Below are 72,089 nucleotides of genomic sequence, written 5' to 3'. Positions count from 1 at the left end.
TGATGATAATGAGTTGATACTAAAACTGTTTATAAAACTAGTTTGGTTGAAAGTACTTTTTATTCTGCTTACAGAGCCAGAACTATTGAACAAATATTCTCTATTTCTAAAGTTCATGAAAAATGCTGCTTGTTTACTAAAAGAAATATTAATGAATTCCTTGCTGCTAAAAAATTCAGTTATTTGCATATTGGTATGGTTCAAGTTGCTATTAAACCACTTACCCAAAAAGGTATTAATGCTTATGTTCTCATGTGTTTAAGAGATGCTAGATTTAAGATCTTTAAAGATAGCATTCTTGGTATGATTATTGCTTCTATGTATGATGGTCCTGTTTATTTTAACTGTTATCCTGATCTTACTCTTGCTTTGGATGATCCTAATATTGTTAAAGCTTTGACATTGAACATTGCTTCATCTGGTTATCATATGGAAGAAGGTAGTAAGCCTTTTGCTTTGATTTATCGCATTTATTATAGAGGCGAAAAGCACATTTTAGTCCCTACATTTTCAGGCGATTCCCATTTTAGTCCCTACATTTTATTTTTACTGCTTTTAGTTCCTATCCTGAAAAACGCTTTTTATTTTGGTCCCTACCATTACATCAGAAACGGAAAAGGCTGATGTGGCAAACGGTATGAATAAATAATATTAAATTAATGTCCACGTGGCCTAAATTAATAATAAAAAATGTTTTTTGGCATTAAAAAATGCCACGTCAGCATTTAAATTAAAAAATTAATTTATTAATTTTAACTAAATAAAAAAAAATTAAAAACAAAAAATCACATTAATTAAGATCTGAGTGGATTTTGAACCTAAAAAATTATCATTTTTTTTTTCTCTTTTTTGGGAAGAATACAAAGAACTCTGAATAGAACATGAATTCATGTTCTTCAAGCTCTGGATAGCCCCAAATGGAAAAAATAAACAAAGCAAATATTATGTTGAAGAGCCCCATACTATCTCACCCGATTCAAACACAAACCAAATTTAAAGCCTCTCTCTCTCAGATCAAGACCCATGGCCTCCTCAAAGCCCCTCTCTCTTCAGATCAAGACCCAATCATCACCTTCATGGCCATGGTTTTCAGATCTCGTCTTTTCTTATCTCAAGCTCTCTTCTCACACAAACCCTCAGCTCTTTCTCTCTCTCTCTCTCTAGATTGATCTAAAACCTCGGCCACTGTTGTATGGTGTTTGGATTTGAAAACCATAAACCAAACCCAAAAAGGATCCACTGTCATTCATGGCTGTGGTGGTCAACGGTGAAGGATTAAAGCTTGAGGAGCTTCGGCCTGGGTTCCTCACGGTGAAACAAAAGTAAAAGATCAGATGGTTGTGATTGGTTTGAAGATCGGTGATGGATTAAAGCTTGTGGATGTGGATGTGGTGGGTTTGAAGATTTTGGATCATTGGTTTGAGTTTAGTTTTGGATCGTTGGGTTTCAAATCACGGATCGTTGTGATTTTGTGTTTGGATTGTTGGGTTGTTGCTGAAGATGGATTGATGGGTTTGTGTTTGTATTTGTGTTTGTTTTCTTGCTAATTTTTGGGTATGTGTTTTCTTTTTGGTGTTTGGTTGACAAGAGAGATCTACTGCTGGGTTTGTGCTTGTGTTCTTGCTTGAGACCGGTTTGTGTTTTGTGTTTGGCTGACAAGAGAGATCTACTGCTGGGTTTGTGTTCTTGCTGGAGATCGGTTTGTGTTTTTGTGTTTGGTTGACAAGAAAGGGTAAGAAAATACTAGAAAATCTGGACATGTGTTCTTATATTTAAAATCTGGGTTTGTGGCCTTTAGTGTTCTTGTTAAAGATGAAAAAAGATCTATGTTAATTTATTTAAATTTCTGGGTTTGTGTTCTTGGATCTGGATATGTGTTCTTGTTGTTCTTGTTCAAGACACACTTAGATTTCAATTCATATGATTTTTAATTTTTAATTTTTTTTATTTAGTTAAAATTAATAAATTAATTTTTTTAATTTAAATGCTGACGTGGCATTTTTTAATGCCAAAAAATATTTTTTATTATTAATTTAAGCCACGTGGACATTAATTTAATATTATTTATTCATGCCGTTTGTCACGTCAGTCTTTTCCGTTTCTGATGTAACGGCAGGGACCAAAATGGGAAGTGCTTTTCAGGATAGGGACTAAAAGCGGTAAAAATAAAATGTAGGGACTAAAATGGGAATCGCCTGAAAATGTAGGGACTAAAATGTGTTTTTCGCCTATTATAGACTGTTGGGTACTCAAATAAACCCATGAGCTAAGATTCCTAGAGAAACTTCTAGTAAAACCATGTTAATTCCATGTTTAACTCCTGATGCTAAAATTCAAGTTCCAAAAATGATTCAATGGCAAGATGTTAAGCTTCCTAATGATTGGTTGTTGGAACAAGAATCCCCTCCTGCCAAACTTGTTTTTGATGAACTTGATCTCACCCATATTCAACAATATCTTGATGGTACTGTTAAAATAAGTTTTTAAAACAATCCACCTTTGAGGATCAACGAAGGAAGACATTCCTTTGCTGGATCTGAAAGTATTTCAAAAAGAGATCAAGAGATCAATGATTTTTTGAAAAAGAATTTGGAAAAACCCTCTGATTTAAAGCTAAAAGGAGTTTCCAGTGGTAATTCACAAGTTAGCACTCCTTTCTATTCTACTAAAGCTGAATCTTCCTCTCCTTATGGCAATGTTGCTGTTAATGATGAAGAAGACTCTGTATCTGTTACTCCATCAGACTTTAATTCTCCTCCTATTGAAAATCCTCCTATTTACCAAAATCAATTAAGAGTTTTGACTATTTTAAATGATGATTTTGAGATTGATTGGGATTCTTTGTACAATGAGTTTATGCTTTCAAAAAACAGACCTAAAAGAAAATATTTCCAAAATAATTTTGCTCAGTCTGAAAAAGACCGTGTTAAGAGAAAATGGTTGGAAAAGATGAATCAATTGAAAAGACATATTTTTTTTTTGATTTTCTTGAAAACCATTATGTCTCAGAAGATGAAGTTTCAAAACAACATTTAAATGTAATAAAAAAATCAAATTTTGTTAAAATAGATAAAACCATTATTAGGTCTATTCATCCTCCTCTTGAACCAATTTTGATAACTACTAAGAAGGATGAAGTGACAAAAGAGGAAGTAAAGGCCTCCCTTTTCAAAATTATTGATGATCAAACTCTCATTGTTAGTCTTATTGAACAAAACAATTTTACTAATCAATCTTTGCATATTATTGGTCAACAGCTTGACCGTATTGAAGAAAAAATTGTTGAAAAACTTATTTCTGAAAAATCTGTTTCTGTTAAAACTGAGAAACCTTTGATTGATTTACCCAGTCAAAGAGAAAAAGTTATGTTTAAAACTTCTCAGTCCAAGACTCTTGAAATTGTTGAAAAAATGCTTTCTAATTTAAAAGTTAAAACTGAGGGTACTTCTACAAGTACTCCAGCTGCTCGAACCACTACGAGTACTCCGGCTGCTCAAACTATTTCTAAAAAAGAAATTGTTTCTGAAGAAAATACAAATTCTGATACTGTTTTTCTATTTCTGCAAAAAGAATCTTTGATGATGATTTACTAGAAATTAAAAAATTTGTTGGAAACTCCAAACCCATGTCTTTCACTAAAAACTGGTATTCAAAACCCACTCCTCCTAATATGCAGTTTGAAGAGAGATCTTTTCAAACACAGTTTTCTGTTTCTGCTGATAAGCTTTATGAATGGAATATTAATGGTTTTTCTGAACAAGAAATCATTAATAAAATGAGTCATATGTCTATGGTTGGTATTGCTTATCAAAATAACCATGATCTTGATCAACTTGAAATTGTTAATTTACTTGTTACTGGTTTTTCTGGTACTCTTCGTGGATGGTGGGATTCATATATCACTGAAGAATCCAGAGAATCTATTAAACATGCTATTAAAAAGAATGATGAAGGTTTGCCTATTTTTGATGAAAGTATTGGTCGTGGTATTCCTGATGGTGTTAATACCTTGATCTATACTATTCTCAAATATTTTGTTGGTACTCCATCCAATATTTCATCCAGTGTTTCTGATTATTTGAATAATTTGGGTTGTCCTACTATGTCTGATTACAGATGGTATCAAGATTTTTTTACTTCTAGAGTGATGCTCTGGAAAGATTGTCATAAGCCTTATTGGAAAGAAAAGTTTATTGACAGTCTGCCCCTTATCTTTGCTCATAAGGTAAAACAAGAATTAATGGGTAAAAATGATTCTATTGATTATGAAAATTTAACCTATGGTGATATTTTCAGTACTATTAAAAAACTTGGTATCAATATGTATAATGATGAAAAATTGTTAAAACACCAATTAAAGAATAAAAAGAAAGCTAAATATGAAATGGGAAATTTCTGTGAACAATATGGTTTGGCTCCTATTGCTCCTTCCAGGCAAAAAAGTAAAAAACATGATAAAAGCCATAAAAAATATAAAAAAAATACAGAAATAACTTTGTTAAACCTAATGAATTCTATGCTAAGAAGGAAAATGTTTCTAAAAAATATGTTAAACAAAGGTCAGGAAAGGGTAAATGCTTTAACTGTGGTAAACCTGGACACTTCAGTAAAGACTGTAAAGAAAAACCTGGTAAGTGAAAAAACAAATTCAACATATTAAATATTGATGATAAAGAGCAAGAAGAATTATTCAGAATCCTTGAATCAAACAACTCGTTTGATTCTTTGGAAGATGATTTTTCTTCTTCATCTGATTCTTGCTATCAATCTGCTGATGATTCTTCTGATTCTCCTAATATTAAAATTGGTTGTAGAGATTCTTGTTGCAATGTTGTTAAAACTATTAATGCTCTCACCAAGAGTGAAGAAGATGAAAAATTAATAATTCAACTGATAAACCAAATTCAAAATCCTGAATTACAAAAAGAATATTTGGATAAGTTTAAGAAAAACTTGATAAAAGATGAAACTGGTAAAAAACTAAAATCAACTATAAGCTTTGAAGAAACATTGGAAAGATTTAATAAAAAGAAATCCAAAGAATTAACTGTTAATGATCTCCAACATGAAATTAATATTGTTAAACAAGAGATAAATGAATTAAAACATGATTTTAAAAGCATAAAAAGTGATAATAATAATCTCAAACAAGAATTGATAATGTTAAAAATTGATAAAAATCTTAATAAACAAGATGAGCACAACGATGGAGCTGAATCCAGTCAACAGGCTCTTCTTTCTGATAAAGGTATTGTTGATGATCCTCAACTTGCTCTTGTTAATAAAATAATTCCTCCAAAATGGTTTACAAAAGTTAAAATTGTTGTTTCTCCTGATTATCATTTTACTGTTGTTGCTATGATTGATTCTGGTGCAGATATGAACTGTATCCAAGAAGGATTGATTCCTTCAAAAAATTTTGAAAAATCCACTGAAAAATTGGTTTCTGCTAATGGTTCCCAAATGAAGATCAAATATGAATTGAAAAATGCTCATGTTTGCCATGATAATGTCTGTTTCAAGATTCCTTCTGTTCTTGTTAAAAATATGACTGATAAAGTGATTCTTGGCTTGCCATTTATTAATGCTTTGTATCCCTTTCTTGTTGAACATGATGGAATTACTACTGATCCATTTGGACAGAAAGTAAAATTCAAATTTGCTTCAAAGTTTGAAATTGATGTTGATACTTTAACTTTGATTCATACTAAAATCAAACATCTCAATTTCCTTCAACAAGAAGTAAAATACAAAAAAATAGCTGAACAAATTTCTGATAAACTATTGCAATCCAAAATTGATAATTTTCAGAAAATGTTGATTGATGATGTTTGCTCTGATGTTCCTAATGCTTTTTGGCATAGGAAGAATCATATTGTTGACTTGCCTTATGTTAAAGATTTTGATGAGAAAAACATCCCCACTAAAGCTTGTCCTATTCAGATGAATGCTGAAACTATTGAATTTTGTAAAAAAGAAATCCATGATTTGTTAGAGAAAAAATTGATTAGGAATAGTAAGTCTCCTTGGTCTTGTTCTGCTTTTTATGTCCAGAAAAATGCTGAGAATGAAAGAGGAACCCCTCGGTTGGTAATTAACTATAAACCCTTAAATAAGGTTTTGGAATGGATTAGGTATCCTATTCCTAATAAAAATGAACTTGTTCATAGGTTGAGTGAAGTTGTAGTGTTTTCCAAGTTTGACATGAAATCTGGATTCTGGCAAATTCAGATTAGTGAGCATGATAGATACAAAACAGCTTTTACCACTCCTTTTGGACATTATGAGTGGAATGTTATGCCATTTGGTCTTAAAAATGCCCCAAGTGAGTTTCAAAACATCATGAATGACATTTTTAACTCCTTCGGTCATTTCACCATTGTTTATATTGATGATGTTCTTGTTTAATCTAGCTCCATTGCTGAACACTGGAAACATTTGCATTCATTTCTAGATACTATAAAAAGAAATGGTCTTGTTGTCTCTGTTAAGAAAATCAAGTTGTTTCAAACAAAAGTTCATTTCCTTGGGTATGACATCTCTGAAGGACAAATTTGTCCTATTGATAGAGCCATTTAATTTGCTGATAAATTTCCTGATGTTATCATTGATAAAACACAACTCTAAAGATTTCTTGGGTCGTTAAATTATGTTGCTGATTTCTACAAGGATATGAGGAAACAATGCAAACCTTTGTTTGACCGGCTAAAAGCTAATCCCCCTCCTTGGATTGTTGTTCATACTTCCCTTGTTAAACAAATCAAATCTCATGTTAAGACATTGCCTTGTCTTGGTATTCCTACTATTGGTGCTTTCAAAATTGTTGAAACCGATGCCTCTGACATTGGTTATGGTGGTATTCTAAAACAAAGAGTTTCTCTTGGGTCACCTGAACAAATTGTTCGTTTCTATTCAGGGATTTGGAATAATGCACAGTTAAATTATAGTACTATTAAAAAAGAAATTTTATCTATAATACTATGTATTTCAAAATTTCAAAGTGATTTGTTAAACCAAAAGTTTTTGTTACGTATTGATTGCAAAAGTGCTAAATATGTTATTGAAAAGGATGTTGAAAATATTGCTTCAAAACATATTTTTACTAGATGGCAAGCTATTTTAAGTGTTTTTGATTTTGATATTGAATATATTAAAGGATCTCAAAATACTATCCCTGATTTCCTTACCCGTGAATTTCTGCAATGTCACAATGGCAAGTAGAAGACCCAAAGATAACCATCCTGCTGAAACCTCCAAAAAAATTGTTAAAAAAGAACCTGCTTCTCCCCTTGAAATTACTAATCATTTCACCACACTAGGAACCATCCCTAGGCCCAATTACTCCACTGTTTTTGCCTCGTCCTATGACCCTTATGCTATAACCCCTGTCAACCAGCCTATTGAAACTGCTTTTCCCAAAAATTCCTATAACCCTCAATACATCAAAAAACAATATTTCCAACACTTGTTCTATATTGAACCCAACAGAGTCTCCATTTCTGATCCTCTTAAACTTGCTAAAAGCTATATCCCTCCAATGTTTCACTGGATTCCTAAGCACGGAAAAAAGAATTTAAATTATTATTCTGATCTTCTGCGTCATGAAAAATCTATTATTATTAACACCATCTCTGACAGAGTTGATACCTCCAAAATTATTTACCACAGTGTTTACTTGGTCAATTTTATTTCTGAAGAAAAATGGGGCTCTTCCCTTACTTCTACCAAAACAATGCCAAGTTCCCCCATTCCCTATTCATATTACGATTATATCACTGCTTGGTCAAGATTCATGCTGCACCAGAATGAAAACATGTCTCATTCCTGGTTTGTTAACTTTGACAAAAGTTTCACTAGTTATTTGCCTCTTTGGTTCAACCATTAGTGGACTCAATTTGGCCCTATTGCTGAAATATTTCTTGAGCCATTGCTTGTTGCTTTCGAATGTTTCAAGAAATGTTATCGGTGTGATGCTTATGGAGCTAAATTCCCTGCTTTGCTTCACTTTATTAAAAAAATATAAAATACCTTGGATATTAAAATGGCAATATGAAAAAGAATGTGATGTTCTCTCAAGACATTGGTATGTAAAATGGTGGGGCAAATTCTCTCACACTCAACGTATTATTGCTACTATTTCCAGAGAATTTTCATCTACTGCTGCTTTATCCATTGCCCAAGATCATTCCCCAGTTCAAACCCTTGCCCCTGTTGATGCTCCCTCTTCTTCTTCCAGCAAGAATGTTAAGCCTCAAGCAAAGAATAAGAGCTCCCCTATTGACAATTTGAGAAAAAATCCTGATGCTCTTCTGGCTTTACTCAAATGGGTAGAAGAAGTTGTTGCCAATCAAGAAGAATCCAAAGCCTCTTCTGAGGAATCTGTTGCCCACAACCCTTATTTCCCATATGACCAGGGACTGTATGGATATGATGAAGATAACACTCCAGATCTTCAAGAAGATTGATCTTATTTGTTTGGCCTGCACAAAGGCCAAAAATGCTACAATGTTTACTTACTGGTGAAATTTCACTGTTGTTTTCCACTACTGGTGATACTGTTTTGAAAAGAAGATTTTCCATGTTTCCCATGACTTTTAGTCACACTGATTACTGCTAACTTTTACTTTTCACTGTTAACTTCTACTGTTCACAAGTACTGTTCACTTAGAATTTTGCCTATTTAAGGGGGATTGTCCCTTAAGTTTTGCTTTAGAATTTCCTTTCCTTAGAACTCCTTCTTTTAGGAAGCCTTCTAAGAAAGAGAATTCTTTGTTTCTACTACTACTACTACCTTGTTCACTACAAACCTTGTAACTAGGACTAGTTCAAGTTTTGTAACTGTCAACCTATTCTGAGATCTTGTATTAACTACTACTACTACTGTAAGTGTTTTGTACTACTTTCAATAACAACTATTTTCAGTTTTTCATTGTTCTACTTGTTGCTACCGCCACCTTGGATGGATTACCGCCATAACGGATGGTTCTAAATTGCTTTCATTTACTTTGAACTATTGCTTTCATTTATTTTGAATTATTTTGATATATACTGCTTGGCTAGTTCTACCGCCTTATTATTGTTCTAACTTATTACTTTATATTACTTTCATTATATTATATTGTGCTTCCACCATTAGTTGTGCGTCCTTTCCCCCTTTATGGGTGAGAAGCACAGTTATTACTTTACATTACTTTCATTATATTATACTGTGCTTCTGCCATCAACTGTGCGTCCTTTCCCCTATATATATATATATATATATATAATGAAAAACAATTACATATTTTAAAAAATGTATGGTTTTAAAAAAGTGTAAACTAATACCGTGTATAATTTGACAACTTCAAAAGAATATGTATAATACATGGTATTAGTTTACACTTTTTTAAAACTATACATTTTTTAAAATATGTAATGGTTTCTCATTTATGTATATATAATTGATTTTAGATTCTTTGGTTTTTGCACCCAATAATTCACTTGCCACAAAATTTAAAAACTTAGATGAACACGTGATGGAAAATTAGACTCCAATTGAAATCCAATTTAGAATCTAATTGAATTTGAACTCTTCAATTTTTACAATCAATAATTTACTTAATATAAATTTAAAAATTAAATAGGACACGTGTCTCAAAATTTAAAATCCAATTAAAATCTAGTTTTGACTATTTAATATATATAGATTCCTTCAAAGGAAACTTAGGAAAGGCATTTGAAAAAATTGTACAGTTCTACATCTTAAAATAAGGGATTTAGCTTACCTTCAGTATTTTTTTAACTAGAGGTGTTCTTTTATTTTAAATACACAATAGCAAGTGATAGTAAGTTTTAATCTTCACTTTTTATTTAGTTAGTAGTTGATGTGGCAGTTTTTCATTAAAATAAAAGGAGATTCCAATTAAAAATGTACTAAAGATAAACCAAACCCTAAAATCAGTGGGGTATGCTGGTTATGTGGTTGATAATGAGACTAGATAATGTGACTGTATCATAAATGTTTTTTTTTTTTTTTGAGATGACTGTATCTTAAATGTTAGTTTGTGAATATTAGCAATTATATTTTGAGATACACTAACAACAGGCAGGGTGTTAGGAAAAATAAAGCGGGGTCCATTTTTTTAAAAATTTTTTTTAGGGTCCGATAATCAGCGTACAGCATTATTGAAGTCATGATGTTGCCAATAAGGAAGGCAAGGTGATATTAAATATAGGATTTCATCAATTCTGATTACAGTTTGTTGAAATTGCTAATGCAATTGACACTGCAAGTGCAAGACATCACAGCAGCAAGGTTGCAATTGACACTGCAAGTACAAGGCATCACAGCAAGCTTGATAGCGCAGGTGCAGGGCATCTTAACAAGCTTGAAGAGCATCATAACAGAATTGGGGAGTTGAGGAGCAATGGTCAAGTGACAGCAGAGCATACTTGGGCTAGCAAGGAGTTATTGGAAGTTATAGAAGCTATGCCATATCATGAGCTGTTCATCCATAGTTTAGAGGAGTTAATGCCACGTGGCTTAGGGAGTTAGTTAGGCAATGTAATTCAATTAGCACGTGTATACTCAGCTGAATCTTGTAACCGCTCTTCCCACCAAAATAGGGGAGTTTGTTATTTTGTTTTGCTTGGTTAGATCGTGTATATATAGAGTAGGTATTATCTATTTGCTCAGTTGCTTGTATTTTCACAATTCATTCAATAAAATCTGAGTTCTATTTAGCAAGAGAGTGTTCTAGAAGTTTTATACTGTTGCTGACAAGGCAAATGATGCGCTTTGTTTTTATGCTTCCGTTGCAAGGAAAATATATCTTAAATGTTGAAAGGTCGCTAAAATATTTGTTGAAAGGTCACTAAAAGAGAGTAAAAGTGGTTGAATTATACTTTAGCTTTTTTATTTATTTTTAAGGGATAGTTTCAACTTATATAACATCTACTTTTAATGATAATTCTTTATTACCAGGTCAAGATACTAATTGATTTTTTTAGTGTAAGCAGAAATCAAACCATAGATCTCTAACTTAATCCGATACCAAAATTCAATACATTTTAATTGCCGTTTTCTCTCTATCTCTCTCTCTCTCTCTCTCTCTCTCTATCAGAGAGATAATTTAACTATTCTACTTAAGTGTTTAGTTTTATTAGATGGTTCGAATTCCTGAACTGCGTGATTTCATTTTCAAGCGTTAGAATCAACATGGTATTCAAAAGTCAGAACAAAATGACCTAGTAGAGAAGAGAGATGCCAAAAGAAAAATTAATGGGCTAATGGGTAAAGGAGAAAACGAAGAAAGACAATACACACTGACATATTGCTGGAATTCTATGTTAATGGATATGGCTTTAGGGTTCGTAATTATTCCAAATGCGATTGTAGAAAGAACCATGGTAGCACCATCCCGTTGCTCAAAGGGAACTGTGCTGCATCATTATCATAATAGAGGCTTTAGTCGTAGAAAAGAAAATGAATAAACAATACAAAATTTTGTAACAGTTATGGAAGGTATTTTTGGAGCCACATTTTTCTAGGGAGCAAATTACATATAATAAAATTCTTAAGTAAAAAAAAAAAAAAAAAACGCTTAAAAGAAAATACTTTATTTCATAAATTAATCTTTAACTCAACAAAATTGTGCTCTATTTTTTTCATGGTACTAATTAAAATCATTTCTAATTGATTATAACCTAATTTTTTTAACAATCTCTCTCTCTCTCTCTCTCTCTCTCTCTCTCTCTCTCTATATATATATATATATATTAAACAATCACTAAAAAGATTATCTTATGATAGTATTTGAACTGCAAACTTCGAGCGGCAAGATTGCTAAATTATCCAAACTTATGTTTCATTGAGGGCAACTGACTAGGTTGTTGGAGAACTTGGAGATGATTGGAAATGGTTCTAAAATTCGAAATCCTATTCATACAGTCCAGTTTCAGCTCAACTGCTCAGTTAAATTTAGGGGGGAAAAACATCTGGACCATGCATCAAACTAAGTAGCCCAAATGCTTAATGCAAGAGTGATTGAAACTCCTACAATATAGATTTTTGAAAGGGAAAAGTAAGTATCAATTTAATGGGAGGGAAAAGAAGCATTATCAAACAGAGAGTGGTAAGCACATAAAACATCATGCATGCAAATCATTCCTTTTCCAATCATATCCATTTGGTACTAAATAGTCGGATTTCAACAATACATGTGGAAAAAGAAAATGACATTTGAAGCCAAAGGTTCAGCTACCAATCACAGGATCTAATGACGAGCAACAACAGTCCTTGTCTACACAGACACACATCCATATCCAAACAGAGAGAGAGAGATGAATTGTAATTGCTGTGAGTAACTAACTTGAATTGAAAGTCGCGTAACTGCAACCACTTTGACAAAAATCATCATTACAAACTCTCAGAGGTTGGCTCTTTAGTTAGTTGGGTTGATGTAACCGCAACCATATGCATATACAATAATACATGCATGCACATTGCACCATCCCAAAATTCAATTGATTTCTACCAGCAGCTATATACACAACCCCTTTTTCTTTTTTCTTCTTCAACAATAAAACCACGCTACCAACATTATTATTATTTTGGCTATAATTTTTTTTTTTTTTTTGGGCTACTTTTTATTGTTGTAATTTAAGCTTTTTTTTGTTTATTTGTTTATGGAGTTAAAGATTATCTTTGGGAAGCCAAAATTATTTTTGTTGAATATGGAAGTCCATTTATAAACCTTGAAGCCTTTTCTTTGAAAAGGCACACTTTCAGATCACTTTGCTTGATTCAAACGCTCGAAAATGTTGCCTTTGTTGTAAGCAGCTGTTAGGGACTAAAAAAAAATCCTCTTTTTCCTCTTTATTCTGCAAAATTTTATAGAAGTTTTACTTTTTGCAATTCTCTCGATCGAGCAAGTATGACCTCGTTTGATTGGACTTACCATCTCTCTCCAACAGCTCTTGGTCAACAACTAAGCAACCTCTTCCAATGCTCAGCCCGAGATTTCACCCATATCTTGCTTGTACCCCGTTCAAGCAAATGCCGATTTAGGAATTCTGTTTCCCGATCGTATTTTTTTGCATACACATCATATTCATTAAAGTGCTGATCACATCTATTACCACCGATACTTTTATATACCTATATATAAAAAAATTCCTAGGTCCACACACATCATAATAATAATCCTTTCGAACATAGAGCTACAATTAATGATGCATATAATTTGTCCTATTAGAGAGGCGCTATTTTCTTCATTTCAAGATTTTACTAGCAAGGGCCAGGTACGTTCAAGGATTGGGATTCAGTTTCTAAGAAGGAGTTTCATAAACACATATACTTAGATTCAGTTAGAGTAGATAGAGAGAAAAATGAATGCAATGAATAACATTATTTAGAGAGAAAAATGCATGGTTCTAAAATTAGACAGCATAAACTTCAACGCTCTAGATGGATAACCATAATCGAGGGCAATTCAATTAAGTTGTGTTTAAGAATATATATATATATATATATATATATATATATAGAGAGAGAGAGAGAGAGAGAGAGAGAGAGAGAGAGAGAGAGAGAGAGAGAGTAAATATTATGTATATTGATATATATATTCTGTGTATGACACCGTACAATAAAAAGTTTTATATAGACATATTATGCGTGAAGTACAAGTAATATAATATGCTACAAATACAGTATATTGGGCCCAAACTCAGTGGGCTAGAATGACATAAATACTAACACTTTATAAATGGATGTATAAAAATAAAATAAAATAAATTAAGGCTGATTAGCCAAACTGATTTTATAAAAAATAAAACCAAACAAGTACATTGACTCTCTTCCCCTCCAACTTCTTTGAAGAACAATGATGGGATCTCAATTGCATCTCCACTTCAAACCCTACACGTTAATTAATAAAATTTTAGGAAAACTCTTAACCAGAAACCAGAAGAAAAATTAAAGGGTTGAGGGGGGGGGGGGGTGGAAAGAGAAAATGAAGAAATGACAATAGAGACTCACTGCTGGAATTCTATGTTGATGTATGAGGTTGAAGGTCTGGCAATCATCCTAAATGCAGTTTTAGAAAGAACAATGGTAGCACCATGCCGGGAAGGCCTAGAAACTGAACTAAGTGCACGATCAACGATCCTTATTTGAATTGTCTGTCCTGGAATGCAAGTTCTAGGGTGAGCCGCGCTTATGCACCGAACCAAATACTGCCTCCCACATGCAGCACCATTGTCCCATATCCCCTCACCGGCTGACGCGAACAGGTTGCTCGAAGGAAACTGTGTTGCATCGTTTCCATAGCAGGCTGTGGCTGTGTAACAGGATAAAAAAAAAAGAGCTCAAAGTTTTGAATAACAGTAATGCAAAGGAGTTACTTTTGTCCAGTGCCACTTACGTAAATATGGGGTTCTGTAGTGTGCAGCTGTGCCAACATCAGCATGAGAGAATTGAGAGAGATAAACAAGCTCAAATGTCAAAACTACAAATAGGCTTTGAATGAAAAGGTGAATCTTGTACATTCCTGCAAAATAAAGAGTGAGAGAATTAAGGAAATTTGAGGAAAATCATATCCTTTACATATAATTTGTTAATGCCAACAAGAATAGTCTCACAATTCGTTCAGAGGATGCAAAGTTAATTACTTGAGTATTACGAAGTACGAACCAATGAGTCTAGAATGAGGTACGAAACTGACCCTGTGAAACCGAGTTTATTTAGAGGATTTTTACTTTTTTTTTTTTTAATTATTGAATTAAATAGAGGAATTAATAGTTTGTAATTTATTTCAGCAAAAAACTAGTTGGTACGCAGTATTTATCCAAAACAAAAGAAGTTTCCTTGATGCACGTAAAACGCGTAGTCATTACTTGCAAACAACGTCTACATAGACTAAGAAGTTATGGGCATCGTAAACATTCCTTTAAAGGAAAGGTTTTTGAAAATTAACTGTATAGATCTACGGTTTAGAATTAGTGAAGTGTGCTGGTTATGTGGTTGATTTTATTTATTTTTATTTTTATGCTAAACAATAGGAATGAGTTAAGCAATTAAATTTTGAGATAAACAAAGGAGAGGCAGAGTGTTAGGAACAGCAATTAGGAGTTAGGACAATAATCTTTTTTCGTACTTCTGATACTTTCTCGAAGAGGTTCATCCGGTATTTATTTATTTATTTATTTTTTAGTATGATAATTAGGAGTACGAAATAGTGAAATACAACAATATTATTGGAATCATTGATGTTGCCATTAAGGAAATTTCCTTATCGGCAACATCAATGATTCCAAAACTAGATTTATACTCTTCTTCAAAGAAGAGTATAAATCTAGTTTTGGAATTATTTTGTTGACAACCGATAAGGCAAAGGATACGTTTTGTTTTTGATAGTTTACGCTTCGTTGCAAAAAAGATATATCTTAAATGCCAACCCAAGTTGCTCGATATTGTCATGCGTAAGGGAAATAGGAATGGGTGGGTACAATATTTCTTGAAAAATTAGTAGCATGGGATATGATAAATATATTCTTATATATTTTTTAACTTAATATTTTTATTTTATGTTTTAGTTTTTTTTTTTTTTTAGAGAAGTAGGTTTTAAAATTAAGTAATAACAATAAAATGTTTGAAATAAGCATATCTAAAATTAATTTAAAGACAGTCATAATTAGCAAAGAAGTACAATGACACTCATAAAATGTTGTCTAATGTACAAATACTATAAAAAAGTTGGTTTTTTTCAAAGGTCCAAATCCTTGAAAAAGTATATGATTCCACATTTTTTTATAAGCCAAAAAAAAAAAGTTCGGAGATAAACATCTTAATTGGGGAGAAATTCATTGAGTGATTAATATAACATATAGAGACACACTTAACCCAACCCAATAGGTATGAGTTCAACTATGTTATATTAACCACTCATTTTTTTCATCATTATTCAATGTGAGATTTCACTCACATGTGTACACCCAACAATCTCTCCCTCATGTGTGAGTTTTTACCTCTTTGTAGGCTTCAAGACCTTTTCGTGGGCCATGAACAAGTCTTACTTGCTCCCTTTTTCCTTATGGGCATTTTCTTCATTAATGTGTCATCCATGGGCCTACGTACACCATCCATGAGAACACTATGTTAACCCTACAAAAGAGACCTTGATAACCTTACCTCTTTGCCCACACACCACCATGAGCTTTGGTACCACTTATTGGGGAGAAAAATATCTTGGGGAGAGACTCCTTGAGTTGTTAATATAAAATATAGAAACACACGTAACTTAAAAGACCTAAGCCCAATGAGTATAAGTTCAATTATATTATATTAACTACTTATTTTTCTCATCATTATTTAAAAAGTGGGACTTTACTTACACATATACACTCAACAATCTTCCCCTCACGTGTGGGTTTCTACCTTGTTGTGGGCTTCAAAACCTCTCCATCTGCCATTAACAAGTCTCACTCATTCCACCTTGACTTATGGGCTTTTTCTTTATCAACGCATCATCCATGAGCCTCTCATACACCATCCGTCAAAACCACATGTCAACCCTACAAAAGAGACCTTGATAACCTTGGCCTTTTTGCTTGCACACACAACAAAAAAATTGTCCTGTTCCAGCGTTTTTTTCCCGGCGTTTTTACAAACTGTCGTAATAGATAAGCTTGTACCAGCGCTTTTTGAAAACGCTAGTATAAGAAATCCTATTACGGTGGCTCAAAACCAGCGCTTTACAAAGTGCTGCCATAGGAGGCCTATAGCAGCGTTTTTCAAAAACGCTGGTACAAGAAGCCCAAAAGTGCCGGGATAGGGTTATTGATTTCCCTTATAGGGAAAAACCTACCCCGGCGCTTTTTATAGCGCTGGAATAGGTTGACCCTATTCTAGCGCTTCAAAAAGCACTAGGATAGGTCTTTCTCCATAAGGGAATGGAGGGACCTATCCCAACACTTTTAAAAGCACTGGGATAGGTTTCTCCGTTCCCTTATGAAGAGAGGCCTATCCCAGTGCTTTTGGAAGCGCTGGAATAGGATCAACCTATTCTAGCACTTCAAAAAGCGCTGGGATAGCTCTTTCTCCATAACCCAACGCTTTTAAAAGTGCTGGGATAGGTCTCTCCATTCCTCTTATGGAGAGAGGCCTATCCCAGCGTTTTTGTAAGTTGGGATAGGTCACCTAAGAAATGACCAAAATACCCCCAAACCTAAAAAATGACCAAAATACCCCTGAAACCTAAAAATTACCAAAATAAGGGTTTAAGAGGTATTTTGGTCATTTGCTATGTTTAGGGAGTATTTTGATCATTTTTTAGTTTTAGGGGTATTATGGTAATTTTTTAGGTTTAGGGTGTATTTTTATCCACTTACAGGTTTAAGGGGGCATTTTGGTTATTTTTTAGGTTTCGAGGATATTTTGGTCATTTTAAGGTTTAGGGGTTATTTTGGTCATATATAGGTTTCAGAGGTACTTTGGTCATTTTGTAGGTTTCAGGGGTACTTCGATCATTTTTTAGGTTTCGAGGGTACTTCGATCATTTTTTAGGTTTCGAGGTTATTTTGGTCAATTTTCAAGCTTGGGGGTTATTTTGGTCATTTTTAAGGTTTCGGGGGTATTTTGATCATTTTTATGTTTTGGAGTTATTTTGGTTAATTTTTAGGCTTCGAGGTTATTTTGGCCTTTTTTTTGGTACTATTCATGTATTTTGGTAATTTTTTTATGTTTCAGGGGTATTTTGGACATTTGCTTTTGGGTTTTGGGGATATTTTGGTCATTTTTAGGTTTCAGAGGTATTTTGGTCATTTTTTGGGTTTCGTAGGTATTTTGGTCATTTTTTGGGTTTCATGGGTATGTTGGTCATTTTTTATATTTCGGGGGTATTTTGGTCAGTTTCTTAGTTTCGGGGGTATTTTTGGTAACTTTTTGGTTTTGGGGTTATTTTGGTCATTTTATGGGTTCTGGGGATATTTTGGTAATTTTTAGGTTTTAGGGGTATTTTGGTCATTTTTGGGGTTTCAATTGGTTATTTTGGTCATTTTATGGATTTTAGGGGGTATTTTGGTCATTTTTAGGTTTTAGGGGTATTTCGGTCATTTTATGTGTTTTGGGGGTAATTTGGTCATTTTGTACGTTTCATTATTATTTTGGTAATTAATTGGTTTCGGTGGTATTTTGGTTATTTTTCAGGTTTCAGGAGTATTTTGGTCATTTTATGGGTTTCAAGGGTATTTTGGTAATTTTTAGGTTTTGGGGCTATTTTGGTCATTTTTAAGTTTTGGGGATATTTTGGTCATTTTTTTTGGGTTTCAGGAGTATTTTGGTCATTTTGTAGGTTTCGTGGTTACTTTGGTAATTTTGAGATTTTTGGGTATTTTGGTCATTTTTGAAGATTTTAGAGTACTTTGGTTATTTACACTTTAGGGGTATTTTGGTAATTTTGATAATTGGATAATTGGGTGAGTTGGGGTTTACCCATAATAATTAGGTTGGGTTTGGGTTAGAAGCAATTAGTTAAATGGGTTTTAATGGGTAAATGAGTTTTATATATCCAACCCAATTAAAATATTAAATTATATTTTAATATTGTTAGTCCTCGAGTCTTATCTTACATTTTTTTTAGCTATTACATTATATTTTACTAATTTTTAGTGAGGAATTATATTTTATTAATTTGAAGTATTATATTCAATCTTATTAATTTCTAAATTATACTCAATTAATTTGTAGTATTAAAATATATTTACATAATTGGAAGTATTAATTATATTGTTATTCATCACTAAATTATATTTTATTGACAATTGTAGTATTAAATTTAATTTTAGTAGTTTCTCCACAAAAAAAAAAAAAAAAAAAAATTCTAGTAATTTGAAGTATTAAATTATATATTTGTTAATTTGTAGGATTAAATTATATTTTATTAATTTGAAGTATTAAATATTATTTTAGAGAAAGAGAGGCTAAGGTTTATTATGATGGGAATATAACTTGTTAGGGCAAAACTCAAGCCCGCCGTAATAGGTCTGTACAGATTTTTTTAATAAAATAATATTTAATACTTCAAATTAATAAAATATAGTTTAATAATTAAAAAATATAATTTAATCCTACAAATTAACAAATATATAATTTAATACTTTAAATTACTAAAATTAAATTTAATACTACAATTGTCAATAAAATATAATTTACTAATGAATAACAATATAATTAATACTTCCAATTATGTAAATATATTTGAATACTACAAATTAATTGAGTATAATTTAATAATTAATAAGATTGAATATAATACTTCAAATTAGTAAAATATAATTTAACAGTACAAATTAATAAAATAAAATATATTAATTACTAAAAATATTTTTTAATAATTCACTTTAACAAAATTTAATTTAATTTAATACTTCAAACTAATTTAATATATTTTAATATAATACTTCAAATTAATAAAATATAATTCCTCACTAAAAATTAGTAAAATATAATGTAATAGCTAAAAAAAAATGTAAGATGAGACTCGAGGATCAACAATATTAAAATATAAATTTATATTTTTATATTACCAAAAAAATTACCAAAATCTAAAAATTACCAAAATAACCACGAAACCTACAAAATGTCCAAAATACCCTTGAAACTCAAAAAAATGACCAAAATATCCCCAAAACCTATAAATGACCAAAATATCCCCAAAACCTACAAATGACCAAAATATCCCCAAAACCTAAAAATGACTAAAATACCTCCAAAATCTAAAAATTACCAAAATAATCACGAAACCTACAAAATGACCAAAATACCCTTGAACCCAAAAAATGACCAAAATACCACCTGAAACCTAAAAATGACCAAAATACCTCCCAAAACCCATAAAATGGCCAAAATACCTTTGAATTATTTAAAAACAAAGTTTTGAATGGGTTTATATCTATAATCATTTATAGCTATGAATTTATTTTCTTGTGCTCAACCTTTACCATTCTGATGTAAAGAACTGTTGTAGTTCTTTGTTTTTATGGATCATATTGTTTGAGTTTTGTGTTTTGGTTTATTATCATTTACTTCCTTTACAATTTTGTGATTTGGTTTATTATCATTTACTGCTTTTGTAATTTTCTGTTATGTTTTGTGATTACTTAAGTAAAGCTATTACTAATCAAAATGTCATTACTTTATAAATAAGCTTGTTCATGAAGACTAGGAATCATCTTACATAGGAATACAAAAAATTTAAGGAGGGACATAGATTACTATATATACTATATAGACACACATATAATGTGTCTACATTACTGCTATGGTGGGTTGTTGTTTTGGAGCAAGTGGGTGGCTTGCATGGAGAGAAAAGGTGGAGTATTTTCTATTATGAGTGTTGTTTGTTTTGTGACTTACATTTTTGAAACTCGATGTGCAATGGTGAAATTGTAGTGTAGGTGCGCCTCATAATTCGACACATATCAATGGATAAGAGTTGGATGGACACTAAAAAGGGTTCTGAAGAATACTTCCATGGGCTTGACTCATTTGTGGAGTTTGCTGCTCGCACGACATGTCAAGGGAAGATCTCATGTCCTTGTAGGAACTGTAGGCATAGATATATGTTTGATGTAGAGGTCGTGCGTGATCACCTGTACTTATTTGGGATGGTGAAGAATTATAGAACTTGGGTGTTTAATGGGGAATTTGAGTCTACACCGACCACTACTGAAGGTGGAAGTAGTCGTGTGCATGAGACTTTGGATCAATATGGTGATTTCCATGGGATGCTGCATGACTAACACCCCATGCATGATATGGCATCAGATTCAATGGACAAAGGTGCTAGTGTGCAACAAGGTCTAAATGGTCCTTCTGTGCAACAACCAGTTAAAGGTCCCAATGATTATGCAAAAATGTTTTACGACCGAATACAAGATGTGGAGAAACCTTTATACGAAGGGTGTACAAAATTTAGCATATTCTCAGCCATTGTGGTTTTGTACCACTTAAAGACTCTTTGTGGTTGGACTAACAAATCGTTCACTTTGTTGCTTCAAGTCTTGCAAGATATGTTTCCTTCAGATGCTAAGTTGCCAAAAGATTGTTACGAGACTAAGAAGATAATTACAGATTTGGGTTTGGGTTATGAGAAGATTCATGCTTGTCCTAATGACTGCATGCTTTATTGGAAGGAGAAGAGTAACCTTGATGCTTGCCCATATTGTGAGGTATCAAGATAGAAACTGCCCGAGTCGCCTGTAGCTGATAAGACATAGGCTTCATCAAGCAAAAGCAAGAAGAAAGTTGCAAAGGTCCTACATTGGTTCCCTTTAAAGCCAAGATTGCAACAACTCTTTCTATCATCCAAGCTAGCCACTAATATGAAATGGCATGCTACTGGTTGAACAAATGACGGGGTAATAAGGCATCCCACTGATTCTGAAGCTTGGAAAGAATTTGATGATAAGCATGTATAGTACGCATCTGACTCTTGCAATGTCAGACTTGGGTTAGCAGCGAATGAGTTCAACTCGTATGGAAACATGAGTACCACACATAGTACATGGCCAGTTGTGTTGGTTCCATACAACCTCCCTCCTTGGATGTGCATGAAATGTCTTCCTTGATCTTGTCACTTGTAATTCCTAGTCCAACCTCACCTGGGATTGCTATAGATGTGTACCTCCAGACCTTGGTCCAAGAATTAAGAGAGCTGTGGGATGTTGGAGTCGAATCATTTGACGCATCTTCTAATACCAGATTCCAATTGCATGCAGCACTGATGTGGATCATAAATGATTTTCCTACATACGCTTGACATTTCTGGTTGGAGTACGAAGGGTTTGCTTGCATGTCCATGTTGCATGGACGATACCAAGTCCCGTTACCTTAAACATGGCCGGAAAGTTTATTATATGGGACATAGACGATGGTTGGATAACGATCACGAGTTCCATGAAGATGATATAAATTTTGATGGGACTAAGGAGTTTAGAGTGGCTCTAGTGACACCATTGGGCTTAGAGATCATGCAACAAACAGAGAAGTTAGTTGGACGTTGTCTTGGGAAGAAGCATCAGGATCTTTATAACAAAAGAAAGAGGGGGGAGGATGCGTGTGTCTAGAAAAAGAGAAGCATTTTGTTCACCTTGCCCTATTGGGCTGATCAGAAGTTGCGTCACAATATCGATGTGATGCATACGGAGAAGAATGTAACTAATAATATAATGGTGACGTTGCTAGACTTGGATGGCAAGACAAAGGACACCTACTAGGCACGCCTTGACTTAAAGGTCATGGGTATACGGAGTGAACTTCATCTAGTCCACAAAAGGGTTGATACGGTTGAGATGCCAGCAGCTCGTTATAATATGACTACAAGTGAGAAAGACGAGTTCCTACAAATTTTGAAGGATGTAAGAGTGCCCAATGGGTATGCTTCGAATATCTCACGTCGTGTCCATCTCAAAGAACGCAAGATTTCTGGTTTAAAGAGCCATGATGACCACATCTTGATGTAGCAACTCCTTTTAATAGCTTTGCACGGATCGTTGCCATCAAGGCCTTTGATCAAGTTATCATGTTATTTCTGTGAAATCTGTTCCAAAATACTGACTGTGCCGGATCTTGAAAACCTCGAGAAAGATATCGCAGTCACGTTGTGTGAATTGGAGAAGATATTTCCTCCATCATTTTTCACAGTTATGGTACATGTAGTCATGCATTTGGCTAGGGAAGCGAAGCTTGGTGGACTAGTTCATTATTGTTGGATGTATCCTATTGAGAGGTAATCCTTATATTTGGCTTATGATTGATTTGGTATTTTAATGTATGGTACGTTGTTCAATTGGGGAGTTCGGTATTGTGCCTAGGTACCTATCCCGACTTAAGTTTTACGTGCGAAATAAAGTCGCTCCAAAAGGATCTATAGCTCAGGGGTACATAGTTGAAGAGTGCTTAACATTCTGTTCAAGGTACATGCATGGCATTGAAACAATTTTCACGCGACCTATCAGAATGGTGGAAAATTCTACCGATGCAGTGTCTTACTTCACACCAAGTCAAACAGAATTAATTCAAGCTCATCGTTACATTCTTTTCATTTGTGCCGACGTTGGACATTTTCGCGAGTAAGTTATAGTTGATTCAATTAGTTTACAGTCATAATCCATTACTGGAAATACTGTTTTAGTATGACTAACACAAATGCATGCACAGTATGCACAAACATGTGATCGAGGATGAACTAGGAAAGGCCCGCTGTTGTATAACCGATGGTGTCATTCATAAGCACCACATGGAGAAGTTTTGTGGTTGGTTTAGAGATCTTGTAAGTATGAATGCTAGTGACTTTTTTCATGGCTGTATATGGGAAGTAAACTAACTTATAATATGTACATATAAACGTGTTAGGTTATGTCCATAAGTGATGCTAACAGGCAGAAACTTAGCATTACTCTTAGTACAATTGGTGCATGTCCCTATTCTAGAGCCAAGCGAATGAAGCACTATGTGACCAACGGTTTAAAATTTTAAACTAAAGCTTAGAAGAAGAATAAGAAAACTCAAAACAGTGGAGTAAGTGTTGTGACTGACGGTGGCATTGCTTAATATGGTATTGTAATGGATATTATTGAGTTGAATTATTCAGATAAAATAAGACATGTGCTATTCAAAAGTAAATGGGTCAACGCTCTTAGTAGCCGGGGGTTCAAGATTAATGAGTTAGGGTTTCCACTTGTGAATTTTACCCGCTTGATACATGTGGGGGATGAACTGATGGATGAGCCATATGTATTGGCATCTAAAGCATCACAAGTGTTTTATGTAGAAGACAAGAGGGACAAAGATTGGTTTGTAGTTGTTAAAACTAAAGTAAGGGATGTGTTTGACGCGGGCAGTGGTTCCTTGTGTGAGGATGATGTGGTGATACTTATTGCGAAAATGTTGCCTACAATATCATCAGTGACAATGCGACTTTTGACAACATTGGTTTGGCTCGACCTGATGTCCACGGAACCACAATTGATACAATGGTCATTGAGGAGAACAAGAAGCAAGATGGGGACTTCATAGATGATAATAACTTTATTGATGATGAAGTCAGTGATGAGGAGTATAGCGACAATGAGTTCAACGACGATTAGTAGTGTAATGTAGTAAGACCATCTTTTGAACTAATACATTCCTATTATAACACTTTAGATTAGAATATGTATTTTCATTGTCATCTATACTGTTTTTGGACTTAAGTAAATGGAAATTCAATTGCTTCCATATGTGTGGCTTGGTAGTGTGCTTGTGAAGTGCTGCATGTTTAAAACGTTTGTTAGAGATTATATACATACATACATACATATATATATAGACATATTTATATGTAACATTATGATTTTTATAACTAACAAGCTTGCATTGTTTAGGTACTACACACAAGAATAGGGAGAAAGCGGCGACTTCAGTTCGTTGAGCCTGGTGAGAGCTCTTTACATGTGGGGTCGAATGAAGTACCATCACACTAACAAGCTCCTCCAGCTGATGATGATAGACGACAGTCTCAGGGGAGTGATGACGAGATACAACCACCAGGTTGGTGTATTTCTAAATTTGTACTCAATAGCACGATTATGAAATTCCATTCCTATTTTTTTTTTTTTTTTTAATAATTATTTCTATATTTGTTGTAAATCTATTTTGTTTTTAATAAAGAAAAATCCAATTTAAGTAATTTGTAAGATAATCAGAAGTTTATAGGTTCACTATTAATGTGTTAATAAATATGTTTCTAGGACAGTGCTTTATGCAGAAACATTTTGTTATGGCCATATCAATGAAGGGTTCACATATTTGAAGTTTCTCCCACCATAATAAACAATAGCATTTCCAATAATTGATCCCATGTCTATTATTGACTTCTATGCACTGAAATTCATTTCAAAAGTGCAATTCCTTATGAGGCAATAGAGTATGTGTTGTCCACTGTAAATCATAAACCTCATTTGATTGGCAAGAAACCATTTGGCAAAAACAATCAACTCTGTGGCTATATATGGTGAAACTAAAACAGGTGGTCTACACTCCCTTGTTTACTTTAGCTATGCATTTTTGGCATTTAAAGCCCAAGTAGAAGGGAATGTATTATTTACTTGCATGAGTGCCACATTTATGGCATATGTGAGTTCTAAGATCAAATATAAATTCTCTAATAACCTCTTTTGCACTTTTGCCGTGCATTTTGGACTTTTATATCTGTCAATCTCTAATCAGAATCATCTATGGTGTGCATGTTGGTCAAGAAAAAAGCAAAAATCCAAAAGAGGGTTTGTTAAAATATAACTCTGATAAAAAATTTTACAGGTAAAAGAATATTAGAATATGTTATACTTTGAGTTATTTTTTTATATTACCATGTTAATAACAAAAATATCCTCATTTAGAAGCTAATATAAAAAATAATTCAAAGTAACTCTAAGAGTTTAGTTTTACACCAGTGTAAATGGCTAGTTTGTTGACATTTCATTCTTTTGTGTTTCATTGTAATTTGATGCAACTTGATGTTTTAATAGATACTGAGGACATACCGTACCCACAGCTAGAGCGGTTGTTGTGCCCAATAAATGTGGGCCTAACTGATTCGATGATATATGAAATATGCCACCGACCAAAAAATTATTCTTGGAAATAAATAAAACGGGCCAACCAGTCAGGGAGAATGTTGGACCTTGGGCAAAGTGGTTGGGAACAATGGCAAGAAAACCTTATATGTGACCAATTAATTACCGCTCATGGCATTCCATGCCACTACAATACAAGAATCAGTGTTGGGAAACCATTCAGGTATTAGGCAAAAAGCAATGGTAAAAGAAATGACCATGAATTTCCTTTAAACATACATCAATTGCTTCAATAGTCGTGATTTTCTTCTTCTTTTTTTTCTTTTATCTTTTGGTTCAAAATAAAATTCAATCTTTCTAAATAAAATTATATAAGGTTATGCAAATACAAGAATAGGTTCTATCTCTCTTTCAATGGTAGGACTTTATTTAAAGTTTGAAATTAATTACCTTTAATTTGGAAACCCCTATTTGTTCATTTGGCTAGTAAGGACTTGATAATCTGTTTTTGTTGAGTTTGCAAGTCGTTTAATGTAGGAGACATGTCCTAACTAAGGAGATTTTGTCAAGCCCTAGAAATGATCTTTGTTAATGTATCTTCAAGTTATGAATGTCATTGCTTGTGGAAAAATTGTGTGACTTATGGCTTGATAATGGTGTATTGGATCTTTGATAGAACCAGAGTACCAAGTCCATTTGTATATATGTATTTGTAGATATGTGCTTCATTTGGGCTTACTGAGTATTTGAAATGTCTTATAATATTTTCTTTTGCAAACTACAAGAATAGGTTCTATCTCTCTTTCAAAACTACACCATTTTGGTATCAAATTCTCTCTCTTTCAAATTCTTCACTCTTTATTACTTGTTTAAAGCCTTATGTCAATTTGCTATTATGTTAAAAATGTGACATTTTAAAGTTAATTCAACTTTACACATAGCAGGTACGATGGGTAATTCCTACAGCCCGCATCCCATTTGCCGAGCAAAGGAAATGGACACTCTCACGGATTGGGAAGTTGTGGAGGGGCCACAAATCAGAGTTGAAGGAGAAGCACTGCAACCCGCTTACAACTAAGGAAGATTTACTTCAAATATCACTGCCGGAGGTTGATGACACTCAATTTCATGGCTTGGTGGAGTACTGGTTCTCTGACAATTTTAAGGTAGTAATATTTACAGTAATATAAATGTTTTGCTTTTATAGGTTTCATGATTAAGAGTATTATATTTTAGCTTGTTATTGTAATTGGTAGTGACTTTCTTGAAATGTTTATAGGAGTTGTTGAAAGATAACAAAGCGCGGCATGGGAAGCAAACGGAGTTGCACACGCTCGGATCCAAAAGCATGGCCCAGACAGCGAATATCATTGTAAGAACAATATTATATATATTAATAACATGCTTATATTATTTTGCGTTCTAAAGTAGGAATAAATGTGATTCGACGCCATCGAATCAACACCCTCTCTTTAATATGCCGAATGTACTGACCATGTTGTAGGCAAAAAAGAAAGGCAGGCCACTAAAGAGAGGTGAGATGTATGAAGTGACATATTCTCACCGTGATGGTACTGTTGTGAATGCCACTATGGAAGCAAACATTGTAAGTTTATAACAAATTATATTAGTAATTTAAATGTATTGTATTTTGATTTGGAAAGAAGTTCTTTTATTAATGTCACATGGTAGGGACTCCAATTAAGGGGGAGACTGGTTTCTCATTGCCCAACCTTGTCCTTGATTAGGTTGTTGGCATTATTAGATTAGATTAGATTAGGATCGTACAATGTTAGGAAACTTTTGTTTATAACATTATTATTTTTATTTATTAAAAGTTCTTTACTCTTTTATGATTAAGATTGCAAAGAGGGTCACAAGTTTGAATACTTTACCTAACTTTACTCTTTTATGATTAAGATTGCAAGTTTTCATTTTCATAGTGAATATTTCTTGACTTAGTCCCCAATGTTTGAATAGTTTTATGGTGCGGCTATATAATTTCTTTAGGATTGGAAATGTAGTTTGTCTTGCAATTTTGACTTAAATTTTAATGATTACAGTAAGCAATCTTGAAGACTGGAGGTAATAATTTAATGTTGTTGGATTTGGGAAGTGCCTTACTAAGCTTAATAAGCCTAGACTCACATGTTTAACTTTGTTGCAACTTATAATATGATGCCTTGATACTTCATTATTTCTAGATATTATGGTGAAAGGGGCTTTGAGGTTGATAATGAGTTTCATTTCTATGATAATGACTACAATTTTTAAATTTTCTAGTCTGTTAATCCCCTTTTATAAATATTGCTACTTGTTTGAATTTGCTTGGTTGTGTTGGACAAAGCGCTCTCGATCATAGTTGCTTTATTACTTTTAGTTTAATTTCAATGATTACTTAAGTGCAAGTAACAGCAGCAAGTGCAAGGTGGTCCAACTTAATACTAACTTCTTTTTCCGATGCTGATTTACCTTTACCTGAACCTAATATGTGAAGACATTAATGCTTTAAAGTAAAAACTTAAGTGGGATATCAAAAGCATTGGGTGTCCTTATACAAAAGGTCTTTAGTAAGTATTGTTGTGACTATTCTTGAGGCCATTTCAAAGAACTAAGAAGGGTGTCGAATGTGTTAGTGGTTTGCGTGATAGGGTCCAACTAGTAATCATACTAGTAGTTTTCCTATGTATTTGAGTGTACACACCTATAGTTTTATATAATTACATTAATGAGGATGACATCTGTAACATCTAAAAACCAAATGAAAATATCCAAAAATTCCCCAAGCATAAACAGAATTTTGGTTTCAGGATAGGGTTGCATGTTTAGGGATAGTGTTGTTTTGACATATTTTAATAGTGCTCATTTTGGAGCAGTAAGACGGTTAGATTTAGTCGTTTTGAGATTATATGATTAATGAGCATAGTTCTAACATTGCAATGCATATCAAGGGCACATGACATAGGTTCATCTACGGAAAAGATTACTTTGTAATTGCGCCATTGTTTGGGTATATAATATCTTGTGATATCTAAAATAAAATGTTGTGGCAATTTGAACAAATTTTCATACTAATCTGTTTGAGGAATCAAACTAGACAGCTCTGGTCCATCTTCAATGTTATTGTGAATTTTGTCTTGGCGAATATTGTGTTATTTGAACATTACCTGTTTATAATCCTCCCCATGCAAGCCTAATTTACAAGCAGATTGGGGTGGAGTTCAAGTATCTCAAGCTGTGCTTGTAAAACGGTTACGCAAGCTCACAATGATGAGCACTTTTGTAACCTAAAAGAATTACAAAACTTATGAACAATAACAAAATGAATCTATGAAGTCTATGGGTTTATACAACTGTTTCTTAAATGTGTTTGTATATGAACTAGGAAACTTCTAGGTTCAAAACATTGTAGTTTTTCACATGTTGGTTTAATTTCTGATATGCTTAGATATTTGATGGAAACTCTTAAGGACACAATATATATGGTTTGGGTTCTAAGTACGCATGGTATAACTCTAACCCAACTTTTTTTTCTTTTTTTCTTTTATAATAACTCCAACCTAACTTTTATATATATAAAAGCATATTACTCATGTTGGCATGTGTATTATTGCCCTCGTTGCTAGTATGTTGTTTTGTTTATTTGTGATTACTAGGCAAAGATGAAACAACTTATGACAGAGGGGTCAGAGTTGCGGGGAAACGGCATTGAAGCAGGCATACTTTGGCAGCTCGATGATGCATTTGGACAAGTCATCGATGTAGAGAGAGGTGGCTATGTCATAAGGGTAGGCTTCAGTCTAACCCCCTCTAGCAATTGTGCGAGGTCAATGGATGACAGTACGCCACCTCCAACATCTACTACAACCGGCCAAAGGGTTATCGAGTTGTCTACTCAAGTAGAAGCAATGAAGGAGAAATGTGTTCGTTATGATGCTGAAATGAGGTTAATGCGGAGGATGTTGACTTCACCATGCCCATCGTTTCCCAGTATATCTATGGTAAGAAGTTTGAATACAAAGTATGTGCATTTTTGTTCATGTTTGTATGGTGATTGGTGAGTTGTCATAAAGTTTCTGTGATGCAAAATAATTAGATGAAATTTTGTTTGGAAATGGTTTATGGATAATTTATGAAGTTAATGGGTTATTGGATAGTATATGATGCTTTTTTATGTGTGTTTGTGTGTGTAGGTGATTGATGAGTTTTGATCTAATGAATTTTGCTGTGAAATGGGTTAATTGGTTGGCCATGTCTTTGAAAAACTTTTTCAGTTTGCTAAATATTGTTGGTCACCTGCTCTATCCAAATAAAGATTCTTTTTAGTTATTTTACCAAAAAACAATAGTAATAAAGATTCTTTTTGTTTATCATTTATAATTACTTCTTTTACTGTCTAATTTAGATTGTATTAGTGTTTATTTATTTATTAGTGGGAGGGTGTAATGTCAGGTAAGGTCTATTTTGCTTGATGTGTTATGACTTTCTGGACTGATTAGTAGTGTGATTGAAAATGAGAATCAAGAGTTGTAATGAGGTGTAGGAATATACCAAGGTTGTAAGTAAATGAGTGATCAGAGAGAGGACAATATGCCCAAGTAGTGACCCAGAATTTGACAAGAACTTGTAAAGAGAAAATATTTATGTGTAACAGATAGAAACAGCCAAGTTACCCATTGAGTTAATCTAGTAATTTTCAGGTTCATCTGATCTAATGTCCTGAGTTTAAGTCTTTTAACGGACACTTTAAATCATCCCAAAACAAAACTTTCTTGTAATTACCCCATGTTTATAAGTATAAAATAAAAAATAAATAAAAAAAGTTTAACAGCCAAGTAATCAACTGATCATTCAGGCGGTCTTATAGCGCTTGATTATTACAACCACCTCAAATAGAGGAAAAACAAGATTATTTGTCCCTGAATTATTGCAAGCAGCAAAGTGAGGTAAACTCATTCATTCCAAAAATGAAAGTAAGCTTGTTTAGAGTTTAGACTCAGGCTTATTAATACAATAAGGTAAATTTATGGGTTTTTAGAAGTTACCTTGAATTTAAAGTCACCCCACAAGTATTTTTTTGTAAATATTTATGTTGTTTATTAGATCCTCATTTTAACATATTTTAGTTATTAACTGTATTGTGGTTTTGTGACTGGGAGCTTGGAAAACATTTTCCTTTTCTTTGTATTGATGGTTGTTTCAAGGTTATTTGTAAGTAATCACTTATTGAATCTTTTGCATAAATTGCTTACTAATCACTTTTTGAGAAATTTATTGAGACTAATACCCAATTGATATGCTTAATTGAAATCAGTCATTTTGAGTGTGTTTTAATTGCTAATGTGGCACTTGGTAGTAATACTAGTGATATTGTGTCATTCAGCTACTAACTCTATTGTTTAGTACAGTAATCCATTGTGTGTTTCTTAATTCGTAGGATGGTGATGGTGATGGTGATTCTGGAGTGGATATCTAGTCTCCCAGTGCTCAACACTTATTATTTGATGATACGTAGGGCTGTCCACAGAAAATCAGTACCCGACCCACCCGCAAAAACCATCCAATCTGGCCCGAGCACCGGCCGACCTAACTCTGGTGACAGTCGGCGACGGGTTTCGGCCTCCAAAACCTGTAAACGGCGAGTCAGTTGGCAGGTTTTCTCCCCCAAACCCGAAGAAACTCAACTGAACCGAAATAATGAGAATTTTCCAGCGAAATTTTTTAGATCCGGCAAGATCTCAGCCATTTCCGGTGAGATCTTAGCTAGATCCATGAAATCTCCACTGGATTTGGAGAGATCTCACTAGATCTAGCGAGATCTTGCTGAATCTGGTAAGATTTCGCCAAATCTGGCGAATTTCCAACGATATTCCAGCGAAAATATCACCGAAATTTCGCCGTTGACTCACTGGATTTTGGTCGATTTTCCGATCTCAATCTCTGACCGAACCGACCGCCATCCGTTGAAGGTCAAATCAGCCCGATCCGATCAACACTCTGGTTGACGACGGGTTGAAAATCTGAATATCTGATTTGGTCAGGTTGGTTCTGGGCTAGGCACAAACCCAACCCGAACCGACCCGTGGACAAGCCTAATGATACGCAGTAGGCGATACTTTGGGCACCTATTTTGGAGTAGTTACTATGATATTTTGATATTTATAATAAAGTTTCAAACTTTGATATATATGTACACATCATAGTTGGAAACTTTATTATAACATTCTAAACAATTAGAATGTATTCTTTTGTGCAAGACATTCTATATAGTTAGAATGTATTCTTTTGTGTAGGACATTGTACATAGTTATTTAGAATGTATTATTTTGTTCATAACATTCTAGATACTTAGGGTGTATTATTTTGTGTATAAAATTCTAAACATTTGGGATGTAATTATTGATATCATGTAATTAAATGTATTTAGTTTCTTGGTTTAATGTGGTATGATATTTGCTATTGAAAAATATGAATTGTAGTTTGTTACAGTTGCTATAAAATAGGTATTGGAAAATATGTATTTTAGGTACATTACAAGTGCTAAAAAAATTTAAAATTAAAAAAAAAAAAAAAAGGACTTAAAAGCGCTGGCATAAGTCCTTTTAAATTATATTGATTCAAGACCTATACCAGCGCTTTCAAAAGTGCTAGTTCAGGTCCGACGACCCTATACCGACATTCAAACCGCGGCGGTTTGAAGTGCCGGGAAAAAAATGCCAGGATAGGAATTTTGACCCTATCCTAGCGCTTTTTGGGGCTAGCCCAGTGGTTTTCAAAACGCTGCGATAGCCCCGTTTTTTTGTAATGACACCATCATGAGCTATAAAACCACATATTGGGGAGATAAGTATCTTGAGAGAGACTAATTAATTAGGTAGTTAATATAACATATATAGACACATATAACCAAAAAGTATAAACCTTATGAGTATGAATTTTTTTTTTCATCAAGAATGTGTGTTTTGTTTTGTTTTTTTTTCATTTACTTTATCATATTTAACATATTATATAGTTGTTAGAGTGAAAACTCACTAATTAGCTTTTTTGTCTACGAGGCTTGAGATGGACAAACCCTGCAACAAAGAGCTATCAAGAGGTTTTTATAGTTTGTCTATTTGAATGCAAGACTTTCTTGATTTTTTCGAATCTAACAATAATAATCTTATTAAGCCTGCATTACTTGATTCTAAGTTGATAAATGATATGGTATAGAACATTAAACTAGGATTTGAAGAGAACGGTACATCAAAATAGACGGTATCAAAAAAAAAATTTTAAATAATTCAATAGTTACAGCAGTAATATAGGATTTGAACATTAAAAAAATGTTATGAATATATTAAAAAGTGTCAATCAATTAAACTACAAAACTCATATCAAAATATTTATTTTCAATGGAGAAACAGAAACGGTCCGAATCTAATTCAAAAAACATTGGTTGTTACGCAAAGTAATAATTCAGTTAAGGAATAATCATAATATTAATATGCTTGCTGTCTGTCGGCAGATGTTCACGCGTGACGTCGGTGCATGCGAGCTAGTAAAGCCAGAAACAAAACTCCAACAGTCGACAGTGAGCAAGTAATGAAAAGACAAACAGTCTTTATGCGGTTCGGCGGATCTCAAGTTAAGCAGCTCTGCCACTGCGTGCCAACATACATTGAAATCACATGCTGCGGGGGCCCTGCTGTGTTGAATGGGAATAAAAAAGATTGGCAGTGGGTATCCACAGGTAGCCTATGATAAGCCCTCCCTAGCGAGTACTGCATCTTCTTCATCTTTGTAGTGAGTACCTTTTACCCCAACTTAAACAATAAGCAAGAGAAATCGACTTTCAGTTTAGGCAACTTTTATATATATTGGAATAGTCTGTATGAGCCTATGAGCTTTTTTTTTTTTTTTTTTTTTGGTGTGGTAAAATTATTATATTTAACAATATTGTTTGGTTTTTAATTAAACTATGGTCTTTGAACTATGTGTGAGGAATTATTCATCAGGTTTCTGTTTCCTAAGGTCCATTTTAAATGCAACATAACATTACCCATGGCATTTTAAAGGCAGCTAGTTTTAATCACTCTGGTGGAACACACGACCAATTGGTACATTTGTTTTTCCAAAAAACAAGTCCATTCCCATCTAATAGCTAATAAAATGAAAATAAATGAAACATGCAATAAACGCCAAAAACGCAAAGTGGACCGACAAATAAAGACGAATGCAAAGCCATTTGACGGCCGAGATGAACTCAAAATCTGTCAAAGTCTTAATAGCCATTGACGTACCCAATCAAACGCTCTTTGAACTCCTCTTCACTACTTTACAACGATGTGCAACGAAGACCGACATAGAAAAAACAGACAAACAGACATTTACCTTTAACTGAAACCCACGTGACAATTACTTATAAAAAAGAAAAAGAAAAAAAGAAACCCACGTGACAACCCAATCAGATGTCGCCACGACATCATTCCAAATATTGGAGGACCCCACATTTAGACCACCGCGTATTTGGGTCCCACAAAACCCGCTTTTTAGTTTTTGAACTCGCCTCTCTTGCCCTCTCAGCTTCCAAGTTCCAACTCCCCCAACCCCTCTCAGTTTTTGAGTCTCTTATCTCTGTCTCCTCATTCTCTCAGAGAGAGACAGAGAGAGCCATTTGTAATTGAAACCCACCCAGCTCCTCACATTGTGGTCTCTTTCTTTCTCTATCTTTCTGGGATTTTCATGCGAGTATCCCAGGTACGTGCGTGCGTGTGTGTGTGTGTGTCTTGTGTATTCATTATTTACGTTCCTTTAATATGATGTGTGTTTTAGTTTGGTTTTAATTTAATTAAAGGAACATAATACCAATGCAAAACAGCACAGTTTTTACGTCTTTCTGAGTTTTGTTTAATGGAAACATAAAAATCTCATGGTTGTTACATTTTTCTTTTGCATTTCTTTCTCTTGAATCTGATGCAAAACAAAATCTTAAGACTTCAATTTCTTTCTCTTCCGTGCTTTCCCCTCTGCAATGTGTCTTCTTTTTTTCTTATTGGTTTCTTCTCAACCAAACGCTGCATTGAAGTTCTTCTTGATGTACATTATTTGGTTTGTACGCATGAGTTTTCTTATTATCCTTAGTAAAGCATTCATTTCCCCTTTTAAAAAAAAAATGTCAGCTTATATTTGGAACCATTTTTAATAGTTTATGTACTATGTTATCATCAATCATCAATGGTAATAAAAAGGGTAGTTAAGAGCCTTGTCACTCAACTGACATCTCATGTTTTCAAAATTATTGAATTATTAATAAATAATTAAATAATGGTAATAAAAAGGGTGCTTTTTCAGAGTATGTTTGGGTTCAGAACATTTGCAGGAGGATTTTTCCTCAAAATTTGTACGAGTAATGTTATTAACTATTAAGCTTTAAATCTAGTTTGGTTTCTTTTTATATGCTATGCAGTCTGTGTGCATACTGTGAGTTTACTTGTATTAATGTAACTTTAGAACATCATCCATGATTTTTGGAATTCTTAATTATATAATGCTTTGTATTATGAACTATGGATCATGTCTCTCCTGCTAGTATTTTTGTACATATGTATTTACTTAGAAAGATCATCAATACCACTGACCAGATTTTCATTTTCTTCTTCTTCTTCATTTTTCTTTCTCCCGGGGGAGGGGGTTAAAAGATTGTTGTTGAAGTATGAACTTTTAATTTGTTCTTAGTTTCTTTTACAGTTGGATCATGAAGATCTCACAGGGGATGTTGGTTTATTAACTTCTCCCCTTTCCCCCTTAGTTAGTCTGTTTGCAACTATTTGAACTTGGTTATTTTCACTGATTCAGTTTGTATAGCTTCTATGTATTCTAATGAATAGATCTCTAGAAACTTGTGTAGTATGTCTTTGTAAGTTACCAAATGATCATTCTAAGTTCTATAGTTTCCTGCATCAGCAATGGGAAACATCAGAACTCCATTCAAGGGGATAATTAAAGATATCAAAGGAAGGGCTGCATGCTATAAGGAAGACTGGGAACTTTGCTCAGGCATTAGGTAATCGTTTGTTTGTTTGTTTGTTTTTTTTTTTTTTTTTTTTTTTTTGAAACAGATCATATAGTGGGAATTCCATATACCAACAATAAGCCTGCTTTCACAATAAATTTCACTGTTTATTTTTATGACCACTGAGTTAGCAGGTTGTAATTGGTGTACAGTAAAAATTGTGTCAATGGTGAACTCATATAAAAGTGATAGTACACCAACTATAATTTGTCACCTTTAATAGGTTGTAAAAAATAGCTGTGAAATTTGTTTGCATTACTCATATTTTTTATACATAAATCATGTAATCTATGTCAGGATATTGGCTCCAACGACCTATATCTTCTTTGCTTCTGCTCTCCCAGTTATTGCCTTTGGGGAACAACTGAGTAGGGATACAGGTACATTACTTTTTGTCTCTCCTTAAATTGAACTTCTAAAGAGGTACAGAGGAATTTTATTGCAATGTCTAAAAACTTCATTGGTTTACTTGAATTTGAGCCCTATCTCAGATGGAAGCTTAAGCACAGTGGAAACATTAGCTTCTACTGCTCTTTGTGGAATCATCCACTCAATTATTGGTGGACAGCCTTTGTTGATTTTAGGAGTTGCAGAACCCACGGTTATAATGTACACTTATTTGTACAAGTTCTGTAAAGGACGGCCAGAGTTGGGGAGCAAGCTGTATTTAGCTTGGGCTGGGTGGTATGGGAATCAATGTCATATTTTCTGGATTATTCAGTGTTTAACAAAATTCTGAATTAGCATAAGTGTTACAAATCTTTACTAGTGTACCTATATTACAGGGTTTGTGTCTGGACAGCACTCCTGCTGTTTCTTCTTGCAATATTCAATGCATGTTCCATCATCACTAGATTTACAAGGATAGTGGCGGAACTTTTTGGAATGTTAATTGCTGTTCTTTTCATGCAAGAGGCTGTCAAGGTATCAATTGATTTTGCAGAGAAAAAAAAAATTGTGGATTTAGCAAAAGCAGATACTAATTGTGACAATTGTCAAATCACAGGGATTGATCAGTGAATTCAGTATTCCCAAAGCTGAAAATACCGCATTGGAAAAGTACAAATTCCAGTGGCTGTATTTAAATGGGTTACTTGCCATCCTTTTCTCATTTGGTCTACTCTTCACTGCACTTAAGAGCAGAAGAGCAAGATCATGGAGATACGGCACAGGTAAATAAACTAAAATTCAGTGTCTTTGTCAATTTACAAAAGCTTGTCCACATTGGGGCTAATTTTGTTCCCTCTTTTACTATTTTATGGTTTCGGATACAGGGTGGTTGAGAGGAATCATTGCAGACTATGGGGTTCTCCTTATGGTCTTGTTCTGGTCAGCATTGGCTTTTGCTGTACCCGGTAAAGTTCCGGATGGAGTTCCTAGAAGGCTCTTTTGTCCACTTCCCTGGGAATCTGCATCATTGTACCATTGGACAGTGATCAAGGTACTAAATTTCGGATGAATAGTTTGTTTTTTCTATTCTACTTCCAATGATTACATGCCACTCCATAGTATCTCTTACACTGCATCCTAGAATTCTTAGGTTGGGATGTGAGATTTTTTTTTTTTTTTTAGTGTTCTATGGTTGCTTGGAATGGTTTTAAACAACTCTCCTATTAGGTAAGCACTCTGCTCTCCCCGAAATTATTGTATGGGGGATCTATTTCCAATCCATTCATGGGTCAGATTTGAATCCAGTAGAGGCCTAACATAAGCCAGGTCTATGACTTATAGGTCAAATTTATCTGATACATTTAACAATTTAGCATGTTAATAAATTGAACTAACTATGCACTGAATTATCTATCTTATACACTCAAGTTGCAGGATATATGACCTAATTTATCTACTTCATACACTGAAATTTCAGGATATGGGAAAGGTCCCACTTTCGTACATTTTTGCCGCCTTTGTACCAGCAATTATGATAGCAGGTCTATACTTCTTTGACCACAGCGTAGCTTCTCAGATGGCACAACAGAAGGAGTTTAACCTCCAAAAACCTTCTGCATACCATTATGATATCTTATTGCTTGGACTAATGGTATGTCCCTGGATTTAGAACTTTTTTTTGGGCTTAATTTTCTCTTTGTAATTCATGTTGCCAACCTATAAGTTATTCATTCGTAAGACTTGATGCTCAATGTTGTTGTTCAGACTTTGATTTGTGGGTTGCTTGGACTTCCTCCTTCGAATGGAGTGCTCCCGCAGTCCCCAATGCACACTAAGAGTCTGGCAGTTCTCAAGAGGCAGGTAGGTTATGCAATGTATTTGACTGCTATTATCAAGACCACTGATTTAGATTTTGTAAATAATATCAATATGGGCCATGATTTGCAGGGGATCCGAAAGAAGATGATGAAGCATGCCAAGGAATGTATCAAACATCATGCGACCAACTCTGAAATCTATGGAAAGATGGAAGCTGTATTCATGGAAATGGAAACAGCTCCAACTGTAATTGCTCTCTCTCTCTCTCTCTCTCTCTCTCTCTCTCTCTCTCCACAACGCACTCTCTTAACTCTGATAAGCATATTGTAAATTTTCTTGCAGACCAAAGAGTTGGAAAACTTGAAGGAGGCTGTAATGAAAGCTGATGATGGGGGAGATGCAAAGGGAAAATTTGATCCAGAGAAATACATTGATGCTTATTTGCCTGTCCGGGTTAATGAACAAAGAATGAGCAACTTGTTTCAGTCCCTCCTTGTGGGTGTATCAATATGTGCTATCTCTGTAATCAAAATGGTACCTACCTCAGTTCTTTGGGGATACTTTGCCTACATGGCCATTGATAGTCTCCCAGGAAATCAGTTCTGGGAAAGGATCTTGCTCCTCTTCATCACTCCCGAACGTCGTTACAAGTAAGTCATCTTATAAGTGGTTCAGAACTTTGGTTAAACAAAATGTTGTGGTTTAGTCTATTTCATTTTTGGAGACAGCAGGATGCCTCTTGGAAATTTTATGTGCCAATTTCTTATACATAACAATACATGCTAGTTTGTCAGAGAAGGTGACTCCATTCCCTGTCAGCTAAACTGAAACCAAAGAAACAGATATTATAATCTCTCTCATGTGAACTAATAAACTTGTATGAAACACAAAATGTGATGGTGGCATAAACTCCCATGTGGTGTCTGAGCACCTTTGAGTGAAATAAATTGTGCGTTTCTTAAAAGTGTATGTTGCCTATACTCTCGTTTAGTATCATAATCTTGTGATGATATTGTGTTGGGCAGAGTCTTGGAAGGCTCTCATGCTTCATTTGTGGAGTCGGTACCATTCAAGTGCATTGCTACATTTACACTCTTCCAAATTGTATATTTTCTGGTCTGTTTCGGTGTGACATGGATACCTATAGCTGGAATTTTGTTTCCGTTGCCATTCTTCCTTCTCGTAAGCATAAGACAACACCTACTTCCCAAGCTGTTCGAGCCTTACTATCTTCAGGAACTAGATGCTTCTGAGTACGAGGAAATTGCTGGTGCCCCACAGCGTACCCGAAGTCTCTCAATTGTGGTATGTATATTAATACTCATGGTTTATTTATCTGTGGACCAGCTTACTAATCCATTCTGGCTTTGGAATGATGATAAAATTACTACAAAATGTTAATCGATGAGTTTAAAATTTAGCAAGCAATATGGTATCTGACAAAAAGTGTGAGCAGGGAAAAGAACTACCTGATTCTGGTAGCGAGGCTGGGGAGAGTTCAGAAGAATTCTATGATTCTGAGATTTTGGATAAGATAACAACCAATAGAGGGGAGGTCAAACTTAGAACTGTAAGCTTCAGTGAACTTTCAGGTAACTAACCAAAACATACTCTTTAAGATTCCAACATATTTATGGTAAATCTAGTTTCATCCCTTATTAAGTTACAAATGGCATGGTTTACAGGTTTACCCAGATGATGTCCGAGTATAATGAGAGCTGCTATTTTGTTGATATACTCTGCTCGTACAATGATGATCTTGAGTATGATCCTCTGAAGAAGTGACGACATTTTCTTGTCTTCTTGTTTAGAAACAGCTAAGGACAAATGATATCATATCATATAATATAAGAGAGAGAGAGAGAGAGTGAGTGACCAAAAAAGAATGGAAAATATGTGGAAGAAATAGAGAGAAGCTAGAAAGTTGGGGAAGCCATTAGAATGTATACTGTGAGATTTCATAGCCATTCAATTATACTAGCAAAATTATAGCAAATTTCCCTCTTCTTTAGGTAATTTGGTTTGCGACTACTAGATTTTTTATTGGTTCTTTATTTAAATTTTGTTATTTACTCCCAGTGTGTACAGAGATAGTTAAGCTAGAAATCAAATCAGGTGTTAGAGAATGTAGCACTATGCAGTGTGCTCCAATATTTTTTATTTATTCCTGTGTCATTTCAATGTATCAGACTTGAAACTTGATAATAAATTAATCTTTGCCATGAGTGCAGTTATGGGGTATTTTGGTTTTGCCCTGCATTAAATTTCTTAATGGTGTAATTGCTTTGTTTTGGTGAAAGCTAAAGAAAATCAGGAGAGAGGAAGGAAGAAAGAATACCGAATTGTAACAAAATGAATTCAGTCACATTGATACTTTACAGTTCTGGTATTCTTACGTGAAAATAGAGCAAAAATACCCTAATCACTCAACCAGCTGTAGTAACTTCCCTCAACAAACCAGTAACAAACTTAACTTACAGCTACTGATATAACTAATGACATTGACAAACTCGTGTTTGGTATAACTTAATTTTCAGATTTAAAAAAATAGGCCGTTTTAAAAAGTTGTACATTGAAAAAAGTGAGATTAAAAAAAGCCATACTTGAAAAAGAGTGATTTCAAAACAGGACACCAAATGATGGGTTAATAAAATACAGATACGAAATACAGCTTGTAGTACAATACAATTGTTGAATATGATTGAATATGACTTGTAGCTTATCTCTATACAACCTGTAGTATAACAGTACTGCTTCATATCCACCTTCAAACGAATGGGGATAAAGGAAGCCATGAGTTTGTTTCTTAACTCCAAAAACGAGTACATGGAAGAGCTTTTGTGAATATTAGCAAGCTGATCTGTGCTTGAGAGTTGAGACAAATAGCTCCTGTAAATCCTTGAGAAGCACGCGTTCACAAACAAAATGGAAGACCTCCTTGATGTGTTTTGTGCAAGCATGAAACATGGAGTTAGAGGCAATGGCTAAGGCAGATAAATATCACATTATAACTAGGGAACATGATGAAGATAGACTCAATAACCTTTCAAAAGCATTCAAAGCTAGCATTGTTCAATTGCAGAGGAGGCCAACACACAGTATTCAGCCTCTGTAGAAGGCTGAGAAACTATTGGTTGTTTTCTAGCAGACCAGGTGACTTATTGCAAAGAACTACAACAAACTCAGAGGTAGATCAATAATTGGACAGTAGAGACTAACTTGATAGTAAGTTAAAAATAATATGAACCAAATTTACTATTGGGAAAATGTGAGGAACAAATCAAAAGTAATTCCAAAATATAGAAACCAAAATGCTATTTCCCCAATACAGACATAATATAATTATTCTCTTTAGAACTTGATAAAAGCAGAACCCTACCCAGCCCTGGGTTTGCTGTAAATTGTAAAAATCACGTTTCCTTTAAGAATGAATATAACAATTTTAAATAACTATTGAGTATTGATCATGCAAACCTATTCTTATTTTTTTTTGGAAAATTACATAAAATACCAGAATTTTTTATATCAAGTTTCATTTACGTCTCAGATTTATAATTTTTCCAATTGAAGTTCTAAATTTATGTAATCATTCAATTTTAAGCCTAATATATCCTTTATTCATGTTTGTTATTTTGGGTAGTAACGGAGTGAAGAAAAAAGGAAATCATTCAATTTTAAGCCTAATTCATCTCTCCTGATAGCACAGAACACGCAATCAGGGAGATTATTAGAAAAGGAACCTCAAAAAGAATTACAGAAGAAGCCCCAGTTGGCAAGGCAGTGAGCTGACTAGTTCCAAGTTCCAATTCCTAATCCAAAACAAAAATGAATTTGCACAACAAACCTCTTCTTTGTAATCATCTCTGTCACCTCCAAGTTCTTTCCATACAGTTCATTCACATTCTCTAGCAGAAAAGAGGTTTTGTGTTTGAGTGTGTGTGTGTGTGTATGTTCTTCTTTTGTGTGTGTTAGTATATACATATTTCTTATGATATCACTCTTAATATCTATCCCAAAAGCTCAAAATGCTCACGCGGTATTGTGGAACCACTTTTTATAAGTCCAGTTGCCAGTATCACTCTTAGAGGCCTAACCCAACAGAAAAAAAGTCTGGCTTTTTCAACTGCCAATTCCATCATCACTAACAAGAACAAGATGATCGCCATCTCTAATAAGTTCTATATCTTCAACTTGAGCTCCTTCTTTTGTTACAACTTTGTTTGGTAAGAACCCAAATTTTTTGGCACCAATATCAAGTAGTTCTTGAAGTGAATCAGGCAGAAGCACAAGCTTTCCAGCAACTTCACCTTTCTCGGGGCAACTAAGAGTCACCCTAGCCGGGTAGCTGCTCACACTCTGAGTACTACGAAAACTGCCTCCTGATGGGATAGGGTCTCCTCCACCTGCATTTTTTTTAAGATTTTGACTAAAAGTCAGTAAAAGTGTGATTACTAAAATCGAAAGTTAAGTTTTTCCAATATACTAATTATCAGAAACATCAACTGCAGGTGTTCAAGGTTAAGAAATGAACTGCTAGGGCTAAGAAATGCCCTCTAGTTCCCCAAGCTGAGTAGGACTATATTCATACAGTAAGCCTTGGATAAAAATCTAGCACTTGCATATGACACTATAGAAAAAGGTGACATTGCACTTTTTTTTTTTTTTTCTTGTTGGGAAGGGGAGGGGGGAGTTGGATTTGAACCTGCAACATGGGAATTGAAATGTAAAGGGTGCGGGAAAATGTGCCAATCGGACTACAAGCCTGTTCTATAGAAGTGCATTCTTAAGGATATGGTTATTGATTACTATTATTGCTGAAACCCAAAAAAATAAAAATAAATAAATAAATTGAGTGTGCTGAAATTGAATCAGAAATCAAACAAAATGACTATTTTGTATCTTTGTAAATCAAGTTTGACTCAGTTCATTTTACCATAAAGTGCATCATTTAGTTATTGCTATTAAATAAAATTAAAAAAACAAAAAGCTAGAAGGCATTCTAATACATTCTCTATTGATTAATTACCAAAAAGGAAAAATTTTAATTGACAGTTTATACTTGTAATTTCAAGCATGCAATTCTTCTTTCCTCATCACTTTTTAGTTTTGCATATAATCTTGACATGTTCACAGCTGCCTAACTTAATCACACCAATGTATGACTGCCAAATCATCAAATTTGGAAGTTGAATAAAAATTTCCGAGGTATCTTAAAAAGAATATATGCAAAATAGAGATGCATGCTCACCAGCGTTAGCAGCTGACATGACCCCAATAAGTGAATTGTGAAAATTGTTAGGCCTTCGCCTTGGACGATTTTCTGACCATCTCACTTCCCTGGGAGGTGGAGTGCTTTCATGGAGATATGGGGGCATCATGGGCTCACTCTGGTACTTATTAGGGAATGACACATTTGGCTTCATTCTAACCGGGATAGTTGGTGGTTTCTTGACCTCTTCTGGCTTGGTCTGGAATAAGTCCTTTATGTCTTCATGACCTTGATGATCTGCCAAAGCCCTAGGGGTCCATCCATTGAAATCCGGCTTATCAATTTCAGCTCCTTGGTCCAACAGGAACTTAACTATTTCAGTATTTCCTTCACATACTGCCGCATGAAGAGCTGTGCTCCCATTGCTCCTAGGCACTGTTACGTCCCCACGATATTTGACAATGTCCTTGAGCAATTCTAAGTTGTTTTGCTCCACAGCAGTGCATGCAAAAAGACCCACATCACCAGAAGATATCTCTGCCCTGTTGTCCATGAGAATTTTAATCAAGGATTCATGCCCCCCCAACATTGCTTCCCATAAGGGAACATTTCCTTCTGAATCTGCAAAGATAGCAGTTAACAATTAAAGCCAATTTATGAAGCAAATACGCAATGTTTGCATTGATATGAACTCAACTCAATTAGACCTTGCTTCCATGTAATTAATTGAAGTCAGCTACAGGTATTCTTTTGTCTAGGTTCTACATTCATCCATATTCTGTATAAAGATCAGCTAATAACATCACTCACTCAAATGATTAGTAGTAAAATTAAGTTTTGGCTCGCTTCTATCTCTTGACCATGAAAACTTTTAATTTATATTCTTGAGTATTACAACACATCAATGTGCCCTTCCCATCAACATCCAATAGAATTTTTCTGTTAACTCATCCAAAAACAATGTCGTTTTGAATAGAAAAATAGAGAGGGAAAAAAAAAAAAAAAACACACATCGTTGTTGAGCAGGTTAATAGTGAAAACGTGACAGACTATATTCAAAGGGGCACATTGACATCATTGTAATAGTTGATGGTGTTAATTGAAAGTTCTAACAGTTGAAGGACCAATTTAAAAATAAACCCTAAACTTGTAGGTGTAGGTGCATTTTAGTCTAAACTTAACCATGTTAAAGACCTTGATTATGGCTTTAAATGAGCAGAACTGAATGGAGTATTAAAAGTCTAGAATTAATTTTAATTTTGAACAGAAGCAGAGTTTGATTTTATCACTGAGTAAGATGACATGTTCAAGTTTGATTCATTTTCGTTTATGAGCTACTTGATTAACTTATTATTTTCCCATATATAGTAAATACCACGGCTAAAATATTTTACTATTTCACAAATCTAAACTAATTATTAATAACTAAAATTATAATTGAAATTATAGTGTTAATTATATAGAATGATTTTTTTATGAACCTATAATAATTAGATTCACTATCTTGTATTATTATATAAATTTTACTACGAAATGAACTATTTATTTTATCAATAATATACAAATAATAATTTGATATCTTAGGAACTTATATACAACTTTTTCTACAATCCAATCTCAAGTCAATATAATTATGTTTGAAAAATAAATCAGATGCAACCTGGTTAACAACCCTCCATCCATGACACAATATTAAAAACTTAGCGACGGTACATGTTATGTACAATTTTCAAAACATGCATTTTTCTTTTAAAAGTCTAACTAGTGAAACTTATAAATGTGCCAAGAGGACAGCATCTAAATGCTTTGAACAATATGCATAAAATAAAAGAGAGGGGAAAAAAAACATAAATTCAGGTTTCTATTTATAGCCACTTCCAAGTGTGCTCAAATGGGAATTTGCCTGTTATACTCTTGCTAGGGCAAAAGTCACCCCTGTAAGAAAGAGAGAAATCTGTGCTTCTCCAACAAATACAAATTAAAACAGAATTCTGGCCTTCCCAATTTCCAAAATAAATATTAACAAAGTATAACATCCACGAACCTAGAAAGAACTCAGAGGTAATTTACAATTAAAGATAAGAAGAGCTGTGGAGACTGCAGCAGAAGATAAAGGGATACAAAAAGTTCACACAATAGTGTTGGTTGATTCATATTTCGTCATGCAATAAAAATTACCTGTGATGTTAGGATCTGCTCCATACTCTAGAAGTAGAACTACACAATGCTCACTTCCTTTAGATGCCGCAATATGCTGTTGCAACAAAAAGCAAAGTAACCTCAGAGTCTCTAATTCAAATATTATCTCTAGCAGAAAATATGTGTATCAAAAAAGATTCTTTGCACACCAGTGCCGTCCGTCCACCATCTTCCACTTCATTTGGATCTGAACCACGCTTCAGCAACTGATGCAACAATAAATCATCATCTCTATTTGCTGCAAAGCATAAACTAAGGGGCAAATCCATTCTGCCCCGAGCCAGCATGTTCTCTGTATCTGTCAGAACTTCTTCCATAAATGGATTCCGTATATCTTTCAAATGCTGCATCAATGACAAATTAGTCTATGAATAAAACATATATTCCTCTACTTGAACCATATAGCTATAACTTATTTAGACATAAATTATTTTATATATTTTTTGTGACTAAATCTTAGAAAATAGCTGTTCTTTATTGTTAAAAACAAACTATTACAATGTTATGTGCTATAAGTAACCAAGTACGTGCATAATGGGAGGAACAACGTGTCCAACTCAACCTAATTCCAATAAATAATATGCTGTAAACATTTAACTTTCCTTTCTTTTCTTTTTTTTGAGATAGTTTCAACATTTAACTTCATAACAAAGAACTACAGCTACTATATAACTACAAAGTGTTGACTTTTTTATATCTATGAGTAAACTTACCCCTGATTTTCCACTTAAATTTTAGTTTGATAGAGATGGTTTTGTGATTAAGAACAGGTCAACCAATCAAGTAGTGCAAAGGGCACTAAGAAGGATGGGCTGTATGCACTTGTTAGAGAATTGAAAAATGGTTTGTGAGGAGGAGAATTTTCGAATGTTGAATTCACTTGGTATTTAGCCAACCTTGGGAATCACGAACAATCTGCCTGCCCCTAAATGCCAAAGCAAAATGGTTCTACAGAACGTAAGTATCGAGACATCACAGAACTAGGACTCACAATGATGTTCCATGCACACCAACCATAAAAATTCTGGACTAAGTGATCAATCACCTACCCTATCGAAAACTTGGTATGGACTTCCATTTCAAAGACTCTATGGCAAACAACCTAACTATTCATCATAGCGTATGTTAGGCTACAAATGCTTCCCCTATCTTGGGGATTACAGAAATAACAAACTGGAGCCCAAGTCTCTCCCATGTGCCTTCATTGGTCACAGTATTGAACACAAAAGTTACAAATGCTACCATCCGCCTAGAGGATGCATCTACATTCTGACCATGTTGTGTTTGATAAAACAACCTTGCCATTTTTTGCGCCGACACGACTGTATGGCAATAATAAAATTGATGGGAAGCTCATTACATTCACAGATTGGGAGGCAACCTCAATCAACAAAACTATTGCCTTCTGCTTCCCTTATTTCAGGATTCGTACCTGCCACAAATATTATACCAAGTCTCTCACCAACAGTTGACCCGCTTCCTACTATGACAACTCCAAGGTACCTTAATTTTCATGTAGCAAGGGTTACTCATGATATACCTATTGTACCAAAATCCATCATCTTTGCCAAATGTCAGCCTAGATGGGTTGCTGCTATGGATGAAAAAGGTTGCTGCCCTAAATGCAAATCTGGACCTCATGGCACTGGCACATCACCCTGACATGAATGCCATTGGGCATATATGGGTTTACAAAGCAAAATTGAAACAAGATGGCTCCTTGGAACGTATCAAAGCTTAGTTGGTGGCTAAGAGGTTTAGCCAAGTTGATGGTATCGATTTCTTAGAAACATTTCTCCTTGTACTGGAAGTTGTCAAAGGCAGGGATATCCAGAATTCGTCTTGTCCTCAACTCGCATCAACCGGTTCATCTCTCAGTTGGGACATGAGTTCTTCATCAAGGTCTTGTGTTTTCTTCATCACTTTCTAGGCGTTACCCAACATAGCCTGTTTTTATGTCAAACCAGTATGCTGAGGATATCTTGGAACTTGCTTCCATGCAGATGTGCAAACCCATTATTACTCCAATGCCTGAGAAAGGCAGACATTTCCCATCTACTGATGAGCCTTATCCTGATCCTTCTCGTTATCAAATCCTTGTGGGAGCACTTCAATACCCCAAGTTCACTGGACCTGATCTATCCTATGGTGTCAACTTAGCTTTCTAATTCATTCATGACCCTATAGTGGCTCACTACAAGATAGTTGAGTGCATACTGTGCTAATCATACATTGTGATAATCTCAATGCCTTACAAATGATTATCAATCCTGTCTTCCATGGTCACACAAAGCATGTTGAATTAGATTATCACTTTGGTCGTGAAAGTGTCTCTTGGTGCCCTTGAAACATGATACGTCCTTTCCAAACTCCAAAGCAGACATATTCACAAAGCCTCTGTCCAAGGTTTTATTTTGTGAATTTACGTACCAAACTAGGCCTTATCCTTGATCCTTGACCCCGTTTGAGGGGGAGTGAAAACATAGAAGACATATCTGTTGCAAATCCCATGTCTGCCGCAGATATCTATAACAAATGCCACATGTGATGCAGATTCTCCTCAACTCTCGGCAATGCACAAATGAAAGCCTCCATGACTCTTGCTCATGATTTTTGGTTTAACAGCTATTATCCTCAGTAATAGCTACCACAACATGTGCCTAAATTAGTGCTTAGATTACTCCATAATTTACAATACTGCTCATGCACCTATTCAAAATGCAGTCATAGTGCATTGTAAATAACCCACTGTTTGGCTTGTAATCCATCTATAAATGCAATATACAAAGTTCTCTCTACCTTACCTTGAGATAAAGTTCCTCAATTTGTCTTTAGAAATTTCAAAAAATGATCAATATTCTAAAAAGATTATTTTCATACAAACTAAAATCAGGGGGAAAAAATAAAGATTTCTGAAGAGATAAAGAAAATATTAATAAATAAAATGAGCCAAAGATTACAACTGAAATAATCCCCTCCCCCCCACCCCCCCAAATAAAAAAGAAAAGAAAAGAGAGAGAAGGAAAGGGAAGTTACTAGTGGAACAACTTTTACAGACCTGAAGAAGATTGTTCATGATTATTGTCCCATCTCCAACATGTGCCTGAACAATATTTAAAAAAGCAGTACGGTTCAAACGCAGCAGCTGACACAATCGTTTGGTCCGAACTGTAAACAGTTGAGGCCTGTAACAGAGCATGCCTATCTCACCAACAATATCTCCTGTCCTAGCCTCACCAACAGTCTGTAATCATCCATTTCAAAGAGCATATTCAGCTCCTAGCACCCCAGTGAAGAGCAATAGTGAAAAGAATATATAAAAATTAAAAAAAAAAAAGATTTCTATCATTATACTTACCTGCTCTAATCCATTCTTTTGCACAATTAATTCCTGAGAGAAAGAAAATTTAATGACAAAGTCAACTGAAGGATAGAGAAAGGAAAAAAAATTTTAAAAGGGTGGTCTGTTTTCCTAGAGGAATAAATTATCCAGTTAAACTGAAAATATTGTGCACCAGAATCAAATTCATATAAGTTTAGCAATTCCACTATGCATGTAGAACAATAATTCATTAAAAAGTTCTTACCACAGCACCAGTAACCAGTAAATAAAAGTCTGTGGGTGCTTCATTCTGCAAAATTACATCTTCCTTGGGAGGAAAATATTCAGCCTTCATCTCAGAGACCTTCAATAGGAAAGTTCAAAAAGATGGATGTAAAACAAGTGTGAAAATTATAAAAGCGACCTGTTGGCTGTAGGTGTTTGGATATGCATGCTTTAAAGTCTTGAAGCAAGATATTGTTTTCTTGTTAAATCTGAAAACATTAAGAGGAAAAAGAAAAAAAGAGCTCAGTTTTATCTTCTTAATGCTGTTTAATTCACAACAGGCATTTTTTGCATCATAAAGACACCATACAAAACTCATGTTTCTCAACCTTCAGCTCCAACAAACATAAAATTCCATGATCTTTTTCTTAATTTTATATGCAAAAATGAAGACCGTAAAAAAACTATTAACACTCGTTTTCCATCTAACAGAGGAAACACAGGGAAAGGCCTATTGATGCTCCATCCAAATACAACCAAGGATTATGAAATAAAGTTAAAGAGTATTACCAGTTGGAAAAGTAAGTCATGTGATACCCCACGGAACAAGTAGAGGTTGTCAACAAGTGGATAGAAGAGAAAGTGTGAGATACTAGATTGAATGGCTTTAGGAAGGGAATCAAGAATCTCTTGCTGATGCAGCCCTTCTGAATTAGTTCTGTACTTCAAACACAAATTATCAATCATCTGCTCTTGTAGGCGGATAGGTAGGTGGTTCCTTTGTGCAAAACTCGAGGCTGCTTGAATAGTGTCCCTCTGGAATTGCATGTAATTTGTAAATAAGACAAAGAAAACAAACAAAATGAAAAATTCGAAAGTGCTCTAGTATGGATGGTCAAGTAATTGAAAAGTCCAAAAGAGTGACTTAATTTCATTATATGAGAAGCGCATAATGCTCTGGAATTTCAAAACAAACTTATACGCCCCTCCAAGTGTCACAATCAAAGTTACAAGACAATGCAATAGAAACTAGAAAGTAGAAGCAGCAGATATAATTATATAAACAATTTGTCTATGGTATTTATTGGAATTTTTGAATGACATCAAGTAGATTTAATTTGTAAATCAAAGATGGGTACTATTCAGTTTCTAGATGAAGACAGAAGCTGACCAGATACACATTTAAGGTAATCAAGAGAATCGCTTGTCTAATTTAAGCACATCCCAGACATCCAAATTTCTGACAAACACCATCCAGAAAGGAAGTCCAAGCTCCTAGGAAAAATGGCATGCAAATGAAGGGAATGCTGAAATAAGTATTAAGACAGCATTTACTCACAAATTTCCTTGTTCGACTGGTCCCATGGACAACCAAGTTGGTCATATTTCCAATTAAATATGATGTTAGACCAAGGTTAAAGAGCATGTAGAAGATGTCGAATACCATCTCCTTGGTATTTGTGGCATGCAAATCACCATAGCCTGTGGTTGAAAGAGTGGTTATGGACCAGTACATTGAGGTCACATATCGAATCCATATGCTCTGGTCATGAAAGTTATCCAGAGAAAGTGCAATCCATGTATGACTTGGGTTTGAATTACGCGCAGCAATAAGATAGAAGCAGCAGGCAGCAGCATGAACTGCGAAGAGAGTAACCTACAAGGCATCACAAGCATGATAAGATGCATCAGTATTGAAAAGTATCCACTCTTTAATGACAATTACAAAATGTTATTGACAGATACTCACAAATATAAGTTTTGAGCATCGAACCCAAAAGTAATTAAAGTTCCTGTCTTTTTCCAATCTGAAATGACAAAAGAAAAGTAGAATTTCATGATAAATGACTATGAATACAAAATTTGGGGAAGACAAAGAAGGGAAAGAAATTTATAATAATGACATGAGCTAATTGTTTTTCTTTTTGGAAAAGAGGTGAAGACAAAATTGTTTCCGCTTATTTTATGATTTGCTGGCACTGCTTTGCACTGGCGATACATAATATGTAAGATAACAGGAAATGTATTACAAGAGCAACTTCAGACAAACTAAATGCATAAATACATAATTATAAAGGAAGTTGTGTCTGAGCTTATTAGACATCATGGAATTTGTTCTCAAAGGAAACGAACAATGCTGTATCCTCCATACATTTAACAAAATGAGATGAAATAAATTATACTAATTTTTTAAGAAGTTAGTGCATTAGAAACATTATTACAATATATATGTGTACATACATATATTCATTTTGAAATTGATTGCAAATGAAAACAGCTAAAACAGATTGAATAATAAAAATGAGCTTATTTACCTGGAAAACATTTTGCTGACTCTACGGAGACGCCATAGGCGGAGCAAATTGAAGTAACCATATGCCTCAAGAGAAGAGGGCAATATACTCCGAGCAAGTTCATAAGGAATTGTAGAGATGACATCAAACAGCAACCATGTCCTTGTGTACCTCCATGCAATCTGCTTTGGGTTGTCGACGAGAAGATAAGATGTTTTGTCAAGGTATGCAACAAAGAAGGTCAATACAATGTCAATGGCGAAAAATCCATTCACAACATTATCGGTTATAGCCAGAGGTCCCTTTATTTTTTGCTCAAGGAATCCAAATTCAAATGGAGATACCCAAGCCGTGTAGAACACTAGCAACACCAGATATGTCTCCCAAAGCCTGCAATATTTAAATCATCAAACAAACAAACAAACAAATAAACATGACGTGAAACATAACTTATATTCAATAAAAACACACATATGATATGGGGCGGGCATTGGTACGATGGCAGGTGCCTTCCACCCAAAGCAACAGGTCGTAAATAAGACTGTTTACCAATCACCTCTCTCCCAGAGCCCGCAAAAGCGGAATCTCATATGATATGATAATTCTAATAAAAGAGAGGAGAATGAACCTGTACCTGTAGTGGGGATCAAATGGGGAGATGATGAAGCGGCGGAGTTTGACACGGCGGGTGGTGCGGGCGATGTTGCCAAGAGGAGGAAGAATACCGGCATTGAGGCTGTAATGGCTGATATCAACCTCTCTGGGAGTGGGAACTGGCTGATCCTCTGTCTCTGCTCTGCTATCTCTTCCTTGTTCCATCACGCAAATTGATGGTCCTAACGCCCCGTCAAACTTCTTCCTATGTATCAGCGTCCACATTTTCATCAATGTTCATGTATTGAATCCTCTTTTTGATTCTTAATTCTACCTCCCTCTTCCTCTCTCTCTCTCTCTCGCTGCAAACATCACATCGCCATTTGTTGTGTTGCAACAATAAAAATCAAATCTATTTTAACTGTTTCTCTCTCTCTCTCTCTCCAGAATCCTTTTTTCGAACTTAACACTGTTTTACACCCATACCTTATGTTTAGGAGTTCAAATTAGTGGAATGCGGAAGGGAACGAGAACTTCTAGTACCGCGTAAAATTCTATAACTTTTGCTGCAATTAATTTACGTGGCAGATTATAATTAGCTGTAAGTAATTTTCATATAAATCTATTACTTTTTCTCTTTCTCCTCTAATAGTTTGGGTATTTTATGCGGCCTTAAAAATTTTGAAAAGGGGAATGGGTTATGCTTTTTTTTTTCTTTTTTTTAAATATCTTTAAAAAAAAAAAAAAGATTAGAAGATAAAGGCCTTTTTTGTTTTTTGTTTTTTTTATAAGATAAAAGGTCTGGTTTCTGATTTGTGGTTTAAGAAATCATACTCATTTATTTTCACTTGAGATAAAGGAGCCAATTCAAGTGGAAGGATTTCTTTTTTCTTTTTCTTTTTTCACTTGAAATAAATAAAATTTATTTAATAGATCTAATTAGGGGGTGTTCATCAAACTGCATAAACCGCACCAAAGTCACCTGCAAAATGGCATAACCGTACCGCACCTCAAGTAATAGTGCACCGCACCGCACCGCACCACACCGCATGATGCAATGCAGTTTACGGTTTTATAATAAGAAAACCGCCCCACACCGCGCCCTCTCTATATATTAATATATTTATTTATTTTTAATATTAAATATATTATTAATAGTTTAACAACCCTAGTTTTCAAAAAAAAAAAAAGTTTAATAACTCTAGCAAGTGTTGACTAGAAATGCCAACCCAAAATAAAATAAAAATAAAAATAAAAAACTAGTTCAATAATTTAAAACTTAGCCCAAAAAAAGGGAAAAATTAGTTTTGGACTGAGTAGGAAAAGCCCAAAATTTGAAAAATAGACCGACTTCAAACCGCATCTTATACATAGTATCGCACATGTGACTGCAAAAATGAGGTGCGGTACGATTATGGTTTTGGCTAAACTCTAAACCACATCACACTGCACCGTACTGCACATGTAATCACAAAAACAAGGTGCGATGCAGTTATAGTTTTAGCTAAACCGCACCGCAAAGTGCGGTGCTAAAAAGGGTCCAAAACCGCACCGCAAACACCCCTAGATCTAATCGTGTATAAAATGTTACACTTACACCATTTAAAATTTTAAGTAATGTGACATGACAATAAATATATGGGTAAATTGCAAATTACACCCCTAAAATTTGAGGTATTTAGATTTTACACCCTAAAGTTTTAGAATTTGGAATTTATCCTCTAAATCTTAGGAGTGTTTGGATTTTACTCCTAAAACTTGGGAGTTTTTGGATTTTACATCCTAAAGTTTCAAAATTTGTAGGTGTAAAATCCAAACAATACCAAACTTTAGGGGGTAAAATCCAAATTCTAAAACGTCAGGGTAAAAAATCTAAACATTCCAAACTTTAGGAGGTAAAATCCAAATTCTGAAACTTTAAGGCATAAAATTCAAACACCTCCAAACTTTAGGGATGTAATTTACAATTTACACTAAATATATTATTAAATTTGTAATATATATCAGAAAATTTAAATGAATCAATTTCAACGGAGAGATCTCGAAATCTTTTCTCCCAGTTTTAGATTCCTAGATGGATTAGCCCAACTTCATTCTGTTTCTCACAAAAAATTAAAAATAAAAATAAATAAATAAATAAAAAAAGAGAGGAGGGAATTGTTTGTTTCTATCTTTTCACTTCGGCAAGTAACTCTCCTTTGGCCTCTACAGTTTGCCTTGCGAATTTGGAGATTTTCGTATTTGGTTGTTTGAAATTTGAAGTATTAGATTAGGCTAATTAGCTCCTTATTTTAAGGCAAACAATTAACGGGACAAATAAACTGTAAATGGATATATTTTACAATTAAAAGGAAGAAAAAATTAGTTAATTAAAAGAAAATTTTCATTATAACAGATAAAAAAGGGCTACATGATGATACAAATATATCCATTAGCACCTTCTCAAAAAAAATTAAAAAAAAAAAAAAAAACCATTAGCATGCATAGTTTTTACTACATAACCAAAATATACATCATATCATATATTTATCTCATATATTATCGTATATTATATACTATATAATAAAAGTTGAGTCTTCAAAGCGGTATTGTTGCCATATGTATGTCCTAGCTAATTATCACATGAAATGCAACTTTTATTATTAGTAGTAACTAGTAATAGTAAAAGTTGTTATCAGAAGAAAAAAAAAAAAAAAAAAAAAAAAAAAAAAACTAGTTTAAAACCTCTGGCACAACAAACACACACACACACATCATTTTCATAATGTTATGTAAATTGTTAATAAATTTGAATTATTTTAGCTAGAAAAACAAATGACATTAGAAAGGAAAAAAAATTCAAACTCTCTTTTCTTCTAATTTTAGATATAGAATCAGATATATAATTGAATTTTTATTGTTTATTTATATTGGATTTCTAGTATTTTGCATTCAATTAACTCACTTGACATAAAATTTTCAAAAATTAGATGAGACATATAACACAAAATAACAGCACTATTCATAATGTTATGTAAATTGTTAATAAATTTGAATTATTTTAGCTAGAAAAACAAATGACATTAGAAAGGAAAAAAAAATTCAAACTCTCTTTTCTTCTAATTTTAGATATAGAATTAGATATATAATTGAATTTTTATTGTTTATTTATATTGGATTTCTAGTATTTTGCATTCAATTAACTCACTTGACATAAAAGTTTCAAAAATTAGATGAGACATATAACACAAAATAACAGCTCAGTTTTAGAATCTAATTGAATTTACTCTCAACTTTGGCTTTAAATATAAATATAAACACACACACACACGCACACACACACACACAAACACACATATATATATGATAGACTTGTGCATTGCACACTTAATTTTTTTTAAATGTTTTTTTTATATTAATATTAGGATAAAGTTTAGTTACAAAATTAGTTGTAGCTTAAGGCTACAATCTTACTCAATATCTTCTTATTGAAGGTAAATTTTGACAAATCCATCATTAGATTACATTTTTTTCTTATATCCTCTGTGGGGTTATTTCCTGCCATTAGCAGTTTGTCCGCTTTGGGAAGTCAAGCCCGCACGGTTTTGTTCTCGGTCCCGAATGTGGTGTTTGGGATTTTTGGGGTGCTTTGACCCTGTGACACCCTAGTCCCACATCGGTTGGAGATGCGCCCCACTCATGGTTTATAAGCCCTTGGAGCAACCATGAGTATACTGTGTAGTGGTACACTCATGGTTGCTCCAAGGGCTTATAAACCATGAGTAAGGCGCATCTCCAACCGATGTGGGACTAGGGTGTCACAGGGTCAAAGCACCCCAAAAATCCCAAACACCACACTCGGGACCGAGAACAAAACCGTGCGGGCTTGACTCCCCAAAGCGGACAAACTGCTAATGACGGGAAATAACCCCACATCCTCCATACTTTGCAAAATTTCTATAAAATTAAAAATTAATAGCTATGTCATCAATAAATTGACTAGATTGCAAGTTTTTTGTAGTTTAAAGTTATATATAAAATATAATATTATAAATCTTGTAGTAAATAATATCTAATTACCACAAAATTTGACACATGTATTAAGAGCGTATAGAATATGCAATCCAACAGTTAAATTTTTGAAATATGTAGTAATATTAATGATATTGAATAAGGTTGTAACTTTGCTACAACCAATTTTGTAGCTAAACTTTGTTCTTAATATTATTATTATTATGATGCATGAAAACTCATAACTCATAAGTATTGATATTTTAAATATTGGATAAAAGTAATAATTTAACAAAAACATAATCATAATCAAGGAAAAAAAAATTATTTTTGCTTCCAATTGTTGCTAATCAATAAATATTATTAGTGAAACAATGAATAAAATTTTATTTATATTATTTGAGTGAATAGTATTACATAAATGGTCCATGAAAATATTTCAATATATTAACATTATTTATGTAACACTCAAGATTTTTATGTAAAATATGAGACTATACTTTTGCTTTATTAAAAAAATCTTATAACTATAATATATATATATTATTTTTTAAAGATATTACGATATATAAAATTTTAGTATTACAAAATTTATACCATTCTTAATGTGAAGGGAAAAAAAAGACAAAATAGTAAAATTTCTTTGATAATAAAATACAAATTATGGAAAATGAAACATTAAAAAAATTACTTTAAAATGTATATCGTTAAATTTTTTTTTATCATCGTGTATGTTAGTAGCAAGTTTCAAAAATAATATTTAAAAAAATATATAACTATTTTTTAGGAGCATGCACTTGCATAAAATGGAAATAAAACTTCTTATTCGAAACATGAAAGGAAATGGTTGTAGATAATTTAAGGATGAACAAAAAAATTATAACCCAAATATTGGATACAAAAACGTTGATAGAACTATTAGATACTTTCATATGCACAATAAATTCTACAATCATGTAAATACTGATAAATAAAAGTTCACAACATTTTTTTTAATTTGACCTTGTGGTGGGCCCATATATAAAGTGGTAGACTATTTTAGGAATGTTATAAAATTGTTGTGAACTTTTGTTATGTCCCAAGCTTTATTGCTCACTTCAGTATCCTTAAATTGATATATACTTATATGAAAATATTTAAAATAAACACTTAGTAATACATAAAAAATATATTTAATAATTAATTAATATATGTATCCCGCTATTTCGTAACCTAATTTTTCAAGAATTGCTGTATTTTATTTTGTATCGTACCATATATTTGTACCTATGCTTTTTAGTCTGAAACCATGAAACACTTTCCTCTCTCCAATTACCAATTCCAATAATAAAACTTACAGTAATAAAGACCCTTAAAAAATCCACCGTTTCAAGAAATTTGAATCAACTAAGCAATTGTATGCCATGGGCGCGGGAATCTACTTTCCTTTACCAATATATTAAGGTACGATAACCCAACCAAAAAAAAAGAAAAAAAAAAAGAGTTTCAATCACCATACCAAGAAACTAACAAGCTTCAATCTCCTCAAAAAGCAACCCACAAATCAGCATATCCTATCCTCCATCGAAAGCTAAAAAATCAAATTGACAACATGTTAATTTATATGTTATAAAATTTATTGTCTTACTAACATCGCTCAAATAAATTAGTCATATTAAAAAGTAAAAATAATAAAGTTAAAAAAAAATATATAAATATAATAATACATCAACTAAATTGATGGTTAATAAAATAAATATTATTAAGAGATGTAAAAATATAAAAAAAACTCATTTAAAGATTTCGTCTTAAGTCTCAAATTGTATTGAGCCAACCCTGACCATCACTAACAGTTAGCCAACTATACGTGAGTTAAATTTAATTTATCCATTATCCGTCATATAAAACTTTGCCTTAAACATGTTTGGATGGTCCATACGTTAAATTTTTTTTACTTGTTTTATAAGCCTTCATGAACTGTTCAAAATTTCACAAACACCACAATTACAATCATACATGTACAAATCAATCATGAGTTCTCACTTCTCACTATTACCCCTTATATTATTCTAATTCAAACCCACGAACCTCTTATTTGAATGTTCCATAAATGGGTCATGGACTGGGGATAATCCGACCCAATGACTAACAGTTCCTTTCATTTATTTATTTCTTTTAGGGAATCAAATTTTTTAAAAAGTAATTAGATTGATTTGAGACCAACGCTTGGCAAACTATAACTATTAGATCTAATAGTTATAGTTTGCCAATTAAGCATTGGTCTCAAATCGATCTAATTCAAATCAGGTCTACTTTTGGTGATCTCGCCTTTAATTAATATCTGCCCTATTTTGTCTTTCATTTGCAAAATTATACAGTGAAAAGATTATGATGTCCTCTTAACAAAAGTGAGGATCCAAACATACCTTGTGATTATACGACGCAAGGGATTTTAAACATGAAAAGCAGCACAAAATTTGATTAATGAGCAGTGTTATGCTCATCTTTCTTCTTGTTTTGAGCATTTCAAAAAGTACTCAAGATTGATTTTTTTTTTTTCTTTAGTGAAAGCGTATCAATTTAAACGTTTTTCCTTTGAATCAGGTCTCTTTTTAAAGTAGATATAGATCTCCAAATCTTAGAAATGCATTTCTTAGCAGTTTCAGTAAAATTAAGAGGTGCACATGCACCTTGCACATCAATGCAAATTATAATTACGTCTCATTTTCATGATTTAAACATAAAGATGTACTTTTTTTTTTTTTTTTCTTTCACATTTAGACACTAGAAATGTGTAACATGGCAATGTGATGAACCCCACCCAAAATTTAGTGTTATCGATCACCTTGTGGTTAAGGTTTAAAGGAAAGTAATAATTACCATTAGGAGATTAAAATCTCATAATTGAGCAGAAAATGAGGTAGCTAGATTTTTATTTGCTATACCAACAACAATCTGCAGAACCACCACTCTGCCGACAATCTCTTTGTCATGTGATTTTTATTTGCTGTCGGCTCTATGATGAGGAAGTTGGAAACTTGTAAGTGGAAGTCTTGTCTATTATCTTTTAGGACTTACAAATGTCACGTATCATGTATATATGCAATGCATGTACTTTTTGTTTGAAACGGGTGCCTCTTTCCCTCTCTCGTCACATATTGTAGATATTTGCACCCTTTGTTTCCTCTCTTAGGGCCCAAAAGTTTGGATTTCAATTTAGGGATGGTAAAATTTAAAAATAAGATAAAAAATAATCTAAAATAATAAATATGGGTATCTAAGGCATGCTTAGGCATGTTTGGCAACGTCCTAGGCATTCAAGCAACGTCCTCGGCCGTACTCGGCATGCTTTGCAACCTAGGCATCCCATATCGAAGGAAAACCCCCCCACTTTCTGCCTTATAAGCTGTGAAGTAAAGGGAGTAGTATACCACCAAGCATCTTTGATCAGAGGCTTGGTGGTACACTACTTTTTGTGTGTGTTCATGTGTGTTCCTCGGATGGACGAATCTTTGGGCCAAGGGCTTTTTTTGCCTTGTAGCCTTTTACACCGCACCCTTTGGAATCCCACATCGAAAGAAAACCCCCCCTCCCCCCACTTTCTGCCTTATAAGCTGTGAAGTAAAGGGAGTAGTGTACCACCAAGCCTCTGATAGAGGCTTGGTGGTACACTACTTTTTGTGTGTGTTCCTCGGATGGACGGATCTTTGGGCCAAGGGCTTTTTTTGCCTTGTAGCCTTTTACACCGCACTCTTTAGAATCCCACATCGAAAGAAAACCCCCCACTTTCTGCCTTATAAGCTGTGAAGTAAAGGAAGTAGTATGCTTGGTGGTACACTACTCCCTTTACTTCACAGCTTATAAGGCAGAAAGTGGGGTGGTTTTCTTTCGATGTGGGATTCTAAAGGGTGCGGTGTAAAAGGCTACAAGGCAAAAAAAGCCCTTGGCCCAAAGATCCGTCCATCCGAGGAACACACACAAAAAGTAGTGTACCACCAAGCCTCTGATCAGAGATGCTTGGTGGTACACTACTCCCTTTACTTCACAGCTTATAAGGCAGAAAGTGGGGTGGTTTTCTTTCGATGTGGGATTCTAAAGGGTGCGGTGTAAAAGGCTACAAGGCAAAAAAAGCCCTTGGCCCAAAGATCCGTCCATCCGAGGAACACACACAAAAAGTAGTGTACCACCAAGCCTCTGATCAAAGATGCTTGGTGGTACACTACTCCCTTTACTTCACAGTTTATAAGGCAGAAAGTGGGAGGGGGGGTTTTCCTTCGATGTGGGACGCTTAGGTTGCAAAGCATGCCGAGGTCGGCCAAGGACGTTGCAAGCATGTCAAGGATGTTGCAAAACATGCCAAAGACATTGCAAAGCATGCCGAGGACAGCCAAGGACGTTGCTTGAATGCCTATGACGTTGCCAAGCATGCCTAGGCATGCCTTAGGTACCCACAATAAACAAATCGACAATAACAAAGATAAAGAAACAATAATATAATAATGTACTTGTCAATCATATAATTTGATTTCTCAAAATAAATTGAGAAAATTAATTAAAATAAAAGTGTTAAAAGTATTGGAATATATCTATGTATAAAAAAAAATAAAAAATAAAAAATATATTGCTTTACTTCCTTGATTGCTTTTTAAAAATATGTAGAATTCCAATTTCTTTCTCTAGTCATGTTATTATTTAATATTTGAGTTTATAGCAAAAATCCAGAGTTTAAATCTATAAAAAGTCAAGTGATTGAAAAAAAAATTTTATGAAAGGATGGAGGTAATAAGAATTTAGTGTTGCATTTTTTTTTTTTTTTTTTTAAGTTTAAAATATGGAATCCGTTATTTTGATTTATAGTACAGTAAAAATGATTGAACTTAAAAACTGTAATGATATAAGAAAATTTAATTTCAATGTTTTTTATTTCGAAACTTATACATTAGAGTGGGCAGAGTATGTATCAAGTCCCCAAGCCTCACACTCATGGTTCTCTCCACATGCCTGGTTATGTGGCAAAACAAAACTTATGCTATTACACTACACAATTCACTATATTAAGCAACTTCCTTGCAGTTTCCTCAGTTCATGTTCTCATGGCTGAATCTTCTATTTATTTATTTATGGATCCGGTTAACATGTGCCCTAAGGGCACACATTAACAAATTCGTTTTTGGAAAAAATTTAATGGAAATTGAAAAAGCTGCCAAAATTTTTTCAATTTTCAATAAAACTTTTTCCAAAAATGGTTTATTATTATGTGCTTTTAGGACACAAATAAGTAAAATCCTTTTTTTCATATTGTAATCTTGGTAAAAGAGGACTAGCTAATCAAGCAAGAGGGGGCAAACTTATCTTAAATTCCTATATTAAAGGAGTTTTTGGGTAACGTGAGGAGAAATTATTAGATCTACTAGAGGACTGCTTACATGGTCCACCAAGAAAATAATTTCTCGAAGGTGAGAGAATCAATTGCCACCTCTCGTTCGTTGGCTCCACCAATGTATGCATGTGTCCAATTTTTTTTCTTTTTTTCTTTTTGTTTGGAGCCTTGAACTATTTGTGAACTAGGGAAGCATTGCTATTTTGATCCGTACACGATTTTTGGGGAGGGAAAAAGAAAATAGAATTTTAGTTGCTTGAGGGATCAATCATTAGTGCCTCCAATATGATGAAATAGACCACTTTGAAGGAGTCCAACCTCCAATAACACAAATGTGTTCTGATTTTTTGGACTAAAAATGTGGATAACTTTATTTGAATCAAGTTATATATCCACATTTCACATAATACAACCTCCTCCTAAGTCCTAACATTCAAGAGTTACAAAATAGTAACTAAGAGCATTCACATCAAGAATGTTAAAAAATATAACTTTTAGCAACTCAAAAACACTACTTTATTTATTTTAACACCTCACTTTATAATACACCCAACATCAAAGGTTTTATTTTTTTACCACTTCATTAAAATATTATTTATTTATTCTTTTTAATTCTTTTTTATTCTCACCACCCACTCAATGTCATCACCCACACCACCCAAGCCACCACAACCAACACCCTTAATCCACCGGCACAACCAACCTCAACCCATGGCACAACCAACTACCGAACCCACCATCGTTACCCAGAAGCCCAAGCAAAAAAAAAAAAAAAAAAAAAAAAAAAAAAAAAACCCATCATTGTTACCCAGCGAGACAAAACCACCGCCAAGACACCACTAAGACCTATTGAGCAACCTAACAACCCACCATCGTTGAGAAACACCACCAAGGCAAAACCAACCAAGACAAAATGGGCACCACTAAGATGAGAAAGAACCAGCACCACCGAGAAAAAACAACCAAGACCTAGTAGCCACCAAGACCCACCAAATCAAACCCACATTACCACCGTGTCTCATGACCTCACCCACCAAATCAAACCCACGAACTGCCAAACCACAACTGCCGAACACCAAGAACAAACAAAGGCACGAGAGAGAGAGAGAGAGAGAAAGAGAGAGAGAGAGAGAGAAGTGAGGCACAGGTTAGAGAGAGAAAGAAAGAAATTAATTTAAAAACATAGCAACTTGCTACATTAGTAGTTTGGTGCTAAAATACTAATGTAGCACAAGGTTGTTAAATCCGGACCGGACCGGACGGTTCTTTAGCCAGAGAAAACGGGTCCTAAACTTAATTGGGAAAAACGCGTGCTCCAGGAATAGAACTAGTGACCTCGTAGGAGTTTTGGACTTTTGTCCAACACGCCAACCACTGAACCAGTAGGCTTCCTTGGGTGCTTCTTGACATTTATATTTTATTTATTTTAATTTTACAAGATTAATAGTTTTGGATTTAATTTTATCACTATTTACTTAATAGTATTTTCTATTTTTTTTTTTGTTCAAGAATTATTCTTTTACATCAATAAATATGAATATGAAAATTGTAAATTTATGTTAAAAATGATTTTATTTTAAATTAAAATGCATTTTTTATTCGAAAGATTAATAAATACAGTTTTTTAAAGCTTGTTTATATTTATTATTTTCTATTCACTTTATAAAAATAACGAAAATACATTTGAAAGTTTTTTTAACTGCATAATATTTTTTAAGGGTAAATTTTCATATTTTTATATATTTAATACATTTATTTGTATTTTAATTAATATTAAATTAATTTTGATGTCATCACAGTTCGACCTCGGTTGGACCTCGGTCCGACCTTAAAAACCTTGAACCTCTCCCTTCTTCGGTTCTTTGAACGGTCTGGATCTGAAAACCTTGATGTAGCATTGATGTAGCAAGTTGCTAAAAACTTTTAGGTTTAGCAACATTGATGTAGAGGGTTTTTTTGGTGGTTTGGTGCTAAAATACTTTTTAGCATTTTTCACACCTTTGATATGAATGCTCTATCAACCTTTAAAAAGTAGTAACAAAACGGGCATTTGAGCAAGCGCGTGGCTATATTTTTTTTTGTAAAAGTTAATAATTTTCAATTATCATAAAATCTCTCTCCTTTTTTTTTTTTTTTTTTTTTTTTTTTCTCACTTTTTTTCTTTTTTGCCCATGTTGAACTCTATTGAAAATAAACCCAAGTTGATGTAATCTCAAAAAAGAAAAAGCAAAGTTAGAAAGAGTAAGGAGATGTGGTGCCTAATTTTATGGGATATGGAGAAATGTGGTGGAAATTTTTTTTTTTTTTCAAAATTTATCTAAAAATTAGGAGTTTCAATTAGAGTTCACGGCTTACATGGCTTAAAAACCCCTTAAATCTATTTATACTATACATAAGAGGATTTCACTCTTTCAACTGGACTTTTATGTGGTTCAAAAATACCCTCGTTAATGAAGGGTAACTTCATTTAGAAATAGGGTTATAAATATCAAATAACAAATTTCATTTTAAATTCAAAAAGAGAACTCCTAAAATTTAGGATTTTTTCCCCTCACTTTCAAAAAAAAAAAAAAAATACAGTTACTGTTTATCTCTAAAGTTTATCATTTTTATTTGTTTGAAAAATAAAAATTATATATTTCTAAATTATAATAAATGCAAATTATTAACATTTATCCAAAAAAAATAAAAAAGCCTTTAAGCACATGCTCAGAGGCTAGTACTATATATAAGAGGATTTTTCCCTTTCAATTGAACTTTTATATGGTTTAAAAGTACCCTCATTAATGAAGGGTAATTTCATTTAGAAATAATACTATATATAAGAGGATTTTTCCCTTTCAATTGAACTTTTATATGGTTTAAAAGTACTGTCATTAATGAAGGGTAATTTCATTTAGAAATAGAGTCATAAATGTCAAATAACAAATTTCATTTTAAATTCAAAAAGAGAATTCCTAAAATTTAAAATTTTTTTTACCCTTCATGTTTCAAAAAAGAAATTACAATTACAACTTATCTCTAAAGTTTATCATTTTTATTTGTTTGAAAAAAAAATATTTTTTAATTATAATAGATGTAAATTATTAACTTTTACCAAAAAAAATAAAAGAACTTCTGAACACGCTCGTGAGCAGCTAGTATAGATAGATAACAATTACACTCAACAACTACTAATCATGGGACTCACATTTCACATAATCTTCTCCTAAAAAGTAGGACCCAACTAAACTAACATGAACTATTGGACTCCTACACTACCAAGAACTACAAACACTCTTACTCAGACACCGTTAAAATAACGAACTTCCATAGCACATGGACTCAACACAATTAAAGGTTACGTTATCCTACTTCGACACGATATCCCAGGTCCTTTGATCTTTTATCTCATATTGAAATAATTATCTTATGAAACCGGTTTATATAGTAACAAACTTTAAGAGAAAATGTGGAAAAACTAATTCTGTATTAAGTTAATTAAAGAAGATTACATTACAAGAGCTTTGTTCTTTCTCTGTTCTTTATATACTAAATGAAAGAATTGCAAACTATTGGCCGGTCTACAGTTTGCAAAGGATCTGGTATCACCTGAATTTATTTTAGAGGGTGACTCCCTTTTTGTTTATCGTGCTCTTGCTCGATTATCTCCTCCATCAGCTGTGGTGGCTCTTCTTGTGTATGGGATTCTTGACTACTGTCATGAGGTTCACAATGTAAGGTTTTCTTGTATGCAACGTAAAAGGAATAAACTTACTCATCTTTTAACTGAACATACCCTTGGCATTATTGATTTTTTAATTTGGACGAAAGAAAATCCTTGTTTCTTAGAACAAACTCTTCATCATGATGTAATGTCTTTTATTAATTAATGAAAGTTTCTAGTATTCCTATATATATATATATATATATATATATATAATTACAAAGAATTAGCTCACTAGTTACAACTCCCAAATTATGAGACTAACCCGTAAGACTAGTAGCTTAAGCTGTATAAACGGGTGTCGTATAGTTGATTATTCTCAATATATAGCATATCTCTCATAATATTATATGGATCCTACTAAATGTATAAGAGGGTTGTTGCATAAGCCTGTCTCAGAATTCTCCACATCTAGTTGTGGCTAATCACGATCTTGATTTGAATCTAATGCTTTTTTAAAGGGTTTTCTCACTCTATTTTCACTTAATTATTTTCTCATTCTTTTTTAATTTTTAGTTTTTAAATGAATGAGTAACTTTTAAACTAAAAATGCAAATTGTATCCTCTTACTCTTTAAGTGTGGGGTGGTTTTAACTTTTAATTTTAATTCCTAACATTTGATGCCATTTTGAATTTCATCCTTCGGTCTATTTAAGATATTAATGCCCCCATTCATGCAAGTTCCCTGCTTGCTCCACTGTTTGGAGTTCAAACATCTCTATATATTTATGTATGGCTTCTAACTGCCACGTACGCCATTATCTTATTTATTGACCCAACATTCACCATTCACTCTCTTTCTCTCTCTCTCCTCCCTTAGATCATTCTGTGCATTTCTGAATAGATCAAGCCAAAATGACATAGAAAAAAATATATATACAAAAAAAGACAATATAATGAACCTAAAAAATATTCTCTTCCGTCATCATCTTTTTTTAGAAAACAAAGGCAAATTGAGAAAATTTTCAAAATGCAAACGCAATAATAGTTACAATTACAAACTCTACCAGCTATCGCGTAATACAAAACCAAATTCCTAGTAAAACAACGAAAAAAAAACCCAATAAATCAAACCCTAGGAGGCCAATTTATTTTCCTAGCAACCAAACAACAATTCTACCAAAAGGAAACAACCAATGTCACAAATTTGGTTTGGTCTCTCTCTTTTGTGCTGAAAAGATAGTTTTGGACAAAGAGGAAGGAAGCAACCATGTTTTCAATCTTAAAAGTCATGTTTTATGAGACCCGCAGTGATTGTATACTTGGCCCATATAGTAACCCTATCATGGGCCTTGAATCGATACGTTAAGTACTGTCTCCCAAGTTGGAGACAACCATACAATTGAGTTGAACTTGAACCTCTCTTCACTTTTAGGCCCAATTGTGACAGAGGCCCAATAAAGTTGATAATAGAATAGTAAATAGATTGCCCCTGCCCGCCTGCCTCTAGAACAGGATCCTTCCAGAAAAACAAAATCAGATATAGAGAGAGAGAGAAGAAGAAGAAGCTGAAGCGAAGCTATAACATTAGTATAAACTAGTTCAATTTTAGAGAGAGAGAGCGATAAAAATGGCGTCGTTAATGAAGGCAATTGTGGACCCAAAGAAGAACTGGCTGGCAGCTTTGCACATGAAATCTGTCTCCAACCGCCTCAGAAAATACGGTAAAGCTCTCTTCTCTCCCGAACCCATAAATCAAATTTAATTAATTTGTGTCTCTCTCTATCTCTTAAATAAATAATCTCTCCTATTATTATTATTAATAATAATAAAGGGCTTCGATACGACGATCTGTACGACCCATACTACGATTTGGATATTAAGGAAGCTCTGAATCGGTTGCCCAGAGAGATAGTTGATGCTCGGAACCAGCGTCTTAAGCGAGCCATGGACCTCTCTATGAAGCACCAGTATCTTCCCCAACATCTTCAGGTGAACCCTTATTTAATAAACCTGCTTCGCTCTTATACGATACGACACCGTATTATTTATTGCTGTTACTTACTAATAATTATATTAATTAATATGAAACCAAACAATTTTTTTTTTTTTCTATTATTTTATTTGCAGGCAGTACAAACACCATTCAGGAGCTACCTTCAAGAAATGCTGGCCCTTGTAAGTACTTTGCTTTTAGTTTAAATAAGTTAAATATAAATCAAAATTATTATTATTATTATTATGAAATTTACATGATCAATAACTAACACTTACATTTTGTATCTTCAATCTTGTAACTGTTTAATGCAAGTATTCTGTTCTTTTTATGTTGCTTTGCTTTTGTTGTTTGTTGCATGTGTTTAATGAAGCTAGGATTTTCATAACATTTATGTTTTATAGATCTAGATTGTGCTTCTTTGTTTATATGGAAAATAGAATAAGGTGTTGGATTAAATAGACCCTGTTAGTTAGAGGGGCATGAATCAATATGATCATCGTGATTGCATTTGCATGCTCCAACTAATTAAGTGGTGGATATGATACAGAGTGTTTTCGTCATTTCCATCTTGTCGACTTTTGTAAAAATGTAATTTGCTAACTTAGAAATAGTGCTCTTTTTTCCTTGAATAATTTCATTTGAGTTTGCATTCTTTTTTCCACTTTTTTGTAAACGTATGAGTAAGGTATCTCCTTTGCTGTGATTGTTTCATTCTCAAGAGACCCCTGATTTGTGGCTCTGTCTCTTCGCTAAAAGATAGTTCCTTAATTAGGTACTTTTTATGAGCTCTCCTTAAAATTGTATGTTAGATATCATGTAACTTATACACACACATACACACCATCTGATTGTATTGAAGTCTTGACTTGGGCTCCAGGTCTAAACTTAAAGTCTGAAATTATTTCAATGACATGATCCGTTCAAAGTTTGTAGTCAAAACTATTTTCAATTGCATGCTCCATTTGTCATGACTAATTTCACATTCCCTCTTACAATTTTGATGTTGAGCCATCCACGTGACCAAGTATTAAAGTCTTTGAATGCCTATTTTTGAACAAAGGATTGAGATGATGGTGTGCTGTATGTTTACATCTTCATACCTGTAGATGTTGATAAAGAGGAGAGCATGTACCAACACCATGATACTGCACTTACGGTTGCCATTTGACACACTTGGAAACCAACTTGTTGGCACACACACGCATGCACTGGGGAAATGTTAAATCTTTAATGTCTGGGGGAAGGAAGAAGCAGGGCTCGAAGAATGAGCAAATCTGTGCAAGCACATGCTCTAAGGGCTCTCACCCTCTCTAGTCATTTTTAGGCATGCACTGAGAATATTTTGGAATGGGCACTGTCTTCTTACCATATGAGCTGAAAATCTGAGATCAAGCTGTCAAAATGCGTAGGCTTGGCTTCATGATTGTCCTGTTGGCTTCCTATGTGTTATAGAATTCCTTGCTTCACATAGGTTGTTGTTTTCGTATATTTGTATATGTTATACTAACGCAATATCAATTCTCAATCATAAATTTCATTATGTACGCCTAAAAAATGAAGATAACTGAGGAAAATTACTTCTTATCAGGTGTTTCTTACCATATGAACAAAATAACAGGTTTTTTTTTTGGGTTTTTTTTTTTTTTTTTTTTTTTTTTTTTTTTTTTTTGGTGTGTGTGTGTGTGTGGGGGGGGGGGGGGGTAGCATAATCAATCAGGAAGCTTCCAGTCTAGATATTTTAAGTTTGACAATTTATGATACCCAACAAATATAACAAGCAATACATATACATAAGGTCCAAATTTGTGATTAAATGTTTTGTTGCTTGTGTTTTGCAGGTGAAGAGGGAGAGGGAAGAGCGTGAGGCTTTGGGAGCTTTGCCTCTCTATCAGCGTACCATTCCCTGAGCAAATCCCTGAATGAGATTGTCACTATATGTGGTAAAATGTTAACATAGTAGAAGGGGAGATGGATTATTCTCTGTTTTTCAGAAATTTGATTTTCGAGTTTGTGTTTTGGTATATGAATGAATTCTCATGTACTGGCAGACCCTTTTTATCCGGGTTCCTTCCCCCCCCCCCCCCCCACAACCAAAAAATAATTAAGTAAAACTCTACTTTATAGTTATTTTTATGACTGGATGCAATAAACTTGTTTGGACTTTAAACTGGATCTTCCAATTTATTGTAGGATGCTGATCCTGGGGTTTCCACTCTAGGTGTTTACTGTCTATGTTTATGTTTATTTTGTCAGCCAAAGAAACAGAAGCATTGCGAGTGAAAATTTTCCTTTTGATGCTTCTCCTTGTCGATGATTTATACGTTTCTTCTTGTCCAGTAGTTTGATGATCTTTTTTGGGGCCTAGGGTGGGTTGGGTGGGTGTTTCCACTTGCTTTTTTTGTTCTTTTCCAACTATGGGTTGCATGATCAAATTTGTGGTAGAAGAAAGCCACAGGCCTTGTAGCGAAGTCCTTGAAATGTAATCAAGTGGAAACACCCATGAGGCAAGATCAAAAGAGAAATAGATAAGAGTTTAGGTGTGGTGTTCACGGTGCGGTGTGGTTTAGCTAAAACCATAACTGCATCGCATCTTATTTTTGCGGCCACATATGCTGTGCAATGTGGTACAGTTTAGAGTTTATCGAAAACCATAACCACACCACACCTCATTTTGCGGTCACATGTGTGGTTTTATGTATAAAATGTGGTTTGAACGGTATGAAGTCAGTATATTTTTCAAATTTTAGGTTTTTTCTACCCAATCCAAAACTATTTTTTTCCCTTTGTTTTTGGTCAAGTTTTAAACTATTGAACCAGTTTTGCTCTATTTTGGGCTAGTTTTCCTAATCAATATTTGATAGGATCATCACACTTTTTTCTTTTTCTTTTTTCTTTTTTTTTTAAACTAGGGTTATTAAACTATTAATAATATATTTAATATTAAAAATAAATAAATGTATTAATATATAAAGAGGGGGCAGTGTGGTTTGTGCAGTTTTCTTATTATAAAACTGCAAATCATATTGCACCATGCGGTGCAGTGCACTGTTACTTGCAGTGCGGTGCAGTTATGCCATTTTGTGGGCGGTTTTTGTGGTTTGTGCGGTTTATGCGGTTTGGTGAACACCCCTAGGTGTGAGTACTAAGCTCTTATTCTTTCTTCTACCATGGCTATTGAAACCTATTGAAGAAAGTGTCTTAAAGGTATTTGGGGTTTCTTTTAACAAGTAGTTTGGAAGATTTCATTGTGGTGAAGTTGGATTTGCAAAGCTCCTAAAGAGGTAGCCTTATATTTCTCCAAGCCTTTGTAAGCTCAAGTTATGTGATAAAACACTAGTAGAAGACCATTGTAACTTGTCTTTTTTATAGTGAACTATTCAGAGCTCAACTCATGGATGTAGGCTTAGTGTTAATCGAAGTAAATCTTGTGTGTATTGTGTATGCCTTCAATGTATTTGATAATTTCTCTAAGATTTCCTATTGAATATCTTGCTGGCTTAGCTTTGGTATTTGTTGTGGCTAACATCCATCACCTTTGTGTTGTTAAATTTTTACACTAGGTTGACAATATTGGATAAGACTTTGGTCTCAGGAAGAAGTTGGTGATTTTTTCCAACAGAATTAACGTCTCTACTGTTAGAATTTTGAGTCATTTTTAGTTAGGATTTTAAATCCTACAATTCCTCCTTTGAAATTCGAAATTTCTTCCATGCTTCAATCAAACAAGGAACTTTCTATGATAGAATTGAAAATTCTGTGGCTGGGCTAAATTTTTTTTATAAGACAAAAAGCCAAAAATAGGCGATACCGTGGAAGTTAACGACCATTATGGAAGAGTTAAGAGTCTTTATACTCTGGGAGTGCATATCAGTTTTCATTAGGGTCATAGGAGACTGTTTTCTAAAGCTCGGACCTTAGATTAACTGGCCTCCTAATCCTGCACGCAAGTTTGTTGGTCTTGTACCAATTTTAAATGCAGGTTAATCAGGTCTTGCTCTCTTCTTTTTTTCTTTCTTTTCTTTAGTTTCCTGTCCTCTTAAAAAAAAAAATTTAAAAAAGAAAAAAAAAAGGCAAAATTAAAGAAATAGTATAAACATACGTAATAGAAATATACTAAAGCTCATACTTGCATAACAAATTTCATGATAAAATCTCATTTGCCCCAAAATCTGCAGTCTATCATATAATCTGTTGGCAACAAATAAAATTCTTCAATTAAACCCAATATAAATTTCACTGACTATTGATTATTCCTAATGCAAATTAGAACCTTCAATTTCATATATGTTCTGCTAGGTCATTTTGAAAAATTAAACTTGGATTTATGAAACCCTTAAAATAAGGGACAATAAACCCTGAATGGGGGTCTAGTGGTTGACCTTTGTTCTCTTTGCAATAAGTGTTTGGGTTCAAGTAACCATTAGCACCTAGGGCCGTAGGGGCCATATATATGCGAGTTTATCTCACCAAGTTGGAAGTGACTAACCCCACAATTCTATATGTTTTTTTTAAAAAAAAAATTATCTAAAAACAATTAAGGTACCCTTAATTTACAAAAGTAAAATTAAATTAAACATTAACCTTCAATAGCCTGGACCAGTTAAAAGTTTTGACCTATAATTGGGTATTTACATTTCATATATACACCTTTAATTTGACATAAAAACATTCAAAACATCAAAATCCTCAAATTTGGCATAACTCCTAAGTCCTAACTGATTCTCAAATCTCTTGACTTCACCCAATTTCCTTCTTTTTTTTTTCTTTTTTTTTTTTCAAAGCAAGATGATAACTTTTATTAACTTAAACTCTATTACATCAGCATTAAGGTTTCCTCTAATCCACTAGCAAAGTCCTCTCCAAACAGAGAATGCCTAGCTAAAGTGTCGGTTGCCAAATTTGCTTCGCGCCTTGTGAAACATATCCTCCATTATTGAAATTGTCACACTTAATTTTTTGGGCTATGTTCTCAAGTCTTCCACTAGAGTCCCCAGCCATGAACAATCCTCTTCCTTAGACTTGAGCATGTTTATAACCACCAGTGAGTCCTCAGTCTAGGTGGAGAGTGTGATTTTGGATTCGAGGTCTATTAATCTGTGTATGTAATGTAGCAATCACAAGAATGAACGAATTATGAAAACGACATTTATGAAAATTGAAAATTGATAAGTCTAGGATTAACGTAGTAATGACATTCTTTATGGTGCTACATGCTTGTATATTGAACCCCCACACACTTATACTAGAACGATAATCTTAACAAGACATTCATTAATAATTTGGAGTTGGAGTTACTATTGAGAATCTAGACAGCCGCCGATCTTTAGCATGGTATTTTCCTCGGCCTGTCAGCTCAAACAATGTCTGCAATATACAAGCTTTATGTGAGATAATGTT

General features: G+C 33.8%; 4 protein-coding genes across 6 annotated transcripts; 2 read left to right on the top strand and 2 right to left on the bottom strand.

The window, feature by feature from the left end:
- Positions 1-13,572: 13,572 nt before the first annotated feature.
- LOC115977910 (EG45-like domain containing protein) lies at positions 13,573-14,765 on the bottom strand. Of its 2 annotated transcripts, none has more exons than XM_031099942.1 (4): positions 14,672-14,765; positions 14,403-14,528; positions 14,018-14,318; positions 13,573-13,897 (listed from the first exon to the last, which is right to left on the bottom strand). In XM_031099942.1, the coding sequence occupies exons 2-4, from the start codon at positions 14,524-14,526 to the stop codon at positions 13,891-13,893; spliced, it is 432 nt and encodes a 143-aa protein (XP_030955802.1). In that variant the 5' UTR covers positions 14,527-14,528; positions 14,672-14,765; the 3' UTR covers positions 13,573-13,890. The 2 variants fall into 2 exon arrangements, with proteins under 2 accessions (XP_030955802.1, XP_030955801.1); XM_031099941.1 differs by having other exon boundaries at positions 14,650-14,764.
- Positions 14,766-34,149: 19,384 nt separating this feature from the next.
- LOC115975010 (probable boron transporter 7) lies at positions 34,150-40,094 on the top strand. 2 transcript variants are annotated; one of them, XM_031095638.1, is made up of 14 exons: positions 34,885-34,981; positions 35,539-35,638; positions 35,945-36,027; positions 36,139-36,331; positions 36,433-36,571; positions 36,654-36,819; positions 36,922-37,088; positions 37,515-37,688; positions 37,802-37,897; positions 37,985-38,101; positions 38,198-38,505; positions 38,881-39,160; positions 39,312-39,447; positions 39,541-40,094. In XM_031095638.1, the coding sequence occupies exons 1-14, from the start codon at positions 34,900-34,902 to the stop codon at positions 39,552-39,554; spliced, it is 2,055 nt and encodes a 684-aa protein (XP_030951498.1). In that variant the 5' UTR covers positions 34,885-34,899; the 3' UTR covers positions 39,555-40,094. The 2 variants fall into 2 exon arrangements, 1 of the variants encoding a protein (XP_030951498.1); XR_004088045.1 differs by lacking the exon at positions 34,885-34,981 and adding an exon at positions 34,150-34,332 and having other exon boundaries at positions 38,881-39,447.
- A 1,587-nt stretch (positions 40,095-41,681) lies between these two features.
- On the bottom strand, positions 41,682-52,208 carry LOC115975009 (potassium channel AKT1-like). Its single transcript, XM_031095637.1, has 12 exons — positions 51,739-52,208; positions 51,126-51,494; positions 50,561-50,618; positions 50,150-50,467; positions 49,381-49,626; positions 48,851-48,949; positions 48,622-48,654; positions 48,322-48,507; positions 45,413-45,607; positions 45,243-45,318; positions 43,104-43,685; positions 41,682-42,258 (listed from the first exon to the last, which is right to left on the bottom strand). The coding sequence occupies exons 1-12, from the start codon at positions 51,987-51,989 to the stop codon at positions 41,975-41,977; spliced, it is 2,697 nt and encodes an 898-aa protein (XP_030951497.1). The 5' UTR covers positions 51,990-52,208; the 3' UTR covers positions 41,682-41,974.
- Positions 52,209-66,196: 13,988 nt separating this feature from the next.
- Positions 66,197-68,859, top strand: LOC115975008 (cytochrome b-c1 complex subunit 7-2). Its single transcript, XM_031095636.1, has 4 exons — positions 66,197-66,417; positions 66,528-66,685; positions 66,824-66,871; positions 68,531-68,859. Exons 1-4 carry the CDS (start codon positions 66,324-66,326, stop codon positions 68,597-68,599), a joined length of 369 nt encoding a protein of 122 aa, XP_030951496.1. The 5' UTR covers positions 66,197-66,323; the 3' UTR covers positions 68,600-68,859.
- Positions 68,860-72,089: the final 3,230 nt, after the last annotated feature.

Source organism: Quercus lobata, chromosome 2 (genome assembly GCF_001633185.2).
Source record: "Quercus lobata isolate SW786 chromosome 2, ValleyOak3.0 Primary Assembly, whole genome shotgun sequence".
In the NCBI taxonomy this organism is placed as follows: Eukaryota; Viridiplantae; Streptophyta; class Magnoliopsida; order Fagales; family Fagaceae; genus Quercus; species Quercus lobata.
The sequence above is the reverse complement of the archived record's forward strand: the minus strand, read 5'-3'. Positions and strand labels throughout refer to the sequence as shown.

Bases quoted from the DNA above. Each gene is read 5' to 3' on its own strand.
- LOC115977910 (XM_031099942.1), bottom strand. From the start codon at position 14,526: ATGTACAAGATTCACCTTTTCATTCAAAGCCTATTTGTAGTTTTGACA. The intron at 14,319-14,402 runs GTAAGTGGCACT...CCTGTTACACAG, and splicing joins CTACAGAACCCCATATTTAC to CCACAGCCTGCTATGGAAAC.
- LOC115975010 (XM_031095638.1), top strand. From the start codon at position 34,900: ATGGTAATAAAAAGGGTGCTTTTTCAGAGTATGTTTGGGTTCAGAACA. The intron at 34,982-35,538 runs GTAATGTTATTA...TTCCTGCATCAG, and splicing joins TTTCCTCAAAATTTGTACGA to CAATGGGAAACATCAGAACT. The intron at 38,506-38,880 runs GTAAGTCATCTT...TGTGTTGGGCAG, and splicing joins ACTCCCGAACGTCGTTACAA to AGTCTTGGAAGGCTCTCATG.
- LOC115975009 (XM_031095637.1), bottom strand. From the start codon at position 51,989: ATGAAAATGTGGACGCTGATACATAGGAAGAAGTTTGACGGGGCGTTA. The intron at 50,468-50,560 runs GTGAGTATCTGT...GATGCCTTGTAG, and splicing joins GATGCTCAAAACTTATATTT to GTTACTCTCTTCGCAGTTCA. The intron at 42,259-43,103 runs GTGAGCATGCAT...AAAAAAATGCAG, and splicing joins CATGTCAGCTGCTAACGCTG to GTGGAGGAGACCCTATCCCA.
- LOC115975008 (XM_031095636.1), top strand. From the start codon at position 66,324: ATGGCGTCGTTAATGAAGGCAATTGTGGACCCAAAGAAGAACTGGCTG. The intron at 66,418-66,527 runs GTAAAGCTCTCT...ATAATAATAAAG, and splicing joins CAACCGCCTCAGAAAATACG to GGCTTCGATACGACGATCTG. The intron at 66,872-68,530 runs GTAAGTACTTTG...TGTGTTTTGCAG, and splicing joins TTCAAGAAATGCTGGCCCTT to GTGAAGAGGGAGAGGGAAGA.